We start from the raw sequence: 69371 nt of genomic DNA, 5'->3' as shown, positions 1-69371 counted from the left end.
AATATATGTGCATTTTATTCTCTTATCCCTTCATTTTATTCAAAAGTTTGAAACAATGGAAAACTATATGTAATTCCCTTTTTTCCTCACAAGAAAAGGTAAGGGCAGAAGGCTCTCTAACCTCGGACCACATCAAACAAATACTACTATCCACATCTGCTCATTACATTCTTAGTTGAGAAAGAGTTTGATACTATTAATATCAGCAGGAATTCCCCCCCCCCCCCCCCCCCCCCACACAACAACAAAAAAAGCTCTAGGCTGTTTATATTGCTCCTATTCATCCTTTTGTGCTTTCATTAATACTATTATGTACCTGTAATTGCTTCTCTCAATTGCTGTTGCATGTATAGACAGTTTGAATGCAAAAAAGTAAAAGATGAATGCAGAAAAAAAGACTGTTCCTCCACAAATAATAGATTGTTCTTCGTGCTAATTTTGCCTTTCCCTCAAAACAGGAAAACAAAATCTGCATACAGTTTTCAAATTCAAATTTACGAGCCACGGAAAAAGGCCACACAAGCAACCCAAACAGCATAGGATGATGTACACACCTCAATTCTTTCCATGGAGTTGTTAATGTCCTGCTCGGTAAACAACATATCTTCAACCGAGACCTTGCTCACTTTGACATAATCCGACAAAAGTAACTTGTAGATGGCTTTTGTCGCATGAGTCATAAAAACTCTCCCTTTGAATGTAGTCTGAAAGATAAAGAAAGTAGTGAGCTCATGCATGAAGAAACTTGTACAATCTAGTAGAGTCAATATCTAGGGAGCAAACCTTCTCCAAAAAGTATGGAAGGGAAGCAGCATGATCCAAATGAAAGCTGCAAATGAACTCATTTCAGTACAATTTAACAGGAAGTAGAGGAAAAAATATTTGTTTGGAGGGCCGAAGAGGGGATAGAGAAACAGAAAATCAGGGTTGAAAGGTCAGTATGTTGCCAAGTTTCAAAGATGAAGTTAAAATGCGCATAGTTTGGGATTAATGAGAAAAAGGGGAAACTGGGATGCACATAGGTAGGTCCTCCAAAAGCTTTAAAATTTCAAAAATTTTCTAAGAATAAAAAAGATGACAATTCTTCAGCTGGTCATAATGTTGATAACAACCATACCCAGCTAGAACCATATTACATGAAACACATTGTCGACCAGATAAATCCCCCATGTCATTACCATTTGATATCACGAAATAGTAGTAATATTAGTAGAAATAGACAAACGAGTTTGCAAAGAAGGAAAATGTGACACTTGAAAACAATCTCCAGGTTGAATTAGACTAATAAAGAAATCTAAACTCCAAGGAGCAAATGCAGAAACTCTATCATATGGGTATCCACTCCCAGTTGCTTGAGCATTCAACTCAAAGCCAAACAAACAGGAGAAGACAAGTCAACACAAAACAGGATGCCTTCTAAGTTAAACCTAAACCAATCAATTAGACACATTGCATATTTTCTCTTCCTCAACATTGACATTCGGTCTCAAATTGGTATTGCTCATCTATCCCTATAGTTAAAGCCCCATTAAGTCGTTTCACGATCTTCCCAACAAGAAATTGTGAAACAACTTTGTGCTGTCTTTGGAATTCTCGAATTGACAATTAAACCATCATGATATGATAACAACATATTACTTCCATTCACTATTGAACAAGTTAGTTCGATTTACATTCTTCCAAAACCAAACATTATAGACCTTCCGTTGCTAGTAGTAATTTTCAAGTTGGACAATGAAGCCACCATCACAAGTCATGAACTTATTGCGGCGGAGCAAAGTAAAAGAATAAGGGAGAAGACATACTGAGTAATGAGAAGAACATCAATAGTGGAAGGATCAATTTCATCAAAGTAGGGCAATGCGGCCATCCCTGAATAAGCCGGATGAATCCCACAATCAAACTGCCAAAAACAGCAAAATTTGAGAAAATTTATTCAAAAAAATTTAAAAAAAAAACATAATTCAAAACCCAGGTGCAAAAAACTGACAATTAAAAGGAAAATAGGTTGAGGACAATTCGGATGAGTTGAGCATCATACCAAGACTGTTTTTCCTTTGTAAGACATGTAAACGCAGGACCGACCCACTTCATTTCCAGCACCTAAAGGTGTGATTATCAGCTGATCCCCGTCTCTATTATTTGCTGTTGCAGCCTCACGTTTCTTTAACGAAGTCAGTGATTGCCCAGTCGAAGCCATTGTGTTTTGAGCTCCAAAAAGTTGGTGGAAAAGTTCAAATCAGAGCTGAGACTTCCTTAAAATCAGAAAAATTTTACCAAAGTTCATCACAACCAAACCCCACACCACATATTCAATAGCAATGTAACTGTAGACCGGAGAGAGAGAGAGAGGGATCTCTAAAACCCTAACTTTAAGAAGTTGCCCGCCTTAGCTGCAGTTCATACTTCATAGTAGGCTGGGGTGCACTTTTCCCTCTTTGGACCGGTCCGGTTTTAGTCTTGTTTTATGTTTTCCTTATTCCCTGCAATTTTCTCAAATAGATATAGGAGTAATACTTTTTGGTTGGACCGGTCCGGTTTTTAGTCTTGTGTATATTTTCCCTATTCCCTGCAATTTTCTCACAATAGATATAATACTTTTTTATAATCTGCACAACAGTCTAGGTGGAAACGAGTAAATAGTCGGGAAAAAGTGACAAAAACTGATAAACGACCACAGTGGGAGTCGAACCCACGACCTTCTGATCCGAAGTCAGACGCGCTAATCCACTGCGCTATGCGGTCCAGATGCTGTTGCTCTCCCTTCTCTTTATTTAAATATTCACTTCTCCAACTGCACCACACGCAATACGTTAAGAGAGCCCCAAAGAAGGTTCGTGGATAACGATTTTTTCATAAAGCAACTCTCAATAATCTTTTAGCACAAACACTTTGGGAATTTTAGGAAGAGATGCATTAAAGAGAAGAAAACATGGGTAGACCATAGAAGCATATGTCTGAACTTAGTGATTCGAAGCATTAGATGTAATCTTGCGACAAATACACTTATCTAGGAGAAAATGGACTTGCAGTTTATTATGTATGGTTTCGGATCCTGAATTTTGTAATTGTCAAAAACATTTTAATGGTTAATCTTTCCGATTGGAAGAATATACAATGCATTAGTGATGCCATCATAAACCATGTAATAAGGGTGCTGAGATCTGTTCGCTAATCTGACAATCTTTGCTTCTTTTCTCGAGTTTACACTTGAAAGACCAAGAATCATCTTGAACTCATGTTTCGACACTTTTCTTATACCATCTTTTAAACCATGTAATAAGGGAGATGGAATCTGTTTGTAGACGAAGTCCTGCAAGGCTGCAACCCACATTCTGGAGGCCAAGAAGCGTCCCGAACGCATATTAATTATGAAACCCTCCTCATTGCCTTCTAATTCTGCTAGAGAAGATCGATTTCATTCTGCATCGTATCTAATATACACCCGCGAGGCTGCGACTAATGCACAGGCACAAAGTGTAGGAAGGATAAAGCACTCAGATTCATTTGAATCCGTTCATTCTAACACGTAATAACAACCAGCCATCTAAAGGATAGTCTTCAAAATAAACTCCAGGAAAAGAGAGCTCAACCAGAATGACGACTCATATAATACAACCCTTCACAAGTTTTAACAACAGAAACAGATTCGCACACTATTTGCTAACAGCCCAAAATTGCTCTCATGACCATTTAACTCCATGTCAAGAAAGCGAAAATTGTGACATAATTACATAGATTCTAAGCTTAAAAGTTTAACTTGAACAGCAGAGCAGGGATGAATTGGTCCACATGGAATCTTCTCTGCATTTCTGATAGCCAAATCTCATTGGAAGGGTAGATTTTTTTTCAGTATCTCCACTGCAAAAATTGACATGAACATCACTAAGAATTGCCAGAAATGAAATAGAGAAACACAGCATGACGGCAAATAATGAACAAACAGTTTGAGGAACATCTAAATCATATGCACCAAACAACCATATCACCTCCCCAGAACATGCAGAAACATGCCCCGTCTTTGTGCATGGATCCATCATGCCACATTTTTAGGCTATCTCGACCACTTGGCATGCATCATGAAATTAAATTTCATACTATATTGAGAATCCAATCATTATTTTGAGTAATTCCTAATAAGTGTTAACGGCAGGAATGAGGAACCAAAGAAATTATCTCATCCAACGGTTCAACCCTAGAGGATAAATCCAACAGGAAGGAAACTACTTTGGTAGAAATTGGTCAAAAGTGATTGGAGACAAGAATAAGTGTGAAATTAATGGTTGGTCACATCTTACAGGCATGATGATACCACCTCCTTTGGTTTCGACTCTCATTCTCCGCTTACAATAACCAGAACTACCAAAGTTATTAACAAAAGATAGACACAGAGCCACAAATTCCCCAACCACACAGCTCCTGTCTCCCTAACATGCCAGCACGACCAAGATCCAACAGCTCCAGAACTATCACAAACAAATTACCACTAAATGCCATCAGCCCCTCTTCATCGTGAGGACCATGAAGTTTCTCCACATTTGTCACCTTCGCTTTGTAAAAATAGAAAGCCTATGAACAGACAGGGGAAGTTTGCAGTGATTGAGCCAGAGAAGAAGAGCAAGCACACAAAGGCATGAAACTATCATCATGGTCACATTACCATTTCTTTTTTAACTCAACATAATTATGGGGTACCTATTCGAATTCACAAGCAAAAAAACAGGGCATATGAATTTAGCAGAATTTAATTAAGGGATCTCAACCATTCCAATTCTCAAATGTGAACCACTAGGGCCCTCATTTCACAGAAAATAGAAAGAAGCTTGGCCAACATACACATAATCCTATAGACTACCATCCAGATGCCACTCGCCTTAGCATTGAGAACTCTTCATCTTTCAGCATTGCCTATACCAATTGTACAGGCATCAAATTGAACTTGAAAATTGTAATACATCTAAGTAATACCATTCATGGATAAGTGGCATGCTACGGCTGAAAATCCTGCATCAAAGCAACATTCCATCTATCTAAATATCAGTTAAACCAATATCATTTGACAACCCAAATTAAAAGATGCCAAGCTATTGTCAAAAACCCCAGAAAACCAACTTGTTCTGCTCTTTCAAATCACCAAAAAGCACAGGAATTATATCCACTACAACCCTAACTGCATATATAGAAAGCATCCGAGGGAAAAAAATTACAAAATCTCATCTCTATCAATGCACACATCCCAAAAATCTTGATCTTAATATGAATTATCTGGTCTTTAAATAGCACAAAAAGCAGAGAGCTAGGCATTTACACAAACCACAATCTAGGTCACAAAACTGACAAATCTTCTTCAATATCGTTATTGGTGGTAGCATTATCAAAAATATCTTGATACAATCTCAATATTGGCATATATATGGTTTTATGCTTTTGTCACCAAAATCCACGTAGTATTCCTCTTGGAACTCTATCATGTGCTTTCTCTAAATCCATAAATAGCATTAAAGATCTTATTTACTCTACGCATAGATTGGCATCCTTCACAATTGTATAGCTTCAAAAGATCTCCCTCGTGTAAATGTGAAAAAAAAAACAATGGAATTCTCATACGTATTCTAAACGTAATATGCTGGGGGAAGAAGACATTTTTATCCAAAAATTTCTACAACCACAAGCAAGAATATGGACTTCCTGAAATTAATGCTTTGACACTTGATGAATCCACGCAAGTTGAAACAATAGACAAGCTGATGCAACAGGAAATTAAGATGAATTATCCGCAAAAGTACAGCAAAAGAAAGTGAATGCGATGTATGAAACAGCTTTGGAAAAGATATTCCAGCAGCCATCATGAGGTAAAAACGAGAAGCATGGAAAATAATTCATAAGCTTCTGGTCATACACAAAGTACTAATCAGCAAAGAGTAAGGAGAGTGAAAACAAAAACACGTTAACATAAGATGAATATTACCCAGCATATTCAGAGAGAGGTAGCTGAAACAAGCTCAACCCAGAAAAGCATTTACTCTGTTGACATTACTAATTTCAGACTAATGTCAACCCAAAACCATATGAATCTCATCCTTAGGACTCAGTTATAATAGGAGTAGAACAACTCCACCAATGATATTCTTCTACCATACATAGGTAGGGGTGGTGGTGGGAGTGCCAACATTAGACTTAATCCCCAAAAAAAACTCTCTTGCCATTAAATTGACCTGCTACTTACAATAAAACGAGAGGATCCAGAGAATTTACAGCTTCTAATTAGCTTAATTCCAAAACTCAGAGTCAAAATGGAAAAAGAAAGAGTGGCCTTACTACAGAAGACTCAAAAAAATATATGAGCAAAACAAAAGCTTCCACTTCAAGCTTAATAGCTTACTCTGCAGATTTACACAAAAGAAGAAAAAAGGAAAAACACAATCCATTAGCCCCACATATAAACATTTACGATAAAGGTAACATACTTGCACAAAATCACAACTATCAGATTCTCATAAGCATATGCAATTTTAATAATAGAATGGAGAGACATCTTACATGGTCAGGCAAAATTCCTTTGTTCCCCACTCGGGAATCTGCTTCCCTGGTCGACCTCTGAGAATTTCTGATCTTCTCCGTGCCTAGGGTAATTCTGCCCATATGCAGGGCCCATTTCCTGTGCTGGAGCTCCTCCTATGCCCTGATGAAAGGTTCCACCTTGTGAAGGCGTGTAACTTTGACCTGCAGAGTTTCCACTATCAATAGATGTATACCTCTGATCTCCTTGAGGGAAATCACCTCTGCCACCACGAGACTGATCCCAAGCCCCAGAAGCAGTTGTGGGACCTCTACCTTCTATCCCTCCAGGTTGCCCATAATTCTGCCGAAATGGAGAATGCATCCCAGGTGAACCATTATTCTGCTGGGGAGTAAAATTCTGTGGAGGGCCATAGTTCTGCTGATTTGGATGATTGTACGACTGACCATAATTATGCTGAGGTGAGTGATATCCGTAATTCTGAGGAGCTGCAGTGTTTTCTGGCATGCCATAATATTGTCGAGGTGGAGCACTTTGCTGCTGACCATAAGTCTGTTGAGGTGGAGTATTCTGTGGCGGACTATAATTCTGCTGAGAGACAGGACCACGAGGAGGGCCAAAATTTTGTTGAGCAGTATGATTTTGGCGAGGACCAAAATTTTGTTGAGTTGGATGATTTTGTTGAGTAGTATGATTTTGTTGAGTAGTATGATTTTGTCGAGGGCCAAAATTCTGTTGAGTTGGATGAGTTTGTTGAGGACCAAAATTTTGTTGACTAGGATGACTTTGTTGGGGGCCAAAATTCCTTACATCCCCCGGGCCAGAGCCCCAGTTTTCTGGACGCTGAGGTCTAGAAGACTGACGGGGATTCCGTCTCACAGACATTATTGGGGGTGGCCTAGGAATTATTGTTCCATTAATGTACTTGTCTCCTGGTATTTGAAATTCACAAGAAGAAGCCCAAAATGAAAAATAAGATGGAGATTATCAGTGGAAAAGCCACCATGGTGAAATACTTGGACTAAAAAGATATGCTTAAGAAGCTGTATACAACATTATTGTACCTCCATACTCTTTGTTAACAGGATCAATGTAGGAATCTGGCAACACAAAAACAACTGCTGGATTCTCTGTTGAAAAAAAAACTATCAGTCAACATGACTTATAAATCTATCTTTATCATGAAAGTGATATTATGGATAGAATACCTTTGAATTTCTCAGACGTTTCCTCAGAACATTCAACCTGAAAACCTTGATAGGTCGTTGTGCTACAGGCATAGATTCTCTTCTTTGCCTCTTCTTCGCTGAACCCAAGCAAAATTAGACAAAGATGAGCCACTAACCTTTTACTCTAACATATCATCTTCAACTAACTGAAAGAAGACAGTGACAGAGCTTTTTAACTAAAAACCAAAACAACTCTTTATCATATCAACTATTCGAACAACCATTTTTCGTTAAAGCTGAGAAGAACTATACCAACATCACTGGCAACACAAACAAAAGGAGAGGTCCAAAAATTAACCAGAAGTGAAAATTAGAAAATCCACTAGCCAAACAGCCCAACACTTTGCGCTAATATTGCAAAATTTCTAAAGGCCAATGGTGGATATATCAAATTCTTAATTGGTATGAAACCAACGAATTGCATAATCAAATTGAAACCTTATGGAAAATAAGAATTTGCTGTTTATGTTTTAATCTGAGTAAGCAAATGGATGCAAAATGACCTTCCAAAGACTCCAGCGGCAATTTCGACGTATTTCTGAACCCTCTGTTCAGCAGGAATATCAACATCCCTAGGGAAATCGACGGTGATGAGCCAGTGGTTGTAATCGCAACCTTCAAATAGAATTGTGTCTGCTGTAATTTCCATCTGGTCATCGGACTCGAAACGTCGGTTTCGGGAAGAGAGAGAGATCGGCGACGATCTAAAATGCCTGAGCGACTGAAAATCGGAAAAGGAAGGGGAGGTTCTAGGGTTTTGGGGTCCAAGCAAAGCAGAAGAGCTTGAGTGCAGTGGAGAAAGGAGTTTAGGGGAGTGGAAATGCTGGTGGAGAAGGGAGGAGGATAGAGACAATGCGCGACGGAGGCGAAGTGAGTATGACGCCATCTCCGGCGGCGGTGGGGTGACGACTACCGATGGTGTAAACGTGAGTGACTAGTGTGTGAGGTGTGTGTAGAGTTGGTTTTTAGGAATGGGAGTAGGGTTTTAGGCTCTAGCCTTTTACTATTTTTTAGGGAGCCCGACAATGACTCTGAACCAAAGAGTGCTGGACTCGGGGCACCTGCAACCGTCCCTGCCAATTTTGGTCATTATCAACACCATGTAACTTTCTTTGTACATCGTGTAACTTTTTTTTCACAGGATGTATTTTCACAACAGATAGTGGTGGGTCCCACACTTGGCGCGGAAAACGAGTTACATGGTGTAATCTCAGCCGCACAAAATTTTGAGGGCCAACCGTGCAGGGACGGTCATCAGTAGTGCTTTACATTCTTGTACTTTTGTGAGAGGTACAAGTTTCTTGATCATGATACAAACATTTAAGATTTAATATATGTGAACTGGATACATTTAAAAAGGGATAATTTCAGAAACCCCCTTGGAGGTCTCCAACAGTTACACTGAGTGTTCTCAAGGTTTTCAATATTACATTTACTCTCTTGGCACTATAAAATTGCCACACTAACCTTAATATATTAATGTTTTTCATGTAATTAAACAATCCGCTCCTAATTTTGTGCATATAAATGCATCACACAATTAGACATTTAATGGAAATAGAAGTAAGATTTACCCATGAAATAACCAATTATATTCTAAATACAATTTTAACATATTACGAATTAATTTGAGCATTGTTTAGAGGGTCTAGAGATGAATGGAAGAAAATGTAAGTTGAAGGTTTAAAAAAGGACAGGACTGGTGTTGGTACTCCAACATTTGAGGGATAACGTGTCATATTAATGCAGCTGGTGAAATTTTTTGAGTTTAACAGTAATGATTTTTTTTTCTTTTTTAACTTAGATTGAGGTTTTAGAATTTTAAAAACTAATGCTGGTGGCGGTCATGGTGATAATCATACTAATTTAAGATGTTGGAATATGAAAGATTTAAAATAGTAGAGATGAGTGTTAAAAGTGGGTTTCAGACTTTGTACATGTTTCTTTTTTTTTTAGAATTCTATAAGAAGGTAAATTGAACATCACAATTTTATAAGGGTATTTCATGTTATTCATCCAAAATCCTAACAATTGAATAGTTTTTGTTACCAGAATGATAAACTCAAGAGAGATATGTATAATTTTTAAAAATCTCAAGAAAACTAGGTGAAATTGTTAAAAGCCTCAAGTGAGGTTTATGAAATTGTTGTCAAAGGGCGATATGGTCATTTAGTAAACACTTTGGTAGTAATCTGGAAATTTGTAAATTTGGTCCTTGGACTTTATCCTTTTTGTTACTCTAGTCTATGTAAGGGGTGTTGACGAATTGAGCCACTCTCGAGTTCGGTCAAACACAACTCATTCTAAGTTTCAAATCAAGTTCGAACTCCATTATATGCTACTTGAGTATTCGACAAGTTTAATCGAGTAGGTCTATTATGTTTATACTACATTTATTTTAATTACGAAATGACCGTCATGGATTTATATTTTAACAAAGTTCGAGTTTTTGTTTGAATACTCAGAGCTAGATAAGGCTCGAGAATAGGATTGAGTTTTCTCGAGTCAAGTTCGAGTTTATATCTTATTCCCATGAGTCGAGTGGAACTACAAATTCTCTTGCTCGATGGAATCAAACTCGAACTCGAATAATTTGAGAATTTATCGAGTTCGATTTCAAGCACAATACTATTCGAATTCGACTTGTCTCAACTCACCAGCACCCCTAGTCTATGTTGTTTTTGCAATAGCGCATAAAATGATGGAACCCTTAAGTTCATTCAAGTGAAAATAAAATCTTGCTCTAATAAAAGCCAATTGATTTGGAGTAACGTGTTTCCAGCACTTGCAATAATTTGTGCCGCAATTTACCACCTCGTCCACATGCAACCAGTTTGATGATTTTACACGTCATCTCGTCATGTTTTTATAAATATCCCATCTCAATGAGTGAAGAATATATTATTAATGAAATTTACTTTAATTTAAATCAGGCTATTTAATGGTTGTATCTTCTAGCATTTTGATCTACTAAAGGGGAAAAAAGTCCTTTTTAAAGTGTAAGGATTTGCCACAATTATAAACTCATACTTTTCTACTAGGAGGTACAAACCGCGCTCTGCGCGGTAGAAATAAAAGCTTATATGCCCAGTTCATGATTAATGGTTGGGAATATCAAATGAAAAAAATGCCTATTCATTTAAAGCTCAAGATTAATAGCTGGAAATAATATATGAACAACATGCTTGTATATTTAGGACCATATTTATTTTGCATGTATTTGACAACCAGTCCTTCTGCGTTTTTTTTTTTTTTTCAATTTCCTTCTATTTTGGTCTTACAATGAAGGGGTTGGAGTGATACAAATTTGAGCATGACTGTGAAGTAGCTAGGAGTTGGAGAATACCAAATTTTTGGAGTGATTGGATGAATGATTACTGATTACTTTATGCTTTTTGGACAATAACTTTTACCGGATGTCTTTTGGAAGACCTGTAACATGCAGCCTTTGCTGCTTTGCTAACTTTAAGGTCATTTCTATTTTTTCCTAGAGAAAATAATTCTTTTGATTGTTAGGGTAGCTAGTTGAACCTTTTCTTAAATTGTTTAATTGATGAAATTGACATTATTAAATTGATTAGCAAATAAAGAAAGAAAACAAAAACATAGTGGGGAAGCTCACGGGCCTCAAAGCAATCCTAGGCCATGTCTATATTTTTAGACTGCGCATTCTTAAGCATTGTCTGAATAAAAGTTTCAAATTCTATCCATATCCTTGATGTTTTTTCCTTGGAGATTAATGAATTAGTGCTTTTCAACAAACCATTGAATTCACAATTTGGTATACGCAAATTCAAACCTGGATCGCACCATTTAATGCAATATTAAGCAAGAAAATGTTGGCACCTTCTTCTACCAAAAAAAATAAAAAATTTCCCAGGACGAGGGAAAAAAATTCAAAGATATCAATTGAAAAAATGAAGGAGGTTCACCTTCCATCAGAATGCCTAAAAAAAATGTCACCTTTCAAAAGATCAATATAACATTCTAGCTTGCCATGACTTAGCAAACAATCCGTGATTTAAAGTCCAGACGGGAAAAGTACCAAGAAAAAATGATAGCACAGTGACCACTAACACAATAGCCTAACACAAATTAACTAAGGAACCGTGAGTATACATAGAAATAGATCTCACAATTATCAGGGATTCACTCTGAGTCTAATACCAATAATAACTGGATTGGACTCAATAGACCCCATAGCATCTACTTTGGTCCATCCCACTTCAGTCTCAAAAATCACGAATAATGTCAGAAGAACAGGCTTCTTACTATAGCAACAAACATAAACAACAAGGGGTCAGCAATCTAAAATAATGTAGGAGCCAACAAAAGCAACACGGGAAGATCCAAGCATCGGGAATCACCTTTGATTAACAAAAAAATCTCTAGCAACAACAGAAACACCATCTAAAAGCGCCTTTCTCACTGGTAAAATATATAAAACAACTCCTATCATATCTATTACAAATCAGCCAACCAAAAGACGAGTTAGTTTGTCACAATATCAGTTCAGAAACAAAACGACTACTCTATAAAAAAAGGGAAAAAAAAAAGAAACCAGTGACTCAATTATAGAGGCATGGCTATCAACCAAATGTTGGAAAAGAGGTAAAAAGGTAAATATCAAGATTAGGCAGAAGGATCGGTTCATCAAGCTTACCAAAACACACTAATTACAGAATAAAAGCAACCAAAGCAGAAGGATTAAAGTGCAAAATTTTAAAAAAAAAACTACTTTTAGTTCTAGAATAAAAGTGCAAAATTAAAGCTGAAGGTATTCAGAACCAGTGCTTGATGATCGAACTAAAATTTGCATACTGCTGGGCTATTCCATACTTCACTTTTATGACAATTTATCATGTAAGCAATAAAATTAAACTTATGTACAAGATTAAGGTACTCAGAACCAGTACTGTGATTGAACTAAAATATAGCACGGCATATTATGGAACTTAAAAACTTCTAAATATAATTTTCTTCTTGTTTAAGGTTGTTATAATTAAAAGGTTCAATCGGTGACCCAGTCCATCTATAGAATGTGGTTTACTCATGCACATGCCAAGCAAAACTCGCACCTTCAGAGAAGAATTCATAAAAAATTTCAGTCCAAAAATTAAACATTCAATTGGTAGCCCTTTCCATCTACAGAATGTCATTCAATCATACATAAGAAATATGCAAGGAAAACTCAAACCTTCAGAAAAGAACTTAAAATTCATAATCCAAAAAATTAAACAATAATACCTTCATTGATTTTGTATTGCTGGTTGCTATCTCTAGTTTTATTTTCATTGTCTTAGTTGCAAAAGTTTAGAATCAAGTGGCTATGAGCAAGACAGCTATCCGGCCATTTAAAAGTATCTCCCAAAGACAAGTATAAAGTCAGTTCACTATAATACACCAGGAAAGAAAGAAGTTCAGCATTTAACAACAGTTATAAAATAAATTCATGATCACAAAAGACTTACTGGTTTCACTTCTCCTTTCCAAACGACGTGGATAGCCAAAATCCAATGACAGCCGATACAATATGCAAGAGTGCAGCCTAAATAAACAACCATTAAAAAGGATCAACAAAATGAGAAGTATGGACCCTCACTGGAACAAATTTACACTTCTCAAATGTATCTATCTACTTTCAAAGGTAAGGACATGCATAAAACACCTACCTGCGCAGCTTGAAACCAGTTCATGATAATTATTGTTAGGATCAAACCAACAGAGTATCCTACAAAAGCACTCTTGAAATATTGGTTCTGCTTTCCCTAAGAAACATCAAAATGCAATGGCAATGCCACAAAAATCCCTTAGATATATAAATTACAGATGCAGATTTTACTTAGCACGCTTCCGAGTATTTCTTCATACAATTTAGAACCACACACACATCACAAGGGATCACTAACAAACCTAATAAGAAGTTTAGAGATGAAAACAAAAAGCTACACAATTATTCCAGATGGTAAAAAATGCAATGATGTAGAGAGGGTTGGATTAAAAAATGACAAATCTCATCATCGGATACATGTGTTCCCTTATAAGCAGTCGAGGACGAAAAAGAATTGAACATCAAATTCAAAAACTCAGCCATGGACTCCCAACATAGCAGCAAAAATGAGGATGACAAACTGACAACAACTATTAGAACAATTAGAATAAAAGCCATACCAAGAATTATTGTATCCCCAAGACCTAGCATTGAAAACAGATGTGCAGAGTTAGCCGTTGGGAACAAAAGCTGTAGAAAGTATATACTATTACACTTGGTTGCAAACTATGATAGACAGAATCCAAGTACAAGAATTTCTGTTAAAGATATACAGAACGCAATATGACACACTTACCTTGATAGGAGCATCAAAAGATTTAACAACACTAATCATTACTGGGGTAAAAAAGACCCAGAAAATGTCATATATAAAAAGTCCAGCCTGCAAATTAAAAACATGTATATTACATCATAGTAAACAAATGGTAGGATAGTGCAATCTAGAAGATGCATCAATTAGAGCGGGAATACTGATAAAAATGCATAAATACATATATGTCCATTTGTATCTATCAAAGCATATTGACAAAACATTGATACACAATAATAAATTTTTTGGCATACACAGTATTAGTTGTCACCTTTCAATTTATCTTATTGCATTTATACAAATAAGTTTATTTAAGTTACTAAGCTTCCTTCACTTACCAAAAGAATAGCTCCAGTCTTGAATGAGCCAAGTGAAAGTATTTCGATTCCCTTCAAAATCAAACACAAAATAAAATGAGATCATTATATCTGCTTATAGGATTTAAAACAACATAGGATCAAATTGATGAAGAAAATATGCTTTATTTACTAATAGGAAGACAGATGAAGAAAACCTTAACATCATAACAGATAAAGAAGATTCTGCAAATAATATGCTACCAAGTATTCCAAAGAATGATTAAAAAAAGAAAAAAAAAAGGCAGCTCCCTATGCAAAAAAACTTAAATGAGAAGAATGGAAAAAAAGAAAGAAATATTTGGCTGGATAATAAAAAGAAAACAAAGACAAACCTCTTCAATCTTTCTGTTCTGAAGGAGAATTGGAATCCATCAAAGCATCTAAGATAAAATAGTTCAAACAAAAGGAAAGGAAAATTATGGAATTACCAGAGCAAGTTGTTCCGTCTTAACAAATAGCAGCAGTGGTGGACCGAAGAAGGAACGAGGGAAAGGAAGAAAGTGAGACGAATGAAAAAGGGAAGAGAGAGAGGGGCGAGTGGCGAAAATTTAAGAAAAACCCTAGAGGCAAGAAGAAGGGGAAGAGATCGGAGAACAACATATGATAGAAGTCGAAAGAAAAGAAATCTAAAGAAACATGACAACTCAGAAAGCGTACAGAGGAAAAGAACAAGATTGCACCTCTCCGGAGAGCAAAACAGAAGATCTAGAGAAGGCAAGAAAGGTCCTAGCTTGGCCAAGCGAAATAAAGGACAAAACATATCAACTCTAGCCTAAAACGTACAGAGGAAAAAACCAAGATTGCACATCTCCGAACAACAAAATAGACTCAACTCAGAAGAGAAGAGGAAAACAGGAGCCGCATTTCAAAAGAGGTAAGAAAAACTTACAACGAAAGAGGAGGAGGAGAACCAAACGGACAGAAACGTTTCCTCAATTTCTAGTCCAGATATCGGAACAACAAGACAACAAGGGAAAGACAAGGTTCCCAAACACAGCGCAACCAAAACTGTAAACAAGAGAGACAAAGACACAGAAAAGTCCTTTCCAATTTTTTTTGAGGCAAAAGACAAAGAGGGTCAAATACTAGGAGTTTCTAGTCCAGATACCGGAACAACAAGACAAGAAGGGAAAGACAAGGTTCCCAAACACAGCACAACCAAAACAGAAGAAATCTAAGTGAACAGCTCACCAAAACCAAGAATACACCTCTCCGAAGAGCAAAAAATAGAAGACTGAACCTCACTGGACAAACGACAAAGCATACGAAGATTAAACCTCACTGGACAGGAAGAAAAAGAAAGCTTACAACGAATGAGGAGGAAAAGAGCCAAACGAACGGCACAAGATCCGGACAACTGCAACCCACAGCGAAGATGGCACCTCTTTGAGCGGCAAGAAGGCAGTGGCCGAGCAACCGAGCAAAAACAGAAAACTGCACCTCACCGGACAAAGGACAACAACATACAGATCTTAGACTAAAAAAAAATGAACAGAGGAAACGTGCAGAGAAGATCGGATCTCATTGGAAAGGAAGAAGAAAGCTTACAACGAAGGAGGAGGAGAACCAAACGAACGGCGCAAGATCTGGATCGCTGCAGCCAACAGTGAAAATGGCAGCTCCTTGAGCGGTAAGAAGACAATGGTCTTGGCAGAACCGAATACCTAAACAAACTTTTGCAAGAGGCTTCAGAGCATGTGGACAAGTGACAAAACAACATTGTTCAAAAAAAGAAAGAGAAAGAGCGTAGTGGGAGAAAAGAAACCAGCGGGAAGAGAGGAAATGCAGTAAAAGCACAGAAAGAAGGAAACACGGGCACATGGGATCCTGGCAGAAGAGAACAGAGAGTAAGGCCTCGCGCGATGCGCGAACAACACAATGCATTTCAACCCACATGCGCGGCACGTGAGAGGACGACGAAACTTTTGGCTGAATGGTGTTGGCACGTTATCTACTTATGCTGATCCAGATACTGGAACAACAAAACAAGAAGGGAAAGACAACGTTCCCAAACACAGCGCAACCAGAACGGAAGAAATCTAAGTGAACAGCTCACCAAAACCAAGAATGCACCTCTCCGGAGAGCAAAAAATAGAAGACTGAACCTCACTGGACAAACGACAAAGCATACGAAGATTGAACCTCACTGGACAGGAAGAAGAAGAAAGCTTACAATGAAGGAGGAGGAAGAGAGCCAAACGAACGGCACAAGATCCAGACAACTGCAACCCACAGCGAAGATGGCACCTCCTTGAGCGGCAAGAAGGCAGTGGCCGAGCAACCAAGCAAAAACAGAAAACTGCACCTCACCGGACAAAGGACAAAAACATACAGATCTTAGGCTAAAAAAAACGAACAGAGGAAACGTGCAGAGAAGATCGGACCTCATTGGAAAGGAAGAAGAAAGCTTACAACGAAGGAGGAGGAGAACCAAATGAACGGCGCAAGATCTGGACTGCTGCAGCCAACAGTGAAGATGACAGCTCCTTGGGCGGCAAGAAGACAATGGTCTTGGCAGAACCGAATACCTAAACAAACTTTTACAAGAGGCTTCGGAGCATGTGGACAAGTGACAGAGCAACATTGTCCAAAAAAAGAAAGAGAGAGCGTAGTGGGAGAAAAGAAGCCAGCGAGAAGAGAGGAAATGCAGTAGAAGCACAGAAAGAAGGAAACACGGGCACATGGGATCCTGGCAGAAGAGAACAGAGAGGAAAACCTCGCGCGATGCGCGAACAACACAATGCTTTTCAACCCACATGCGCAGCACGTGAGAGGACAACGAAACTTTTAGTTGAATGGTGTTGGCACGTTGTCTACTTATGCTGATGATTGTGTTGTCTAGCACAAAATATAGGTTCAATTTGACCGGACACTACAACATCAGTTGGGTCACTTCTGCATATGCAATGGCTTAATTGAGCCTAAGATGCTATCTTGGACCACCTCTTTTTGCTGAACCATTCATTGCAGTCAATAGCCTGTTGAGCAGTGATCCAGCTAGAGTAGCGATACCAATGTCTAATTGCCATCTGATGGGCTGTTGGGCCCTCCAAGCCTCCACTGTACACAACAAAAAGATAAATAAATTACTTGTGGTTGTGGCTAATTATCTAGCATTTGGATACTTCACCTCTAATTTTCACTTATCATTTATATTCATGCTCTTTTCAATTTCAAGCTTTCTACTTTCTTTTCCTACAAGTAAATCTTTTCTTATTTCTCCTGTAATTTTTCTTTCCTCTAGCATTTCTACATTCACCATTATCTTCCAAAACAAGTTTATCTATCCTAAGTAATTGAGAAAAAGAATCAAATTGAAACACATAACAAATAGAGGGGAAAATTAATCGGTGTACTAACACACTACAGAAGAAAATTAGCCAATATATAATTTAACCAAAGAAAATTTGATCTAATTTTATCGAAAGTTGAGAGTGTGAAAATCTAAATCGGGTGCAAAAGCAACATAAATGATTTGCTAGGGTGAGTAGAAGTAATAGTCATGACTAACACATTAAGTGCAGCAAACTAATCAATAGCCTTGTTCTCGATAGATTTAGATTTTACAAAATCTAATCATTGTATCAGAAGCAAAAGCTACTCTTCAGGTAATTATAGATTTTATTTTTTTTGGTTATTAAATATTTATAATCACATTACAAAAGCAACTAAATACATCATAAAAATTGAATATTTAAAATAAAAATTTATAATCAATTAAAATAATCAATCTAACCCAATATCTACGAACGTAGTTATTGGCAGTTGAAAGCGTGAAACTTTAAACCGCGGTTCCAAAAAGTCAAGGCAAATACTTTTCCAAGCCTGGTACAAGTACTAGTAGTAGTAAATTCCCCCTCCTCCTCCTCTTTTGCCCCCGCCCCCCGTCTCTCTCTCTCTCTCCTTTTTTTTTTCTCCTCCTTTTAACCTTAACTTTGAGTCTCTCGTGATTTATTAATTTTATATACCAACAGTTTTTGTAGTCAAAAGTTTCAAACCTACCAAAAAACGCGCACACCCTTTAAGAAAAGTAGAAGAAAGGTAGTAAAACACAGAGACGCAGTATAATCAAGAAAGAAGGTAGAGAGAGCAAAGGGGCGGGTGCCAAACTGCCAACCAGGGGTAGCATCCATGTGGGGAGGTGGGTTCTCGGTGAAGGTGAAGCCAATGAATTACAATCCCATGAATTCCAACACGTTCAAAGCTGGGCTTTCCCATATTTTAATCTGCACAACTTTTTTATAATGGAACAGAGTTGTACTCGTACATGCACATGTTCAAAAGAGAAAACTAAAGAAGACTGTATAAAGAAGATTTTCCGTGATCCATCAGTATCATAATAAATGAACTCGCTACTCCTGGTCTGCTAGTCTACAAGCACAATATAAGCCATGATGCTTAAGAAACTTATAAATGGGCAGCTTTTTTGCTCTAGCCCAGTTCCCCATTTCCTGGATCTTCTGCTGTCGCTACAAGTTTTTTCTTTCCTAACAAAATTCCAACACTATCGTCAAGAAAAAGGAAATCTAGGATTTGGGTTCTCGCTGTTAAATGGAAAAGATGCATGAACTTATAAGAGAAGGGAGATCTTTGGAGTTTACACCAACATGGTCAGTGGCTTCAGTGACTACTGTCATGGTTTTTGTCTGCTTGTTTGTGGAAAGGTCCATTTACAGATTTGGAAAGGTCAGGCATTTAAGGGAGATGCTGCATTGAGTTAGTTTGTTCTTGATAAGTTAAAGTTGTATGCATCTATTCTTAAAGATTGTAATTTTATTGTTATGCTTGTATTCGTTGGTATGTGTAGTGGTTGACGAAGACGAGAAGGAAGGCTCTATTTGCTTCTTTGGAGAAAATTAAAGAAGGTAAATGTCATAGTCGATGCTGAGTATAATGTGATTCAGCCACTTTTGTGAATCTGGAGTTTACTTGGTATATTTGTCTTTTTAGCTCCTACTGATTGGTTTGCTTTTTCTGGCTTAACTGTTAAAATTCTTAAATCTAATCCTTTCCAGTTATTAATGCATTTTGAAATGAAACTAAAAGTTCCAAAAGAATAACTATGGTGGTTTGCTTCATGCCTTTTTGATCCAACTTGATATTACTGTTGTGTGGCAGAGTTGATGCTACTTGGGCTTATTTCTCTGTTGTTGGGGCAATGGGCGAGGTGGATTTCTCAAATTTGTGTGAAGTCATCCCTTTTCAGCAGTAAATTCTATCTTTGTTCCGACGAGGATTATGGCATGGGAGAGAGTAAGAGAGTCTTATTCACAAAATCTGATACTTTTTCAAATGAAACTGAGATTCCAACAGGACTTAATTATTCAACATTACATCAATGCGGGGCGGTAATTCCTCATCTCTTCAAATATTTTTTTTAATTATGCTGATTGGAAATTGTTTCAAAACGAATTTTAAATTTCAGGATCGTGAACCTTTTGTTTCCCATGAAGGCCTTGAACAACTGCACCGCTTCTTGTTTGTTCTTGGCTTTATCCATGTAATTTATAGCTGTATCACAGTTGGCTTGGCTATGAGTAAGGTATGCTTTTCTCTCCTCCAGTGTTACATTGTTTAACAAGCAAATTACATCCATTTCTCAAGATTTGTCAGTAGCAACTGGATCACGTATACTTTCATTCCTTTGAACTCTTAACAAAGTATGATTGTTAACTACAGAGCCGCAACAGCTCTTTTTTTTTTTTTTTTGGGGTCTCTCAATAGTTGTCGGAAGTTAATCTCTCCTAATACGTCTTTATAGATATACAGCTGGAGAAAATGGGAAAATGAAGCAACTTTTGCACCTGATGGGAATTTGCAAGGTATGTTAACTGAACATATGACTTGTACACTCTTCTCTCTTGCTTGCACAAGTAAACAGTGATAGTACTGGATAAACAGGAACTCAAGGAATGCTTTGCATGGGTAAAACTACAGATGTGATACCTGACGTGTAGAAATACTAACTATTTGTCATTTTGTAGCACCAAAGAACAAGGTAATGAGGCGACAATCTACTTTTGCTCTGCATCATGCATCTCATCCATGGAGTAGGAGCCGTGTTCTCATCTGGATGGTAATCCCTACTATAACAATGTGAATGACATGTATATCAGCAAAACTACTGCTTACTAGTTGATTGGGGTTTATAATAATGTCAAGAGATCTCGTGATGAATCTAATTGTAAACCAAATCTAAATATTGATGACTGTATTGCTAGCTTTTAGATTCTTAAGTACCATTTTGAATTCATGTGGGTATTACAGCCACCTCAACTTTTGAAACTGTGGAATGACAGCATCGAGAGAGTGATGAATGGATGTCATGCTTCACTTTTTTGACTGGAAGTAGGTCCTACTGATGGATATAGTACCTTGAATGATCTGTAAACCTGTTATTTCTTTGTCCAAGTTTCTTGCGAAGTCAATGATGGGAATATTTAAGGTGCCATTTTGAATTGATGTACAATAGAATAACATGATAATGGTTGACTGGGCTTATGTTTTTGCTGGATCTTTTGGTGACATGTTAGTTGTATAATTGTATTTCGCAGCTTTGCTTTCTAAGGCAGTTCAGAAGCTCAATTCAAAAGTCAGATTACTTGGCATTACGACTGGGATTCATCACTGTGGGTATTTAGTTTCTCTTTTCTCTATGCCAGAAGATATTGTGTATCATATCATTTTCAGGATGCATGTATTCTGAATCCTTGCCAGCTCAGATCTGCATTTTGAATCTTTGACTAACACATTTGATTTTCTGGGCTGAACTCTCTGACTCTCCAACTGGCATTTTGACTTCTTTCATAGTAATCAAATTCGATATTATGCCTATAATACAAGAAGTGGACATAAAGATATCTCTGGTGTTTGTGGTGTATCCAAGCATTTGCACAAATAAGAACTAATTGAAGCAGAATGGAGTGAGGTTTGTTGATATAACAAGTTACCGTGACAACATAACCCTACCACAACACAGCCAAGAATTGTCAGTTAGTACTAACAAACCCCCTCAAACTATTGCTGTTATCACAACTGGAACTCATCGGCATATAGTAGAACCAAGCACCATCCTAACTCCCACAGTCAAAATACTCACAAACATTAACCCTTAGTTATTCGCAACCAGCACATTGCTACTGTCATTTTGCAAATGCCTTGCCCTTAATGCACATTGAAATGTTCCAACTCTTTACAAACTTCAATCTACTGCCAAGAAACCATAAACTCTATAGCCCCTAATGACAGTATTTCTCGGAACCCAATGTCCTACCATTACAAATTTACAAGTCACTTAATCCTATGCCCCGGAATGCAGCTGTTCACTGCAAACTTTTCGCTTGCACCTCCTTGGCCTAGTCATTAGAATACCGGAACCAACTTTTGACACACTTGTCATATGAAAGAATGTCAGGCTCCAGTCTAAGAAATAAATTAACAAACAAAGGGACGGATTTAAGTGCTTATTTGAGCTGAACAACAGGGGTCTAAAATGATGCTACTCGTTATTATATTTAATGACAATCAAGACAATTCTCTCCCATGAACTTTTTGTTTCAAAGGAGTAATGCTCAACTTATGAAGGCACCAGATTAGTGACTGCAGAATTCGTAATTGTAGTGTATCCGAGAAGTGTATGCTGTTATAAACCAGGCTTCTAAGATCTCCCATTGCTGGTAAAAAAAAAAAAAGTTTGTAGGAGCCCTATGCAGTCAGTTGATGCTTCTGATGGATGTAGTAATAATAGTGCACATATCCAGCACGTAAGCATCACGCAAGATAAAAAAGCTATTATATGTGCTGCTGCATCTCATTTCAGCTATAGCATGCTACATACTTGTTACTTGTGCACAGTATCTGATGGGTAATCCTTAACTTGGTTTTCGATTTTTGCAGAATCACAGTCTGCCACTTTCCTACAATTTCCACAAGTACATGGTCCGTAGCATGGAAGATGAATTTTCTGGCATTGTAGGGATTAGGTACATTTATTCACTGGTTTAGATCAATGAATCATACCCACATTTAGTCTGCAGCATTACCTTTAAAGCACAAACATCTTTTCTATTCTTGAAAAAAGGCAATAGAGCTCCAATGTGGTCTAACTTTCTATGTCATCGATGAGCAATTTGATTATAAAACCTGGGTTGGTTCAGAATTTTTCTATTATATTCAAAAATTGTTTGCTAAATTTTCACAAGAATAATATTTTTCCATACAAGTTTCTTCAGTAATTGAATCCACATGAAGATACATGAAATCTAATTTTGGTACTTTCCATGATCCCCTAAAATGACCTGCTATAGCAATATTTGGCAGGGAAAAGTTTTCGTTGTGAACTGGAAGAGATATGACAGTGATATATTAAAGGATAACATTGGTTGTACTTATTCATTTCCAAGGAAAACTAGTAAAACTTATGAAACAATACTTGTTTGGATTTATATCCAATGTCTAATCTGCAATCGTTTGGCCCATGAGTTTGATCTTTTTACATGCACCAAATTACATTTGGCCAAAACAAAACATAGCAGACCTGATGTTGATCTTGTTCCCTTTACTTTATTTGCTAGTTCAAGAGCTTAAATTTCTGCTTCCCTTTTGGGTCTAGCAATGCGTAAAAGTTTGAGTTGCAATATTCAAATCCTAGCAGATTTTACACAGGTTTGCACTGTTAGAACTTGGAATGTCATTGTCAAATTCACAATTCTGATTCCTTGAATATTGAGAGATTGAAATCTTTTGCAATCCTTTAGAGAAACAGAAAAGACCTGACAGTAAAAAGATGAAAAAGTTCAATTTCTAGTGGTATCTCATGGAGACTCTAGAAATTTAAGATGCATTTCTTTTCACTATGACATTTTTTATTCACCCTTTTCATTTCTCTTTCTGCTTCTTTGGAGTTAAGGAGTTAATAAGTTATGTAAACGCCAGAAGATTGTATTGGTTTCTACTTTCGTTTGTGAAAAGTCTTCTGTAGATTTATCTTTTTAAGCACAATGCATATTATTCACATCAGCAACCAATGATTTGATTTTGCAGATTTAACACCACATTCTTTTTTTTTTTTGTACTGGTGAAGTCATTTTACATTAAGAAAACAAAAGGCATGTGCAACCATATTTACATCTTTTGAAATATGCAGAAATGAAAATGCACAATTATCATGCATATTTAACTGTTCAGAAAACATTATAATGTAAACATTATAATCTGCTCTACATGGTTATCTTATAGCCATATTTTTTTTGGACGTGCAGCTGGCCACTCTGGGGTTATGCTATAATCTGCATCTTCATCAATATTCATGGTAACCACGTTGAACGGTAGATGAATGACAATGTCTTGTATTTTGAAATTTTCATATGATTTGGCTCTTATGACACAGGCCTTAACGTTTACTTCTGGCTCTCTTTTATACCTGCAATTGTAAGTTTCCCTTGTCTCTAAGTTTGGGCTGAACAATATGGTTCTTCTAGTGGTCAATGTTTCTGATGTTGATAATTTGGTTTGAAAAAGCTTGTCATGTTGGTCGGAACGAAACTCCAGCATGTTGTCTCCTTGTTAGCACTCGAAATTGCTGAGCCAAAAGGTTCATCCTTTGGAACCCAAGTAAAGCCGCGTGATGAATTGTTTTGGTTCGGGAAGCCAGAAATACTGTTACGCTTGATCCAATTCATATCATTTCAGGTGATACCATTTTTTTGCATGAATAGCACATAGTTTACTGTGTTTTGGATAGCTTAGTTCGTATTATCTGTGATTTTGAATCCTGATCCGATTATCTCTCTTTTCTGTGCAGAATGCTTTTGAGATGGCAACCTTCATTTGGTCCTTGGTAAGAACAAAATTCGTTCATTCCATTTGAACTTTGCAAAGTATTGGGCTATCCAGATAGAAAATTTATGATGAATGTGATGAAGTACATGCAGCGAAACACTGAAACTACCGAAAATTTATTAGGTAGTCTGCAACAAACATAAGTTTAGAAGAAAAGGCAGTAGTGACACATTTTTAACTTTTAAATTTGCAATTTTTATTCTTGTCACCATAAATAGTGGAAGCTCTTTTAATGAAGATACAAGAAATTTCATGTTCAACATCTTTGTCGCCTGCTAAATTTTCAAAGATTAAGCCTTTATCTTCTTGAGGTATAGAGAGATGTATATCAGCAGCTCTGGTGTCTCTGCACACATTGCTGATTTACGTGCTGATAATTATGTCAAACTGATTAAGTTCAGGAATGCAAAACATATAAATAAACTTGGAACACTTATTAAGAATTGATAGCTGGCATAGCAACTCCCTCAATTGAAAGTCTGCCAACTAATGGATCTCTTTCTTGATTTTTAGTGGGCATTCAAGCAAAGATGCTTTATGAAAAACCATGCACTCATTGCCATTCGGCTGATTTCTGGGTATGTTTCTTCTTTTCAAGATCTTAGCCACGTATGTTTCAAGCTTCTGAAAGAAGAATCATTGATATCAAAGCATATAGTAATACTTGTGGAGTATCATGTATCTACTTGCTAGTTATATGTATTTGCCACCTTCAAAGAGATGTCAACTGTAAGGTAGAAAAGGACTAGTAAGCTATTGTGCCATGTTTGTTATTTGCAGCAGTTAATCTCATTGCCTATTAGGAGGCGAACGAAAATCTATTTACTTGACTGATATTAGTGCAATTCTGGCTAAGACGCAGATCAGAAGGCTCTTGAACGGCGTAGCCACCTTAGATTCAAAAGCGTCTAGAATATTGTGGATGATGTGCTTGTGTTTCGTGTAGATTCTCATCCGCTGGGGAAAGAAGAACAAGGCATAAGATTTCTGTTAAATAAAATTTTTAGCCTGCTACTTGACATTTTGATTCTTTTGATATTTGCAGGATCGTAGTTCAGGCTTGGTGCAGCTACAGCACCGTGCCCTTGAATGTCATAGTTACCCAGGTTTGTGGTCTAATTTCACTTGCATCTTCTTTCTGGCGAGGCAAGCTGGTGATCTACCAAGCAATTTGGTTCTTAATGGAGTCATTTCACTTACTTCGTAATGCATTTTTCTCATCTATAAAGCTCAAGTCGAAGCACAGAATAGAATATTACCCCTCCCCCCAAGTACATACAACAAGTACTCGATTTTTATATGAAGTTTATAGCAGATCTCTTTACTGAAACAATAGTAGTGTATCTCATCTTTGCTCTTTAGATGGGGTCCCGACATAAGAAGGCTTTGATCGCTGAAAGTGTGCGGGAGTCGCTGCACAGCTGGTGTAAGAGGGTGAAAGAGAAGTCGAGAAGAGATGCTACGCTCTCGCTTACTACAAGATCCACATGTTCACTCGAATCAACAATTGACGAGGGGGATGAGATAATTACGGTTGCTTCTGGTACTCTATCTCCATGTTCATCATCATCAGCTTCACTGAATCATCCAGACATGAATGAGGAATCAACAGATTGCGTTGTTGAAGGTTCAAATCCACCTGATGACGACATTTCCTTCCGGATTTCAGAATACTTGGCCCAAACGATAGCTAGCGGTGCAGGAGAAAATGCAGATGACTTGGAGGAGCATCATCAACATCAACCCGAGACCCTTTTCGATTTATTTCAGAAGACGTGATGAAGTTCCTCTGAAGTAGCTAGGATCTGGAGAAAGTTCATCCCTTGACCAACCAACCCTTCCATGGAATGATGGAAGTGCTTTGTTTCTAACTACTTGTGAAAAAGAATTTTGTCGATGGTTCCTCCGGGGCAAGTGAATCATATCTGACTGGTGAACAGAAACTGCAGTCTTATTATTAAAGGTTCAAAAGCTTATTATAGGTACAGACGATCTTGTGCATGTAGTCTTATTTTTGTTTTGTTTGTGCTGTGCTATAGTAGCTGATTACGAATAAATATTTAAGAGGGATTATCAAGCCAACAACTTACGTTGCGACACCAACCAAAAAATAAGAAAAAAAAAAAAAAACAGTTACGCACACACTAATAACAAAGTAGGGAGTAGGAGGAATTCATCGTTTGAGAGAACAATAACAATTAACCGACAAATGAAGGCAAACAAGAGAGATACAGCAACTTGTAAAGACTAGTGCTACTACAAGTTAACCGACGAGCGCTTCCTCCTTGTGCGTCTCAATGACAAGATCAGACGTAGGTCTAGCGACGCAAGTGAGAACCCATCCTTCATCCATCTGGTCGTCGTCAAGGTAGCTTTGATCTGCCTGATCCACGGTTCCTTGTACAACTTTACCAGCACAACTAGAGCAAGAACCTGCACGGCATGAGTACGGAAGATCAATTCCTGCTTCCTCAAATGCGTCAAGAATGTATTCGTCTTCATCGACAACACGTTCAGCTTCTCCTCCAGGCATAATCAGCTTGATCTTGTATCCAGCCATGCATGTTATTTTTCCACCACGGCCGGCTCCAGCAACACCCTTTAGGCCAAAAAGAGCCCGGTTGACACCGGGGAGGGAGCTGAGGCTAGTCACTGGCTTCCTTTGGAGGAAGGAGGTGCTAACCATGGTGCCTGAGACTGAGAGGGTGGCCATTGCTGGTGTTGCCGGGTTGTGAAGGGATTTTTAGCTGAGCAGAGTAAGAACGGCGAGTGTGTTCGTGTGATCAGCTAAGGATCATCTAGCACTCTAGCGGAAAATGCAAGGGAGGCTTGTGGAAATAGTGTGGCTTCTTGAATAAGGGCCGAGCATGAGGTGGGATGGAGGGCTATCCTCCACGTGTCAACGACTTGTGGTTCTCTTTATCATTTTATCAAAATATCATGGTGTGGTACAGAAGTATGATTTGTGAACGGGATTGAAACAATCCTGGTTTAATTTTGGCCATTCATTTATTTATGTAAGGGAGAAGAAATGATAGGCATTTTCTTTTCCCTCCTTTTTTTGTTTGTTTTTTTTTTTCTGAGAATATTTTATATCAACCGCACCATAAAAAGGTCGACTAGTAGTAGTAGTAGTAATTGTCTGAAAGGGAACCACACAAACAGAACAGATGCAGCTACTGTACTGGCACAGCCCTTTCAGCCACCAAATTGGCAAAATCGGTGTCTTGAAGGAAGAAAATGAGGTCGAACTCAGTCTCAATTGATAGATATTTCTAGACAAATCATAAATGCGGTTGAGGTTTGAACCTTGGTCAGGGAAAGCAAAGGCCGAAATCGATTTTTAAGTTCAATCCAACCGGAGTGTCAAAAGGACAAAAAGAGAGGTTCAATGGTAAATAGTAGAGTGCTATAAACGCTGTCAGTGATGGAACCACAGCCGCGTGGAGGCATGGGATGACCAAGAAAAGGAGATATCCAAAATCCTATGAGGAAAAATCTTCCAAGGACAGCAAATTTTTTTTTTTTTATCCGGAATATGCCTTCTGCCCGCATAGAAGCAGCCAAAATTTGTAAGCGAGCACAAGAAGAATTTGACTAATTCAAGACCTGATTGTCGCATTTATTAGGGAGCTTTCTTCGCCAATTTCACAGCAACTCCTTCATTCTGCCCATCCATGCAAGCACAAGTGCAAACCCAATTCAAGACTGGACGATCATAGACTTCGTACCATCAATTAGCACTTCCGCCAATTTCTTCAGACCTCCCCGTGAACAATCACGGCCGGAAACCCTTGAAACGCGTATACAAGAAATCAAGAAACCAAATACCAAATGGCAACGAGAATTGAGAAACAAATGTTCAATAAGACAAAATCCAGATTTACTAATCATTTAGAGTCGCTGCCAATTCGATACCATAATATAACTCTTTCATTTTGTTAATACACTATTATTTTCCGAGAGATTGCCGTACAATTTTACTAATACGTGCAATCAACATTTTAAAACATATTCAGAACGAACAGACCAAACAGATGTTCCAATACCCACCGTCATCCAGCAACTCTCCACAAAAGTGGTGCGGCCATAGAAACCCACAAATGTTTACACTCTCCAGCGAGATTGAAAATTTTTAATGAACATGATGATGCATAGACTACAGAAGAAAGGCATACACAAGGGAAACCGAACAAGTACACCTTAGCTATTGTGGACATAATATTATGTTACTATATATAAAAGTAACCGTTTAGACAGTTCATAACACAGCAACTCGTCTCCTCAATAATCTCCCTTTAACAAATCCCATACCCAAAGAACATGATGGAAAAACAAAATCAGTAATCAAAATTAAAAAGGAAAATTAAGCAGGCAGCTAGCAGGAAGGAAGGCATCTACCGTATACAGGGATGAGGCGAGAAATAACTACATGACAGGTAGTGTTGTAAATCATGCTAACTCTCTTCAAATTTTAACATCAGTCTCTGCATTCTAATATGTAAAAAAGGCTTTCTTTTACAGCCTGGGGAACAAGGAAAATTTTCAGAGCTTCCCCACAATCCTGAGTTACAAACCATCCTCAAAACCCATGAATTCCTTGGCGAGACTGTGTCAGAGACCCAAAAAATGACATCCGTGGTCCTTTGGTTCCTTCTGAACATGTGGCCAAAGAAGCAACATATGTTTTGTTGCCCTTCAACTAAACTAATCACATTTGATGTTTCTGTAGATCCTCCTAACAAACAGACTAGAGCCCAAATAACCAACAGCTCCTGAAAAATACACGAGAAACACCCGTATTAACGTAAATTTCTCAATAGATTGCCATTAGCTTCAGATGAAAATAATTGTCAGAAAACTTTGGGAGATGGAGCAATTTAAGCAAGCAACAAAATCTACCAAGACAGACACCCAACCATATAAAACATAATCCTCTTTCTACATAGACCTATTCTTGGGGCACATTTTCTGAGGACTCTGTCCTTGTTACTTTGATGTCCTCTACCTCCTTGATCATTCATTTCTACCATGCCTCTCTCCTCTAAACAGCCAAGCCCTCCCCAACCAAAACATCCGCACCCCCAGCCCCCCTCTCCTCCAAAAAAAAATGAAAAAGAAACAAAACAAATGGAAATTTTAACTTACAAAAAATGCTTGAGCGTTACAGGATATCCATGTAATAAAACAGAATATTCAGGACCAGCCATGTCCGTGACCACAAAACTTCGTAGAAAAGAAGAAACAATCCCACCATTATGGGAAGCTATGTACATATTCAATGCCCGAAATCACCAGATATCACATAAATGCAATCCAAAATAAACAGAAAAAACCTTAAGCAGTCACCCCATTTCAGCAGCTCATAAAGACAAAACATAAATATAAAAAAGAACAAGAAGAACAAATATGCAAGTACATCATTTGCTGCAACCAAAAAACAAAAAAGGCAAATCAACAAAATAGTTGCTGCACAGGACAGACACCTTTCTTCAAGAAACCTTTTAAAACACTTTCATCAAAGATGAATGCTATGCTAAGCACTATCAGTTGAGAAGTGCGTACAATTTAACTTTCAAGTTATTTACAGAATAACATAGATTTCATGTCAACAAGCCGAGCTAATAGCTAAAATCAGTGCATAAAATATCTGAACATTGTATAAGTTGGTTGCATTTTTCCAGTATCAGAGAGTATATTTTGAATACTTGGATTATGAACAGTTGAACACATTTTCCTAAATAGAGATCAGAACTTTACACAAAAAAAGGGAAATTCAAATGGCCAAAATCAAATAAATACAGAATATTAGATATTCTTCTAACAACCAGGAAAAGAAGACAGGAATAAGAATGCAATAAATATCTTATACTAACCACAAAGAATTCCCAAGCCAAGACAAAACATCAGCGTGTAACCAAAGTAGAAGCTGGTTTGGAAGAAACCCGACATCTTAGTCTTCACATAGTAGTAATATATTGAATATAAGTACACATATACAGCTGTTGAGGCTGCTGAGAAGAAGGAGGTCCATTGCCAATGATAATTTTCAGCATTAAGCAGGAAATATGTTCCCACAATTGTCACACATACTGTTACAATAATGAGAATCAGGAAGACGAGCAGCATAAATCCGTACACATAGTAAACCTGTCAAAATAGAGAAGAAAAAGAAGAAAACAAAGATTACACATTTACCAACAGAGCAACAGCAATTCTCATTATAAACCTTATTACCAGAAACAATTATGCCAGAGGGCAGAGAGTATCTCTACATTCAGACTACTGCTCACATAATATATTCTTTTTTTTTCTTCAGTACTGACTTTGACACAAGAAGATTGTATTTTCTATAACCTTTTAAACATAGACAGGAGAAGGTCAGTCCAACCTTTTCTTTTTTTAAAATAACACCTTGAGTAGGCTATGTGCAGACAGACTTCTCTCCTTTTTTTTTTTTAAATAACACCTTGAGTAGGCTATAGCACTGTAGTTCCACTCAACAGCCAATTTAATCATCTTTTGCTTCATTTGCAAATATGCATAACTTCTTCTGCTGCAAGTCCTATGAACTACTATGAGTTACTAAAAATCCAGGCAAAGATGGAATCAAGTCCCGTAGCCTCTAGACAGTTCACATAATTACCTTGTAGTTCCAAAAAGAGGTGAAAACAAAGTACATCTCAATGAATATGCTGCCAAATGGTAGCAATCCTCCCATCAAGGAAACTACAGATGGTGTCAAGTACCACTTTTTCTCTGGAATCGGCCGAGGAATGGTCTTCACCCGACAGGGATTATTTGGTGCACCGCTCCAGTTCCTACCAACAACTGTACCAAGAAGGGCCAATGGAAAGGAGATAAAAGCCCAGATAACAAAAACCACCACCATGGTTCCAAAGGGAATGGCTGCCAGTGACCCATAAAATATAGCAATTGTGTTCAGGATGAAACCAATGCCAAAACACAAGAATGGGAAAAGTGATGCTGTGAGGATCATTGATTTGATCCAGTTTTTACCTGCAAAGAGGAAGACAATACAAATTTAAAATTGCAATAATGTGTATTCAACATGCTAAAGGAGAACCAAAGCATATATTCAGGATGACACGTACCACCATTTCGCGAGTACATTCCACCACTAACATAGCCAGAAATAAAGGATGTGAAAGCATAACATACTATAAAAGTGGTGACAATTGCTCCTCTCCTGAATGGGGAAAAAAAAAAAGGAATACACTAATATGAGAGTAATTAAAAAAGAATGCTGATCTGTAACCAAAAACATCCAGGCTATATATCAACTCAAACACTAGAAAACCGATGCATAATGTCACAAAACAGATGCAGAAATGTGAAGCCTCCAAAACCCCTCTCACCCATTACAACAAAAGAAAGGTAAACAAATTGAAGAGAACTCAAAAACAAGGAGAATATAGAGCCAGCAAGATGTGAATTTGAGCCTACAGAGAAGACAAATGACCGAATGAAAAGACAAACACAACGAGACATACAAGTTCAAAGTTTCAACGTACTAAACAAGTTAAGAATATAGCTTCCACATACCCAATATATAACATTCCCACAATTGCAAACAAGATGACAAGGAGAACAAGCAGCGCTAGTTGTGCTCCAGTCCCAACGACAGCAGAGAGCAACACTAAAGTGCGAGGAGGCCGGAACACATCTCCATGAACAAGCTTCCAACCAGACTCCTCACTAACATCTCTTTCCTGTTTTTAAAAGAAGAAAGAGTTAAGGTGGCTCTAGCAAGGGAAAACAAGCAAAATAGAGATTCCCAAAGGGCTGTACTGAAACCAAGACGTTTCGTCTCATTTCAGACTTAAATAAAAGAAGATTAATAAGGTTCAGATTGGTATGCGTTTGCCTTTTTTCTCCAGGACAACCAACATGTCTTCTCAACAATAATACAATTGTTTAGATGGCACATCATGAACAAGTTCCCTCTCTCTCCCTCCTCACCTTCCCCCGCCAGCCTCCTCTACAACCACATCCTACCACCAATTCACAAATGTAGCAGCAAGCACCCCAGTATAAAAACCTGAAACCAAGTATAAAAACAACTAACCCAATTTCAAGTCTCCACTGGTTTTGTTAACACAATGAACACCGCTTTTCATTAAAAAAAAAAATGACAATTAACTTTTCATTTTGAATAACTTTCATTTGAACAGAGTAGACTTGTCCCAGTCTACTACATAAAACAGGGCTTCTCTATGGGCGTGACTTCAATTAAGAAAGCCTCATTATAGTCCATTTGGGCATGGATTCAAGAGATACAGTTTGGACAAATTTGCATCTCTTGTTCTTTTTAATCTGACTTGCACTCTTTTCCTATCTCCCCAATGCATTTTACAACCAGTCTATATGAAATGACAAGATGGAGAATGGTGATTTGAGCTAATGGCTACAAAAGCCATATTGTGGGTATCTACAGAACTTTTGCACTGTCAGGTAGCTATGCACAGAGCATACATGAAAGGAAAAATAGCTGCAGGAAGAATAACAAAGCATATTTGAAGGGAGGCACTCCTTATCAAACATGTTTTCTTTTTTCTCCAGAATGAAGCTTCAAACTTGCATAAAATACAAATTGATCGACAAAATTATGCACTTCAAGAACAATAACAAGCTTACCAGTGTTTCCAGATCATCATCTTCACGAGCATATTTTGCATAATCATTTCTCAAAGTTCGCATCAGTATCATTGACACGAGCCCAGTAAGAAAAATAACCATCATGAAGGAATTAAAAATGGAGAACCAATGAATCTGCAAAACAAAAAGGCAATCAAAACCTTGTATCATAGAATTGGAACAATCCTAGAATGTAATTCAAGTACGCCCAAAACAATTTAGAAGTCTAGATCCAGAAAGCAACGAAACATTTATTTGAAGCTCAGAGCAGTAAGCTCCATTAACTCTTTAATGACACTTGATAAACTATCGACACTGTAAGACTAAAATTTTCCCAACAGAAAAAGATATGTTCTATTGAGAACATATTTTACAAAACAAAAGAGAGATTAGGAAGTGGAGAAACATACAAAAATGCAATATTCACCTGATGCTCAAAAAACGGGTAATCTAAGTAGACGTCAAAGCGACGAGCAAAAGTGACATTGGTTGGTGTCCATTTCACCGAATAGGTCATTTCCCATGTCTTCCCAACTTCTAATGGTTTTGCAATATCTTGAGTGAGATTAACATGTATGATCTACAAAAAATAAATAAATAAAATAATGGTAAAGGCAGCAAATCAAAAATTAAATGTGAAATCCATAATAAAATACAAAACTAGAGACCTGATCTTTATTGTATTGGACATTAATGCTCTTATGTGTGAAAAGCACATGCTTGCTGTCGCTGTTTCTCTCAGAACGCATCTCGCCAACAAAACCTGTAAGATTAATAATGTTATACCAACAATCTAAGGTGTCAGAAAGCATTTGAGATGGAGAAGAAAGAAGTGCTTAAGAGGGACATACCCCACAAAGGCAGATCATCTGAACTCGTAGACAGCATGCCATGGGTCAGACAATAAAACCAGATCAGGAAGATAAGCATGATAAAAAATCATCGTTCATAAGCATATAACAGAAGAGCCTTAATCCCAACAATAAGTGAACATCCAAAGCACAATTCATTCACATATTCAAACTCTGACACAGCTCATCACAATTGCATAACTGACATATCAATAACTAATTAAACCAACCAACCACTTGAGAAACTATATTTCCTACCACAAGTCCATTTTTGAAGAATTATAAAAAATTTGATATTAAAGTAACAAAATGCTTGTGAATGGACAGGCATTATCATTTTGCATAATATCAGGCAAACTGAAATCTGTGACGTACCCATGAAAAATTCGAACCAGTAACTGTTTTCAATTGCATCCTTGAACTGTTTAACCTTTGCATCATCAAGCTCCAGTTCACAAATTGTAGACTTCTCCACATTTTCTGTCAAAAACCAATTATTTAGCATCATGTCCATATATTAAGATAATCCATACTGATGAACTAAAGAAATTAACATACTTTTAAACTTTATGTCAATAAGACTATCAATAAGCTCATTTCCGCCCAAAACTTCACCAAGCCCACCCCATTTGTGGGAAACAGTGCCATCTGGATGGCAAAATGGAAGACTGAAGTAATTGTATGTCTCCTGTGGATTATTATATGGCCCTACTTTATTTACCCACAGGGCAACTTTGTCTTCATCTTGATACTGAAGGAGAAAGCAAAAAAGTGTCAGAGGTAAGCATCAAAGTTTTCAAAAAGCAGCATCACATCATGTATTCAAGTAGCTGAATACATGAGGCGCAAAGGAGAAAACCAAGGAAAAAATAGCAGCCTAGGGCGACCCAGTTAATAGAAGATGAAAAAGAGGTACACCAGAAGAGCCGGCATGCAAACTAAATACTAAGCAACTAAACTAATTATAATGGTCAAATGACATGTAATTCCCTCTTCTAAAAGATAATCACCATCCATCCCTTACTTGTATTCAATTTCCAACAGTGACAGGCGCTGCTTATAATCATACATGACATGTATTTCCAGTTTAATAGTTCCTTCTTCTATAGGACAAGCACCATTGATAAGATCCTTCCTTGTATCCAAATTCTAAGCACCAGAATGCATAGATTTGTGAGAATTGGACTCACTCATCATTACTATAATGAGCAGGAGTTAGAAACAGCTTTTCAACGTGCAAATGACTCACGATCATAGCTGTTTCATGAGGCAACACAGCACATTAAAGCAGATGAAACTGCAAAACTTCTTGGTACATTGTCAATGGACAATAGTATTAGCACAGAATCAAACTGCTTTTCTCTTTCTCCCATTTCAACGACAGGTACCTCGCCCTAATTTATCAACACACCCTCACATTCCCCATTTGACAGAAGATTCGGCGAAAGCATAAGATAAACACTAAGACTTTCTTTTTACCCTTGTTGCCAACTATTTGTGGACACAAGTGTACCTAGCCAATGCGTTCACACGCTATAACTCATCGTTAGCATACAGTATTTCTTATTCGTCAACCAATTAAAAAGCCAATCAAAGGCAATAATTAAATGCTTTAAAAGTTCATATCCTGGCCAAATGTGTACAAACACTAGTATTTATTGAGCATACCGCTAATGTCTAATGGTCCTGTAATCTTTCTCAAATTAAATGTAAAATACTTGTGTTATATACAGTTTTCAAACAATCGGTGTCTCAACATGCAACAGCTCTCCAAGATAACACAGAACTTCCAAATAAAGCAACGAAATATCCCAACAAACATCTATGATAGGACAGTAAAAATCACAATAAAAGGATGTGAAACAAGCAAACACACAAGAAACTTGGTATAAATGCAAAAAATCGATGAGCAAAATCAATCCAGTTCTAGGATGGTTACCAATATAGAGTTTACTATCAGTGAAAGTAACAGATAATCCTATATCAAATATATCTGTTGGGTGCAGTCCATGTATATTGGTGCACCAGGATTCTAGCCTCCAAAAGCATGTCGAGCAGCCTCTGTGTCCATGATTAACAATGATAAAACAGAGTACTGAAAAGCAGCAAAATTTTTCTTCCACCTCAATCTAATCGAGCTAGCAATTGAACTTGGGATCAACTTTTCCAACATTACATCCTGTTTTCTTTTCCTCCCCTACGTATTCACTTCCATCAAAATCCTATTAGACCCTAATAAATGCATTCTAAATCACCACAACCGTCTCCAGATCAATTCCCGAGTGCACCAAATAGATGGTCTTAGCCAGCATTGACCCTCGCGTTGTAATCACATCTAGCAACCATCACGGTGTAATCTCGTCTAGCAAATCCTCATGTGCGCGTCCACTCCTTCCCCTATTCCAATACTATTATCCACTGGACTCGCATAAATGCAAACATACTTGCACGAACAAATTCATTAAAAAGCCAATGCAAAATTCACCAGGCTATGTAAGTATCTGCCGGAAAGAACAACTAAATTTTGTCAAGATCTACACTTTTACAATTCTTATGAACACGAAAATTAGACCCCGAAGGCACAAGATTTTACATTTTCAAAAAATAAATGAAACTCAAATGACAAACTAAACAACAATCCTCCACAGCACCTAAAAGGCAAAAACAGGGAAATGGACTAATAATTTGCTGATCTCTCCACAGATCTGAGCAACAGTAAAACAATCACGAGGAAACTCAAAGATCCGTTCAAATTTATACGAAAGCAAAAGCAAACGGCAGCTTAAATTAGGGTTTCTATGTAGCAATGCAGCGAGATCGAGTGCGTCGCAGAGACACCTAGTTTATTACCCTATGATCATACTCGGAGGCGAGAGCCGGCGCGGCGACAGTGAGGAGAATGGAAAGGACAGCCAAGGATCGAACGATGAGCCGCATGTCGTAGATGGAAATCGCCGGCAATTGTATGGATCTTGTGATAGGAGTGGAAGAAATTAAGCGAGATGGGTGAGTCAGACTCGGGGTTTTTATATAATGGATCAAAAAATAAATAAGTAAACTTCTTATAGTACTGTATCCGAATTGATTTTGTTATTTTAATTGTCTGATTTCTCAGATCAGTGGGACGTAGCCTTGTGTAACTTGGAACTTACATACGCTGCCAGTTATGGACTTTCCTTAGTATGGGAATTGTGAACCGTGCGCATGGCCTTATTAGTTATGGGCCTCTGCTTCTCTGTTTGTTATTGATGTTTAGGCCTTTATGGGGATCCTTTGCTCGTTGAGTGTGTTTGGGTATTCCCAAAAAAAAAATCTTTCCATGCGAGACGAAAAAAAATAGTAATTGAACAAAATAAATAATGTGCATTTTGTTCAGATTTCTCAAATAAAAGGCTGTCTAAATAATTAGTGTGTTTATATAGGAGATTATTTAAATTATTATTTAAAATAATTATTATAACATTTTTTCTTGATGTGATATATGTAAAATAAAAAGGTGATCGAAAGATGTGTTTATGATGTAAGTAAAATTTTGCTAAAATACAATAGTTTTTCGTCTTTTATTTTTTGAATTTGTTGGAAAATACGAATTTGTTTTGATAAAAGACTTTCTGAGAATAGGTGTCTCATTAAAATTTGATTTTACGTTGAACATAAAAAAGGTTATGAGAATTAACCTTCATTTGATATGTATGCAATATGGTAAAAATAATATTATGAATTTGTTTGCCTTTTTTTCGCTGAATGGATTATTGCATATATTAATCTACCCAAGTTGTATGTTTGCTTAAAGTATGAAACCAAGGAATACTCTTACTTAGCAATTTTTTCTCTTTTTTTCCCTATTAATTAGTGTTGCTAATAAGTGTTAAAGAATCTATTAACGAGGTTAAAGTAAGAAGACAAACAAATGATAAAGATAGTGATTAAGGCACACTCAATGAATGTGTATACAACTAACAAAAAAAAATATTTTATACAACTTATTTTATGGAAACAAATGAAAGGAAAACGAATAAAAGATTATGAAAACATAGTACCAAAAATATAAATAAAGTCGATGAAATAAAATTAAAATTGGAGAAGTATAAGTGGTCTGGATAATTGGAGATGTATAAGTGGTCACACAATTTTGAAGAAAGCGAAAACATTTTTTGTGTGTGTATGTGTTATTTTGTGTTGATTGTTTAGATAACTACGTTGATTTAAGACTTAGACCCCCGTTTGGAATGTGAGTTTTTTGGGTGTTTGTATAAAACTTTACTGTAGATCACTGTAGAAGTTGTAGAAAAACTTTTATAAGATGAAATTTTTTTTTCCTTTTCATTTTCTTTCTTTTTTCTTTTCCTTCCTCCCTTCCCGCTTCTTCTCCCTTCCCCTTCCCTCTCCCGAAATTGCCAATGAAGCAGCAACTTTCTTTCTTTTTTTGCTTTTGTTCTCTTCCCCTCTCCTTCCCCCGCCACCCCTCTCATCTCCCATCCCCCTTGCCCTCCGACGCCAAAGTTATTACAGCCATGGATTTTTATTTTTTTTTTTAGCTTTTTCTCCCCCCCTCTCCTCCCCTCCCCCGTCACCCTCCCCCTCCCCTAGTTGTGATCTGGTCGAGCGACCAGATCGCAGAGGGGGAGAGGGAGGGGGGCTGCGATCTGGTCGCTCGACCAGATCGCAGCTAGCGGGAGGGGGAGGTAGAGGCAAAGAGGGGAGGGGGGAAGGAGAAAGAAAAAAAGAAGAGGAGAGCACCAACAGACTGGTCAAAGAGGGAGAAGAAAGGAGGAGAGGGGGTGAGGGAGAGGGAGAGGGAGAGGAAAAAAAAAAGAGGAAGGCCGGCACCGGAAGCTGTGGTAGAGGTGGTAGCCGGCGACGGAGGACGTGGTGGGTTGGGCGGGGAAGGAAAAAGAAGAAAAGTTGAAGATAAAGTTTTTTGTGTATTAGATATTTTGAAGTGTGTAGGTTAAAAATTTTGATAAATTTTTTGGGGTTCCTATAGCAAAAGTTGTTAAAAAACTTGTATTATACAAACTTGCTAAAAAAACCAATGTTCCAAACAGGGCATTAGTTTGAACCTTACTTAAACCATTTCACTCTTACAGCTATGGGTATAATTTAAAAGTAACAAAGCGTGACGCCATACAATTAGGGAGGCAATGGAGACAAGAGAAGATGCGGGGATGCGTCAAGAAGGAGTTTTTGGCTCCCAACCTTTAAATAGGGTGAGGGAGAGAGAGCATTCCCGTCCCATTCCTCGATTATAATTTGAAGATTACATACATAATATAATATAATTATATATATGTAATGCGAAATTGATAATATAATAATTGCTTATAATAAAATAATATAATTTTTCTTGTTAATTTTTTTGTGGTTAAATGATAATCTCAATATGTTAGTTTACTTTTTTATTTTGTTTTGGCACATAGTTTATAAAAAAAAATGATGATTACTTTAAATCTCATGTGATATCAAATATAGGGAAACGTATTCACAAAATCAAGATGATTTCTAAACTTTATCCCACGCTAAATTTTTTTGCTAAAAAATAAAAAAAGTGATTAGTAAATTCATTATTAGTATTTTATATATACATACACACACAATCAAATAAAAAATAAAAGTAATAGTTGGGCAAGGCATTCGTTGGGGTAATGGGGTGAGATGAGCACCATCCCCTGTACTACCCGCCAGGCCCTCACATAAATTGTCATCCCTACATACACATAGTAGTCCCGCTTTATATGTTGTATAGATGTATTTCATTGTGCACAGCTAACAAGCACAATATGGTATTTTATATGTATACCTTCCAAATGCATGAAAATGTTTTAGCCATTTAAAAAAGTTTTGTAAATATGCACACACACACATATATATATAATATGAAGTTACACAAATTTATGTATCTGGTCAAGTAAATAGTTATAAGCATGCATTATTACCATACATACCTAAGGCCCCATTTGGCAAGTGAATTTTTTTGGTGTTTATCTAAAATTTTACTGTAATTTACTGTAGAAGTTGTAAAAAATTTTTTTAAAAACTAGTATTTAAAGGGTTTAATCATATTTGCATGGCTATGGATATCCAAATATCTAGTTGTGTATGACTCTCTATAAACCATGGCCCGTCTTTTTGAGCTATATACGTCATATAAGTGAGTGAATTACTCAAAATCAAATGTTTTATAAAATTTTAGAATAGCTGATGAAATAACATGCAACATTCTTTAAATGCAACCAAGGGCCTGTTTGGCAAGTGGGTTTTTACCCAAGTTTGTCTACTACCAATTTTTTTATCAACTTTTGTTACAGTAACATAAAAAAGCTTCACAAAATTTTTTACCCACACATTTCAAAATATTTAAAGAAAAAATCTTCCCATTTTCTTCTTCTTCCTCTCCCACCCCAACCTATCACTACCTTCGCCGCCAATCACCATTTCCGGTGCCGATTTTTTTTCTTTCTCTCTCTCCCCTTCTTCCTCCCCCACCATCCTACCCCTTTGTCTGATTTGGTCTAGGGAGAGGAAAATTTGCAAAAAAAAAAATAAAAATTGTTGCTATTTTATCTGGCAGGAGGGACGAGTGTTGGCGGGCGAGGGAAGGGGAGACAGGAGGAGAGGGAGAGGAAGCGGGGGAGGGAGAGAGAGAGGTGGCGGATAGGAAAAAGAGAAAGGAGAAAAAGCAAAAAAAAAGTTTTCTTTTGATGCTTCATCTGGCAAGTTTTTCGAGAAGGGGAATATAGGAGGGAAGGGGGAAGTGGGAGGGGGGGAAGTGGGAGGGGGGGAAGGTGGAAGAAGAAGGGGGAAGGGAAGAAAGAAAAGAAAAAAGAAAGAAAGAAAAAAGAAAGAAAGAAAGAAAAAAGAAAAAGAAAGAAAGAAAAAGAAAAGGAAAAAAAGTTTTTCATTTTACAAAAATTTTTCTACAATTTCTACAGTGAACTACAGTAAAGTTTTAGACAAACACCTAAAAAACTCATTTGCCAAACGAGGTCCAAATAATAGAGAGATATGGAAATTAATCATGTTAAGGAATAAAGGGTATCTTTTTTAGGTATAATCCACAGATGTCCGCATCCGTTTTACGGTCTGCGACTAATCCTGTTCGAGCCAGGTTGGGCCATTTGCAGGGGAAAACTCTCCCAACGTTGTTTTTTCCATTTCCATGAGTTTCGAATCTGAGGTCTCATGGTTAAGGGATGCAAGCCCCATTCACTTGCACCAACATCCGTTAGTCCAAACTCCTATATAAGTGAGTGAATTACTCAAAAATGTGTTGTAAAATTTGATAGTTATACTACTAATGGAGAGTTGTATTAGTAACAAAATAGCTAGTTAAGTTTAAAGTTAAATTTGAAGGAAATTAGTTACACTAATAATGATTATTGTGTGAGAAAGGGGGGTAGGAGAGGTATTTTTTACATTCTATAAGGTGACACAAAATTTTGACACTAATAAGTGTTCGGGTTTTATATATAAAAATATGCATGCTGTTATTCAAATGTATATCACTATTTCAAACAGGGGTTTAAGATTCTATTTTACTCGCACAAGCTATTAACACGTTATTAATCATAGAAACAAATACTTAATCATAATTCCTAAGTAATTATTTGTCATGTTATCATAAACTCTAATAGGGGTACATTTTAACTTAAAAGATTGTTATGTTAAAGTTGTGACTCCCACAAATTTGGGGAGAACCTTTGAGATCGTGTATATCTATTTTCCTATTCTCCAAAACGCACAATTCATATGTACAAGAAAGAAATCAGGACAAATTACAAAATATCTCCATAAGGAAAGAATTCTATCACTTGACTCCATACAAAATATTTTCTTTCTGTTTTATGGACCATACGTCCATTATTTCCTTTGGTAATAAATGTACAAAAACGAAACAAAAGGAAATAATTATGGGTCGAGAACCGTAGAAAAATTTAACTAATTTGTAAAGCCTTTTTTTTTTTTTTTTTTTGGGAACAAGTAAAGGCCATTTTACCTCCAATTTGCATCCCATCCTTTGAGCACATGCTTATGCAATTAAAGTAAGTAATCACAGTCATGTACTTTAAAAAATTCCAGGATATGAAAATCTCTGTCGCCACCTTTCTTTCTCATGCACATTCTCACTAGTGCTACAAATTCCTTGCTTTTCTTCAAATCATAGTCCAATTAAAAAAAGAAAAAATTCCCTACCCCCAATCAAAAACCCATCTCAAATTCACCACCATCCCAATCAATTCCTTGATAAACCTTTCGCAATCAAAACCCCCTTTTTTGCCATCATCAAATCTGCTTTCTGCATAAACCCTGAGTTCCTTTCCCAAATTCACTCAAAAATTGAGTAAATCTCAGCTTTGCTTTTTGGGATTTGGCATATTTGGAGAATTTGTGAGATTCCCAGATGCAATCTAGCTGGAAAGTGTCATCGGAAGGTCAAAGAATTTAGCTTTTATCGAAGTCAAATTATGGGGGTTATTGTTTGAGTCTTCTTAATTTTTCAATTTCACCAAAAGATTGGATCTTTTGGACCTTATTGGATAAAGCTTTAGTCTATATTTTGCTTCTTTTTCACTGGTTTAGGGTTTGGTGTTGAAGGGAGGTGTCAGAGTGTTTGATGATTGCGCGTGGAGGCAAGAATTGAAGGTCAGTTTGGAGAATATTTCTGGGTTTAGTTTGATTTTGTTGGTTTATATAATTAAGGGTTTTTGTTCTTTTGCTTAGAGCTAAATATTGGCAACAGAGGACGGGAAAAAAGAACCGAAAAATCAACAAGAGAAAAAAGACAAAAGATGGACAAGTATGAGCTTGTTAAGGATATTGGTTCTGGGAATTTTGGTGTGGCTAGGCTTATGAGGAACAAGGAGACCAAGGAGCTCGTTGCTATGAAATACATTGAAAGAGGACTCAAGGTGAAATTTCCTTCCATTCCTCTGTTTGTGGTGATTTAACATGCTTTTATTTATTTTTTCATATAATTGGTTACAATTAATTGTGTAGCTCCTTGTCTTTTCAGCTTTGGATTTTGGGGCACACTTTTTCCCTATTGTTTGTTGTTGTAAACTTCGTACTTCTACATTTTTTGGGGGTTTGTCATCATGCGTTTTCTTCTATATACGTTAGAGGTTGATTTCAAAGAATGAAGTCCAGTGGAGTTTCAGGTATTGATGCCAGAATTGTGATTCCTTCTCTGTAGATCGATGAGAACGTTGCACGAGAGATTATAAATCACAGATCTCTTAGGCATCCAAACATTATTCGATTCAAGGAGGTGAGCCTCTCCAGTTCTTTATTTTCCTATATTTCAGTTTTTGCGTGCATAAAGTAGAATGCTTAGGGACCCTTGGGCGTTTGATTTGGATTTGCAGGTGGTTTTGACTCCAACACATCTTGCTATAGTTATGGAGTATGCAGCTGGAGGGGAACTCTTTGAAAGAATCTGTAATGCTGGAAGGTTCAGCGAGGATGAGGTATAATATCTTGTATGGAAGTACTTTTGGAAGTTAGCTACCATTTCCGTTCACATTGGAAAAAAAGAAGATTGAAGACGAAGAATAGGACCCTTTGTTTTTGCTTTCCTTTCCTTTGGGGGGAAGGGAGAGAGGAACTCTGTTTTATAGCTATATGTTTATATATCCAGAAGCTAATTTGTCTTTTTGGCTCCAAATATTCAGGCCAGGTATTTCTTCCAGCAGCTCATTTCAGGAGTCAACTACTGCCATTTCATGGTAAATTGGCAGTTAATCTCCTGTATAGTTATATTTTGTAATTTTATATACTCAAGAAACCTGTATATGATTGAATTCATCAAATTTGGAAATATATTACGTGCTCACATGTGACTTCATTACCAAATGCTTTCTACAGCAAATATGCCACAGAGACTTGAAGCTGGAGAATACTCTTTTGGATGGAAGCCCTGCTCCACGTTTGAAAATATGTGATTTTGGTTACTCTAAGGTGTACATCATGATTCGTCAGTTGAAACTTTGGATTCATTTTCAATGATATGTATATTCCTGCTCTTACTATTTTTTCTGCCTTCTCCCTCCCTTCTTCACTCGGTCTAGTCATCTCTTCTGCATTCAAGACCCAAATCAACAGTTGGCACTCCAGCTTATATAGCTCCTGAAGTTCTATCTAGGCGAGAATATGATGGAAAGGTTTGTCCTTTTTCTTTCTTCTTATTCCCCTTCGGAAACAAAGATTTGCCTGTTGTAGTCCATGTTTTAGAACTTTAGTTTGTCTTTTCAGCTAGCTGATGTTTGGTCATGTGGAGTGACACTGTATGTTATGCTCGTTGGAGCTTACCCTTTTGAAGACCAAGAAGATCCGAAAAACTTTAGGAAGACCATTCAAGTGAGTTTTTCTACTTTGTTGTTCCAAAAGCGACTAGGTGGAAAGTTATCATTATCTTTTTGTCATAGAGGAATATGATGTTATTGATACATCTCTTTGTTATGCTTCTTCAGCGAATTATGGCTGTGCAGTACAAGGTACCTGATTATGTTCACATATCTCAAGAATGTAGGCACCTTCTTTCTCGCATATTCGTTGCTAATCCGGCTCGGGTACGTTATTGATTGATGTGAATCTGTTTCTGTTGACTATCTACGTTAAACTGGTTTCATTAGATAATGGGTGACGTGCTTGGTAGGAGACCATTTTGTGTGTGTTGTGTCAAAGGTTGGATAGGTTAAAAATATCTTTGTTGCTCATATGAATAGACTAGTTATTGATCTGCAGCTGGCTTTTTAACCATCAGAACATGATTATATTAGCCTGATCAACTCCCCCCTGGCATTGATGCTAAGATACAAAAATTTATGTTCCTTCTGCACAGTCTCTGTCTGCAAAGCAAATAACATGATAACTCTTTTAGTAATTTTTGTTGCCTTTCTACACAATAGAGGGAACCTTACGCTCTGGTTTTACTCCAGGACGGTTTTGTTTGCTTTACCTGTGCAATAATAAGCAGTTTGGTCTGCTTCAGCTCTCTCTAATGTGGTTTAGCCCCTAGAGTGTTAATTTTATTGTTGCCCTGATATCTGTCGATAGCGCTTTATGATAGGTTAGGCTTTAACTTTATCTTCAATAAGGTTGTGCTTTTGAGAACTTAGATGGTCATGATTTGTATCTGGAGTATTTCACCTTTCTTTAGTTTTTCATGGTTCTTGTGGGAAAATATGGCGAACATTTTTTTGCTTTACCTGTTCAATGGAAAGTATGTCATGATTTTGTGTGGTGATTGCTTATCCTCCAGTGGCATATATATATATATATTTTTTTTTTTTTGGATCCTAGAACCTCAGGATTGCAAGTCCCTTTTTGGATTTAGATACTTCTTCTAGCGTAACAGAAATTCTTAATCTATTTTCAAGATTGGCATGCACTTTTAGGGAAGCAACTGTCACTGGAAGTAGCTTTTTGTGCTCCTCATTGATCTACCTGCTCTTATTGGTTGAGCAGTCCTTCCATTGAAATGCCAAAAAAGTGAACTTGATGGGCTGAATACAAGTCTCACCAAATTGATCTTGATTTGCAGAGAATTACAATCAAAGACATAAAAACTCATCCATGGTTTCTGAAGAATTTGCCTAGGGAATTAACAGATGCAGCTCAAGCTGCCTATTACAGAAAAGAAAATCCAACCTTTTCCCTTCAAAGTGCCGAAGAGATCACTAAAATTGTTGCAGAAGCAAAGACGCCCCCTCCCGTTTCCCGTTCAATTGGTGGCTTTGGATGGGGAGGTGAGGAAGATGAGGAGAAAGAAGAAGATGTGGAGGGGGAAGTTGAGGAGGAGGAGGAGGATGAGGAGGATGAATATGATAAACAAGTGAAAGAGGCACAAGCGAGCGGAGAATTTCAGCTCAGCTGAGGGCTCTTGTCCTGCATTCGAATAGTCTTAGTCCTGAAGTCCATGAACTGCGGGTGTTTTCATGATCGTGTAAAGATATGTTAAACTTGGTAGATTATGAGATATTGTGGTAAAGAGGTTTGTGAATCGCATTTAGTGTGATAGTTCTGTGTGCGTTGCATGGTGATGTAAAGACATATAGAGCCCTGTTTGGTCATCTTGCTCGAGGGCTATGGAGCTCAAGCATTAGTTTGGCTTTGCGTGCATAATATTCTGTCCATTTGACTGTTTGCGTCAATTAAAATACATCTTGTCTTCTACAGTTTAGTCGTATTTTGGTGAGTCGGAAGTCATTTGTCTTTGTTTTTGGCCTTTTCCATGGCTAATTTGTCTTCTACAGTTTAGTCGTATTTTGGTGACTCGGAAGTCATTTGTCTTGTTTCTTGGCCTTTTCCATGGCTAATTTTTTTTATACACACAGACACTCACTGTGTAAACGAGAGATGGATCATGGGTGTGTTGCTCAGGCAGATTGTGACAAGCATCACCTAGTGAAGCTTGGTTAAAAAATACAACAAATTTTTGTTTACGGTACGAAACGAGATCCATTACCTACTCTTGACTGCTAACCAATTTACCGGTCTTCTTAATGTGCCCTTTGTTCTTTTTTGAGCTAATAATGTACACTATTTTTTTAACTTTTATCAACCATGCTGGAAGTCAGCTCTAAACTTTACGCAAGAAAAAACTGATTAGTTCAGCAAGGACTTGGAAGATTGGTTTCACTTCTCTCTCGAATGAAACTCTTCTCAGCTCCTTTTCTGGGGAAAAAAAATTACTCATTAGTCATATCCACAGAAACATGATGAGGCGGATGAACGAGATTGGACCATAACCTTTTGTCATATGCATGAAAAATTATACGAAGCCATGATCGCTATGCTAGAAAAGCGTTCCACAGCGGCACATCTAAAGTGGAATCCGACTCCACAACTAAGCTCTGCTGGCCTCTTGCACTCCCTTCACACGCACACGTTTATACTTTTGTCATTTAACAATCAAGTGCAGTCATTTGTCAAGGCAGCGATATTGTCGATAAGTTAAAAAGAAAATTCGGTGAATCACTTTTAGAACTTTTAATTCCTTAATTCTGGATCAACCAGTAAACAAATCAAAATAACCCCAATAAGAATGACGGGAATATATTTGGACTTTTACTTGAGTTAGCGTGTCACGGCATAGCCCTAACATCTTACGACCTAGCTCTGAAACTGCCTACTAAATTTTAACATGACTTTAGTTGTAAAACAAAATAGCATGAACCGAAAATCAAAATCACGGATTAGAATTTCCAGTAGAGTTTAATTCACTCTAGTCGCTCGTCCCTCTTCTTGCAATGCAACGTTAATATACTGTTCACGCATGCTTGGATCACCACCCAGTACTCTAACTGTAGGCTCTCAAGTCCACCTAGCAGTGATGGAATGTAGGATATACAAAACTCAGCCAGCACCACATATCCCAAGTGCAAACTCAAATCAGAGATACAGAGACAGATAAAAAGAGATCGACAAACTAAGAAGGCGACGGGGAATTTGAAACCTTTTTTTTTTACATTTGAAAAAAAAAACGGCAGAGGTAGATTGATGGATGTACGCCTCCCATCAACAACACCAAAAAGGTAATGATAAAAAAAAGAAAAGAAAAGATTAGGTGTCCAAAAAAGAAAATCAATGCTCTCTTATCATGAAAGTGGAAGAAAAGGAATGGAAATCCACTTTTGTGGCGACAAATTTGATTACTAGAGGTGCACGCTACGGAGAGAACATTAGCTGCAAGGGATCACCAAGAGTAAGAACTTACGTGGGATATACTGAGTCCAGTATAAAAGATGGTTGATTTCACCTAAAATTTTGATCAAGCAACTCACCTTTATCCTGGTTGTCACTGGACATGAAGTTACGAGTCTTATGACGGAGACTACAGTTATTGCCCTTGAGACAAGTCTAACTCACTAGCTAACTTGTCTAGACTCTACAATAGAAACTCTCACTGTTCTATCTCACCTTATTTCAGTGTTCGACTCCACTAGCACTTTATGCAGCTTCTGCGTCTCAATCAAGACAGATTCCCGATCAAAGAGCGCAGATACCACTGCTACACCTTTCAGATTTGGGGCCTGTAACTTCATCACTGAGTGAGCGTTTGAAATTCCAATTCCACCAATGGCAACCACAGGTAACTTGGAAGCCAAACATACGGTTTTTAGCCCATCCAAACCAAGAGTCGGATTGTTTTCTTTTGTGTTTGTTGGGTATACACCACCACAGCCAATGTAATCAGCACCATCAACCCATGCTTCTTGAGCTTGCTCTGGTGTTTTGCACGAGACACCGATGATTTTGTCAGGCCCAAGAAGAACGCGTGCAACATGAGCAGGCATGTCAGACTGGCCAACATGCACCCCATCAGCATCACAAGCAAGGGCAATGTCAACTCTATCATTTATCAGCAAAGGCACACCATGTTGGCGACAAATTTCCAAACATGCTTTGGCTGATTCCAGAAAGTCTCGAGTGTCAGCCTCCTTTTCCCTTCAAGGATTATAGAAAAGTAAGATTAGCAATGACTGATTTTGGCGGCCGATGAAATTATTTAAGCATAATACATGCACTGCACATCCTAAAAATGAGATTTGCTTCTTCGAGATTTTGGTTTCTTATCAAGGGAACCGCAAACTGAAACACCGGAGTGATACTGTCAAAATAATCTGTGCATGTTAAAACGAATGGCAGCACTATTTGTTGATTCTTTAGGTTTAGATCAGAGCAGATTACAAAAGTTTGAAGCTTCATGTGAAAAGTGAAAACCATAGCAAACCCATATTTACTGTATAAGTAATCTGAAGCATAGCGTTTAATGGGTTAAACATTTGCTAATGGCATGAATTTTTATTCAAAGGCTGTCTGAAAGGCAAAATCATGGTGATCTGCCTCATTCATGCTGTATCCTTATTCATACCCTTGCTCCTTAATCCACCTCTGCTCGCACTTAAGCAAATGAAAAAACCACACAACCGTTAAAAGTAAAAGCACAAAAAACACAAAGGAACAATCAAGTAGATGTTTACGTGGCTAATGTAAAACTTTAAAATTTGATATGGATAGCCATGCACAAGAAAAACCCAACTAAAGTAGTAACCATACCATACTTAAAAAACCCAAAGAGGGGGGTGGGGGAACAAAAATAATAAATCAAATTAGCACAAACCTCAGCTGAACAATGGTGGCACCACCTTGAATGGCAGCTTTCACAGCATCAGTGATTGAACGATCCCATTTCTGGTTCATCCTTGAGTCTGTAACAGCATATAGGAAGAGATTGCTGGGATCAAACAGGGACTGCCTACATGATCCATGGGCATACTTTTTCAGCTTCAAGAAATGGTCAAAAGGACCTTGAGGTCCATTTCCAATGAGAATATTCTTACTATAACCCAAAGCTGATTCAATGAAGCGTTTTGCTACCTGAAAGAACCAGATAAAGAAAAACTTAGGATCAAATAAACCATATAAAACAAGTAATGAAGCCAAAAGAAACCCCATAAACAACTCTGTAATGAATTGTTCTTTCCTTTTGGGCTGAAACGGGGGGAACAGCATAGACTAGTCATAATTAATTTGTCGAGTAAAAATGCACATACTACCATGCAACATCAGAGGACAAGAACTCCCAGGATGTGTATGAAGAAAAGGATCCCAAGGAGATCAAAGAGGACTCCGCTAACCAAATTAACCACACATGCATTCACCTCTCTCCAGACACGCAGCTCGGAACAATCCCACTCCCTTTGTGTAAGTTGCTGAATTATACTTTGAGAAGAGAGAACATGGAGAAGCTTAATAGTCAGCATTACAGTACTAAGGTACATGGTGAATCTTCAAACCCCTAAAAAAATTTTGCCCTCATTGCATTGTGTCATTACTGCTCGCATTCACCTCTTAGATATTGCAATGTCCTACAGATCATAAACTACCCAAATTAAGTTGAAATTGCTTATCATCTTTCTAATTCCCTGTCGTCATAGGCTATCAACCTTCACCGCTACTTTTTAAGTGAATACCTGTGTTCTTATCATACCCTCTCTTAAGTACACTACCAATCATTAAGGATTCAGTGAATATCAATGCCAAAGTGCACCGACTGATGATTTATCTACATAGATTTCTGAAAAAGCATGCTATAGTAGGGCTTAAAAAGTGTAGCGTCTATTTTTGCACAGGTCAAACAACCATATTATGGATCAGCAACTTAAAAAACAGCTCATGCCCAGTTAGACATTGAGAGTAGCAAGATGCATTAAGAATGAGAAAACTTTCCTTTAAAATATCTTCTTCCTCCTTTTGATTTATGCATATGCACTAATGCTTAGTCAGCTTCTTGAATTTTCATATAAAAAACCAAAATGGGACTTAAAACTGCTTGTATCACTATGTTACCAGAGGTGCACTATCATAGAAAAAAGCAGATATTGAGTCAACTACCTTTACAGCAGAAATCACTGAAGAGCCTTTTGCTAGCTCAGCTGCAATAGATGAAGCCAAACTGCAACCAGTTCCATGAGTATTTGGAGTTTTTATGCGTGAAGTGCGGAACTCAAAATAATTCTCGCCTACAAGGTCAAACTGAACAAATATTAATACAAGTTCATGTCTGAGAAAACTCATGAAATTCACTACAAGAAGTCTGTGAAACATTACCATCATATAAAACATCAACAGCATCTAATGAAGCAGGGAGGTCACCTCCTTTTACTAGTACATTTCTGAAATAAATAACTTCAGTCAGCATGTGTTCATCAATAATTAGAAGAAGATACCAAGAAAGTATGAAAAACTCCACAAGGAACGGGGGAATGGAGGTTTGACCTAATGCTTAAGTGTTCACTGAACTTAATCCTGCAATTTTCAGTGAGAAGTAAATTCCCATTTAACACAGTAAAGCTACGGAAGCCAAAAAAAAAAAAACCACGATATTGCCTTTTCTAATGCAAAAGCTGTGAATTCTAAAGCCCGATCAAATATGCGAGCAAGCTATTTTGACTTCCAGTTGCTTCCCTACTTCTCAGCAAATAATAGTTTCAGAGCTGCCTGCCCCTAAACAAAAGCAGATGATGCACAAAGCCGAGTAAAATGTGGTCACAAACTACCAAATTGGATTTGGACCCGACAAATTTAATGCATTGACCATGTTATGGAGCGCCTTGATGTAGGCAATGCTAAGTTCAATTAGCTATGAGTCGACATGAAACCTCAACTAACATTATTTAATGCTCCAAAAAGCTTTTCCAGCTAACAAGTACCCTCAACTTTTCTACATCTACAAAATAATTGAAGATAATCAGAGATTTGCTCTTTTGCCCAACCTATCAAGTCCCATAATAAGGTATATGAAGACTTCAAATTTCAAATTAATTAGCCATGCAAAAGTTATGGTTTGATGCATTTGAAGCAACTCACTTTGGGCCAAAATCATGTATATATTTTGCAGCAGAATGCATGTCTGCAAGTGATTCCAACGGCATACCACCCAACAAAGCAGACGCCTCTTTTAGATTTGGGGTAACTATCTCAGCCATGGGAAGCAGTTCCTCCCTATTATTGGGAAACAAGAAACAATCAGTTAGACAGGATTACCTACAGAAGCAAGAAAAAGGACTATTACTCTAGAAGATTTTGAGATAAATCATAGCAATTGGCAAGTAAGCCAAGACCCACAACCAACCTCAGAGAAAGAAATGAAAACAGTGGATGTGTGTTCTCATAAGATCTTCAATGAAGTCTTCTGTCCTCTAAAGCAAATGCCTACACTATCTAAGCCAAACTAGAGGACATTCCTTGCTTTGCATTTTCATATAATTGCTGCTTCAGTATTGAAGTAGTAAGGAAAAAAAAGGAAATGTTGGAAGTCCAAATGGAATGAGATACGAGAGGTAATACTGCATTCTCAATGGCCATACATTTGAATGAGGTAAAACAGAAAATTGCAGAACGTTCCAGAATTAGTATTGCACTAATTAATAGGTAAGATACAACAAGCGAACTCGACAATGTTTACCAGATAACATCTGTAGATAGGATGCATGCGGGGATGCAATGACACATATCTTCTGCAAGTTCATACCGAATGAAGGTAAGGCATCATTCCAGGTCACTGTAATAAGCACAGGCTGTATAATGACACTACAACAACTGAGAGGGAATAACTTGGGGGAGTCCAAGCATGAAATGACCACTCTATACGATGACCAACCAATTCCAGCTAACTTCTACTTATTAAACATATGATCTCGAACAGGTTGACAGATGTTTTCTTAACCAAAAAGTCATAAAGGGGGTTCAGAGGTAACCCATAGTAGAGAGGTAAATAGAAGTATCTTTACTGGTTATTGAGCCTGGCATAACTACTCAGACAGAGAAAGTGAAAAAGCACGAAGAGCCTAGGTTCCTGTTTAGAAATGAGGCCGCTGAGCACAACCAGGCACCACTTATTTGGGGCATACAAAAGGAAGAAGGGGAGAAGAAAATAAACTAACTTCTGTATCGATGGAGATTTAATGCTTAACATACCTAAAGCTAGAAAGAATAGACGGACCAGCCAGTGTGTCACCACTTGTAGATACCATAACAGGATCAACCACTAAAGCTGCCTTCAGAATAACGATGACAGTCCATTAAAGTCCAATTAATAGTACTCGAATGTATATTAGAAGATAAGCATATAGTTATCTGAGCAGTACCTTTTATTGGATTGAAATTCATAGAAATAATTAAATCATCTAATTCTGCATTACCTCGAACTGGAAATTCCTGAAGATATCTACAGAGGACTTTGACTATACCAGTTGAAGGAAGCATTCCTGTTTTCACCTAAAATTAGGTCAGCACTCTTACATGTCAACTCAAATGAATCAATATGCATTCCACTTCAAATAGAAGAAATAATGCAAAGTTTTAAACAAAAGCCAAGAACTTGTTCAAAAACATGTTTACGGAAAAAAAAATAAAGAGGCTAAACCAACGGCAATTAAACTGGCGTATACATTATTAAGCATTTACTTACAACATCAGGACGCATGTCCGATAGCACGGAGTGCAGCTGCTCCAGGACAAAATCCTCCGGCAGAACATTCACACCCTAAGATCACACAAGCCAACAATTAACTATTACTCATAAATGCAACAACTAAACAGCGATTAAGCCGGTGGCAGAAACCAATTAATATACTAACTCGGCTCAGATAAAAGCAATAATACAGGTTATAAGAACTGACCTGAACTCCAACGGTATTCTGCGCAGTGACAGCCGTGATAACAGTGGAACAGTAGACTCCTCTAGCAGCACATGCCTTGAGGTCCGCTTGAATTCCAGCGCCGGCGCCGGAATCGGAACCGGCAACGGTGAGAACATGCGGAATTCTTACCTGATCCTCTGGTTGCATTGCTGCTTTAACTTCGAAACCCCTCACTTTGTTAAGTTGATGAACTTTTACAGAAATTAACTCCGGTTTTAACAGGGAAAAGCTCTGAAAGTTGAGAAAATAAAAGAGAAATTTAAGTTGAGTGGGCAATTAGTAAATAAGCCAAAATTGGTACTGGTTCTATTGAAAAATTACCGGGGCCTTAGGAGTTGAGAAGACGCGAGTGCAATGGAATCCCATGCGACTGAGCCAAAAGTTATCTTCCTATTTTAAGCGCTTGCATTGCATTTGGTGGGATGACTTTTCTTGTATTTACGGCGTGATGATCGATGACTGACATATATATTTCCTTTTTCTTTTTTTTTTACCTCGTTATCTTTTCTATGGCATTTTTGTCCTCTTTATACAATTCTCTTTAGACAGGAGTATGAATAATAAATTTTGGAGTGCTATTAACATTTCTTTTCTTGCCCTCTTTTTTTTTTTTTTTTCTAAAGACTATTTTCGATATTTTTTTTCCCCTTTATTTTCTTAAATTCAGAATTTATATTATAGCTTTTTAACCAAAGTTAGCACTACTGAATCTTCATTCATGCCTAACTCTTGATCTCAAAGAAAAACTAGTTGTACATGTGTTTTAATAATGGTAGTACATAATTCTAAATCCTACTGAAGGTATATTCAGATTGAGACTATTTGGAAAAAATGTAAATAATAAATTTAATATAAATATATATAATAAAAAAATGATTCAAAAACATGTTTATATACAATAATATACACACGCGTGTGTTTTTTTCTCTTTTAGTAAAAGAGTGGCTATTCGAATTAGGGATGTAATCGAGCCGAGTCGAGCTCGAGTATCACTATACTCGAGCTCGACTCGACTCATACACACAGAGGCTCGAGCTCGACTCGAGCTCGATCGAGCCAAGAAAATCGATACTCGAAGATCGACTCGAAGAATTTCCTCAGGCTCGAGACTCGACTCGATAAGGCTCGATCTTTAATCGAGCCTTATCAAGTCGAGTCTTATCAAGCTTTTTGACTCGATTTGACGAAAAAAACATATCAAAGGTGATGTTTTGGGAAGATTCAAAGGCAAGCAAGTAGCTATCAGCTGGAGTAAATGAGGCATAAAATCCATGATTCATCAATACAAATACAACTAAAAGTATCCACATTCTACCTCCCACAGTTAGCATCTTTAACACCCCTAAAAATCAGATTCACCACAAAGAAGAATAGAGAAGAAAAAAGGGAAATTCCCACTTGCTGGATTGCTTGACATGAAACTTTCAAATTCAGCAATTACCCACCAACGGTAGGTGCCCACAAGAGCAGAAAATATGGATGATTCTAATTCCTCGGATCATAGTTCCTAAGTGTGCTGCAAAAGTACCCAAACTAACCAAAATTCCCCACAAAATTTCAAAACTCAGCAAAACATGAGCTGAGCCACCAAATTGAGAGACAAACAATTATCTCAAACAGCCACAATATCCCAACTACCACAAGCTCAATTCAGAAACCAATGCCAAGATCTATCCAGAAATTCCTTTTCCCCACAAATATCACTAATTACTAACTAAAGAAAGCTGCTTTAAACAAGAACATGTCAGAAAAATATGTTCCTGGTTCAGAAAAGGACAGTAAGACTTTCAATCTCCCAAGTACAGGAGTCCTGCAATTTCCGGAGGAGTTGCCTTTTAACAAGATTTCAAAATGTGTACACTGCTCATATCTGAAGTCTACAAAATTATTTACATAAATGGCGTGCCTGGTTAGGGAGAAAAAAGATGATTGATTATCCTAAGACCATTTCAGTTCTCAACTGTACAGCAAGTTAATATCAGCACGCCAACAAAACAAGTAAGGTAACTGCACTCAAAACTAGCTCATATAAGAATATAGTTAATCATCTGGAAGGTTTTTTTTTTTACTGACTTGACATATCAACCAACCAAATATTGAATGGCAGAGCTGAGTTTCACAACATTTAATATGGATCTCTGAGAACTAAGGATGCTTGAGACATGTAACTGCTATAAGCCTTCACAAAATTATCTATTAAAAACCTCAAAAAAAAATTGACAGAGATTCACATAAATCTGCTACAGGATAAGAAGCACTTGCTTGAGACTAGCATCTTATTTCAAGCCATCATGCAGTACAACTGCATAATTAGTCAATCTACTCACATCCAGTTAATTACCAAGTAAGGCTCAACAATGAGGCACAATCTAGAGGGGAGAACAATTATCTCTTTTACAGAGACGTTCCCCAAAAGTACAATATCAGAACAAGATGCCATTTACATATGCCCAGAAGGTGATCAACAATAGGACAAAACTGATTTAGGTGTCTGTGATGCATATGCATTGAATCATAATTCATATACTGCTAGCAAAGATTTGAGACCTAGAGCATGTTACTGAATCCACCACAAATCTGTTGAATAAAGGTAGCAGCTAAGATATAAAGAGTGGTCTATGATCCACTAAGGATGAGTCATTTTGGACAAGATTTTCAAGGCACTACCCACTACAACAATTGTTAACTAAATTAACTTGATATACTAAGCTAGATCTATAATAAACTTCTAGTTTCCAAGTGCGTTTGAAGTGCCGGAGACGAATATACCAAATTCAAAGATAATCAGTTGTCTGGGCCACACTTAGCACCTGGAAAACGTAATGAAAAAAACATTGAATCAGATGATTCTTCACAAATGGGAATTTGAGTGCTTACTCGACTCACATAGCACCTAAAATGTGCAAGACTGCATCCAGAAAGCCAGCCATCAGAAAGCCAGCCAAGACTGATCTAAAATGGCAGCCACGGCCAAGTTTCCTAGTCGATCTTGGCCCATTTTAATGCCAGAGACACAGAGCCAAAAACAGAGGAGCACTTACCTAAGTGAGCCAGAGATGAGCAGTGATGAACCAGCGATGAACTAGTGAGATCTTGGTGCTTCGTCTTCGACACTCGCCAGCGATGAACCAGCACGGCAGGACACAGCCGACAGGAGACGTACAGCGCGGCGGACTGGCGGAGGCCGGAGAGGCAGAGAGCAGCTTCGATTTGGGACTTGGGACTTGGGACTTGTTAAGGCGATGGCGATGGCGATGGAGTCTCACAGATGCGGCGAGCAACGGCGTCGGCGACGAACGGAGTGAGGGTGTAGATTGGTAAAGTGAATTTTTTTGCTAAGTAAGTCGCACAATCGGCCCTCGGCACAGAGAAGGAAGAAAAGAAGGTAATATTGAATTTTTAGACATTTTTCTTTTTAGTGTTTTTTACAATTATGTTATTACTTTTTTGCCATTATAGGATTTTATTATAAAGAAGGTAATATTGTAAATTTCATATAATTTATACCCATAATAGTCATTTTATAATTATAATAAATATATATTATTTAAATTAAAAATATTTTATTTAATTAACTCTGGCTCGTCGAGCTACTCGACGAGCCACGAGCTCGGAAAATAGGGCTCGAAACTCGACTCGCTTTGGTGTCGAGTTACTCGATACTCGACTCGAACTCGGTCAACCCGAGTTCGAGTCGAGTTGTTGACCGAGCTACTCGCGAGCTACTCGCGAGTAGCTCGGCTCACCAACAACCCTAATTCGAATAGCCATTTATGTCAAATAATGCAATGATGCACTATAAGTGCTTTTCTTTAACAACATGAATAACAAAAATCTACACAAGGTTTAAAGTGATTTTTTGCCTTTAAAAAATTTGAGCCAACAAAAGGTCAAGAAGGTGTATTTTTAAAACATTGATTGTGTTTTACTTTAGCTTTTGTGATTTTAGTACTACAAGAAAAGTATATTAACAATATCAAGTATATTTTATTTGCGTAGCTAAGCATTTGATGAGGAAGCTTGATTAATTATGGAAAAAGATAAAAAGAGTTAGTAGGAGCATAATGCATTCAATTTTTTGCACATTTCCTCCATTCCAATATTTATTTAAAAAATGAAATTGGTTTTTTGAACTATCGTTTTCTTGTCAGAATAACAAGCAATCAAAATTAAATAAAAAAAATTAAAACTTGAAATTAAGTTAAGAATTTATCCATTAAAGTTTAAGAATTTATAAATTTAAAGCTTTAACAATTCAAAGTTTAACTCAAAATCAGAAAAAAAAGGTTTAACTCAAAATATGTATCCATTACGTTAAGAAAATGAAAATGGATTAAAGAAGGAAACACATGGAGTAGAGAAAGAGCACCTGGAAACGAGTAATGGGCCGGGTCGCGGCCCACATATTCAGCCCTAAAATTACCTTGAAATTATCCCGCCAGGCGCCAACGCTCAATAATTTAAAGCTTCCCCAACATTTCACACAGTCACACAGTCGGTCTGCATTTCTACACCTCTCCGATACCCACCGCACGAATACAACGGAGCAGACGAAGATAATAGACGCACCGGCGAGCTTCCTATTTGACAAAACTTCCAACCGTAGACCAACCTCAGTTGTCAACGGTACATTTTTATGCTTGACGTCTACTTTTTATCTCCTTCCGTTTCATGTCTAAAATTCAAAAATTACTCACGGTTTTCATTAAAAAAATCTGAAAATGTCATTGTGAAGGGTTATTTGAGGTTTAGAATCGGTTAACAAAACACGAACATTTGGATTATGCGGTCGGTTACGAGATAATTACTGTTCTTAGATTTATAATCTGACCATAGAATAAGCATTTGCCGGGTTTATGAAAAAAAATTAGAGAAATTTGTTTATCCCTAATATTCTTAACAGTTTGACTTTTTAGAAAATTTGGAATTATAATTAATTGAAATTATTATAATTGTCATTAGTTTTATATTGTTCTAATTTCAGTGTTCACTTTTAGTATTATAATGACACGGTGTTATATTATATTGTTCACTTTTAGATAAGTCAATGCACGTTTTTGCTCGAATTGTTAGCTTTTCGAGCCAAGAGTGTCTAATTTCTTGTGGCAATGATGGTAATTTAGTTGATTTGTATTTAGTCTGCATTATTCATTTAAACTTCTGTGGACCAGAAGCAATGGTTGTTTGCAATTAGCCTCTAAATGTTCCAACTTTTGGGACTTGTACCATATGGAAAGAACACGTCTGTTTTGCAATTTCAAGAAAAGAAGCATGACTAACTCTTGTTAAGTTATCAACATGCAGTAAAATCAGCCTTTTCCAACTTTTTCTGCTCGTTCTATATATTCATTGCAGCATAATTTTTTGCCCTTTGTTCTAGAAACCACATATTCCTTTTGTCTGTAGCTTATCTTCAACTATTACTTTGCTGAAATGGGTATATTACATCTTGTAGCTTATTCTACGTGGTCCTGGCATTCAAGCAACAGCATCACATATAAATGTAGGTTAATATGTTAACCAATGTCCGAAGTTAAGAAAAGGAGGCAAGTACAGCGAACTGTGCTTTCTGTTTTTTTTTTTCTCTTGAGTTTAGTGATTGTGTTAATTTAACTTTTCTGATATTTGTCTTCTCATTTGTGACATGTAGTCAAAAGTATCCAAGTGAAGGTTCTGAGGCTGATAATGGGCTACCAAGGAATAATTGGTCTCATCATGCCAATGCATTTAACAACTCTTCAAGCCAAGATAAGCTATTGACTTCAAATTTCCTTTTCTCCCTGCCAATACAAAAGCCTCGTGTTGAAGAAGCAATGGTTGCAAGGTACTGTATTGTGAAAACTTTCATGGCTCACTAACTTACTAAGTTTCTGCTTTCTTTTGCTCTAATGAAGCATCTGAGGTTTCAATCTTTAGCTGTGGAAAATTGTACCGGTCTTCAGCAGTTGTTGATGCATGGCATATTTATGAGAACTCAGCAATTAATTGTCTTGGTTCATATTTACACTTTTGCCTGTCTTCTAGAGTATATTATGTGCCGTAAATTGGTATTAAAAATTTTGGCAATAAGAATTCTTTCTTATTCCATAAAGCAAGTCTAGCTTTGATTTAGTCGAGTGTTTTGAAAAGAATAAAAGAATCACCTGTATCCTAATTGGAAATTTGGCATGCTAAATTTTATTTATTGGTTATCAAGTTTTTTTCTAACCCGTGAACTTTCTCACTTTGTGCATTTCCTTAAATTTTGGCAATAAGAATTCTTTCTTATTCCATAAAGCAAGTCTAGCTTTAATTTAGTTGAGTGTTTTGAAAAGAATAAAAGAATCACTTGTATCCTAATTGGAAATTTGGCATGCTTAGTTTTATTTATTGGTTATCAAGGTTTTTTCTAACCTGTGAAGTTTCTCACTTTGTGCATTTCCTTTTCATTTTTCTAGGTCCATGGTTTTTAACATCCAGAATGTAAGAATGTGCAGTCAGGAAGTTGAAAAGGTGAATTGCTCTTTGACATTGCTAACGAGGATTTCCTCTACTTCACAGGGTCATTTGCTGTAGCACATTGCTGTAATATTTTTGCTAAAGATTACATAGGTTTTTTTACAGCTACTTTCTCTACTACCTTGCATCCTCTGCCCTAAAGAGGACTCCTGATTTTTGCATATTATGTATTCTTTTCCACTTCTACTTCTGCACTTGTACTTGGCTGTCAGCTATCAAGAAAGATGGAAGGTGTTGCTAGCCATTTTTAGTAATTGAGAAGCAAGTTAAAATTTTGGCACATTTTGATAAAACAACTACTTGTCCTGTAAAACTAAAGGCTTGCTGACCTTTATTTTGTGCATCTGTATGACTGTGTTCAATGCTTATCAGTTGATTAGATAGCAATTTTGGTCAGGTAAGGAAATTTTATATGGATCCTTCATACATATTTTTCCTTGAATATTGACATTTTGGCAGGTTTGGCAAGCTCTTTCAACTCTCGAGCTTTCTTCCAGGAATTATGTAAAACCTGGAAAAATTGTGCCACTAAATAAAGGTTTTAGCACTTCCGTATCTCGAGCTTCTAGGCAACCTATCCACCAGTCCGTATCTGATATAAAAAGCACATTTCAAGCAAATGTGGAATCACATCAAGCAGTCAGACAAAGTAGTATCAGAGGTGGTGAATCAGGAAGTTACAAAGCAACTTCAGTTACAACATCTGGCTATGGCGTAGCTGAAGTAAGGAGGACTGGTACACACATATCACTCAGTAGCAGCTTTCATCCGCAAGCTGTAAATCCACCTAGCAATCATTCAATTCATATCAGTGACATGGCAAGATCTGGAAATACTTATCCTGAGGGCGTTGATGATGATAATATACTTGAGGTACCAGATTTTCATTGCTTACTGTGATGATATCCAAATCACTACCACACTTTCCCGTACCTTATGAATTAAATCATGAGAAATTAATCGTTTTCTATTTGCTTGTTGGGTCATGTAATTAGCAGAAATTAATGCTTTCTGTGCATTAAATCTTGGTTTTATTTCTCAACACTCTGTTTCAGAATATTGACGTGGACCAAATAGTCATGGAACACTACCAGTCAACTTGCACACCTCAACCATCAATATCCAAACTTCCTCCAATTAATCCAGTTGTAAATAAAGATAACTTAGTGGAACCCGAGGCAACAAGTTTGCCACCAGAGTTGTGCATGAAATGCAGTCATGGGTTCCAGGTATCCACTTCTAGTACCTTCCACTTATATTTTACCCATTTGGAATCACTATGGAAGTACTTATGTATGACCAGCTGATATTGGTACAGTTAGGATTTTGTCCGGAAGCTTCAGTTCATTTACAAGAGCTGAAGGATATGCTTATTGGGATATCTAATGAACTTATTGACAATATTACTGATTTGGAGTCAGATCAGATAGAGAAGCTTCGACAAGAAAGGTTTGGGCAATTGCATTCTTTCTTTCATACAATCTACAAAATTTAAGATTAAATACCTTAAAGAACATGGTGCTTACAGAAAACAAGAAAGAACAATTTACTGGATCAGTTTCCTAACACCAAGAAAATGCAATGGAGAACACTATGGTTTCTCTATGCCTCCTATACTGCGTCTCTGTTCTTCTTTTGGTAGGTTGTGGACAGCATCTAAAATTATGCTTGTTTGCCTGTCTGATGGCAGGATGCAGCTGAACATGCAAATTCAACAACTAGATAAATACCTTCGTGCTAACTTAGTTAATGATGAGCGAAGAACGTCACATTTCTCTGCATCCACAGCAACTCCTTCGGCTTTTCAATATGAAACTCCTCCAGCAGTTCCATTTAAGATGGATCCCACTAGGCTGGATCCTCAATTTTATGCACATAGTGAGCCAAATGGTTTTGATAGATGGGATTCATCGTCAGTCTCATTCACTTCCACAGACTGGTATGGAGCTTCAGCAGCTCCTTTGGAGAGAGAACCATATGTTCCTAAGTATGTTGAAGTCAATTATATTGAAGGTTCCAATGACAAAAAATGGAGTAGCCGTGATTTTCCATGGACAAAGAAGCTAGAGGTGTGCAAACCAGTATATTCTGGCTTCTAAAGTTTTAGATATGCATGTAATTGTATCTGCTTTGTCAATGTTCTTCTATCAGGCAAATAACAAGAGAGTATTTGGCAATCATTCCTTTCGCCCCAACCAAAGAGAAGTGATCAATGCAACTATGTGTGGACATGATGTTTTCGTGTTAATGCCAACTGGAGGAGGAAAAAGTCTCACATATCAGGTGAAAGAGAGTTTATTATTTTCTTAATCAATCCTCTCTTTTCTTATCTTGTAATAACATGAAGCTAGAAGCTGGGAAGGATTGTGTCTGTCTAAGATCTTAGTTCACGCCAGAATAAGTTCATCCATTCAATTTCTGCACTATTTGTGCTTTCAGTGGGATGGCATGTAAAACTTAACCATTCTCATTCTTGTGCATAATACATCCTATATTTATGTGAAACTATTCATGTTACTGCTAATTCTATATCCTGAATTTTGGCATACAAAGGTGACAAACTACCTTAAAATGTTTTCCTAGGAATGTTTAAAGCTTTTTGGAGTTGTATTGTTAGGCATGGGATTCTTAAGAAAGGAAATCTAATTGTGGTCCTCTTTTTTGACATCTGTAGCTCATCTTATGTTTCCTTCTATCAAACTTGTGATCACATTGCATGTACAGTATAATCAGATGCTATTGTCTTTGGACTAGGAGAGAGGGGTTTTGCTGTCTTCTTTGTATCCTGAGTGGAGTGTTATTGTTTTTCTCTCAGCTTCCTGCTCTTATATGCCCTGGGATAACTTTGGTTGTTTCCCCGCTTGTTTCACTCATCCAAGATCAGATAATGCATCTACTACAGGTACTGCTACAAGGTTTATTAACTTTTTTTTTATTCCATTTTCACTTTCTATGTTACAGCCCCTTCATGATCTCTTATATTATATCTCTTATTACCACAGGCAAACATTCCTGCTGCTTATCTAAGTGCCAGCATGGAGTGGAGCGAGCAACAGGAGATTTTGAGGGAGCTGAATTCAGATTATTGTAAATACAAGCTGCTATATGTCACCCCTGAGAAAGTAGCTAAGTGCGTGGTTGTATTTCTTTTTAACTTCACATGCTTCACTTCCGTTCACTCTGAAGGGGTCAAAATGCTGGAAGCTGGATTCATACTTATCTTGTATTCTGTTGGATATCTAGAGTTTCTATTTCATTTGGATAGGTTATTTAAAATCTACATATGCTGATGGACAAGTAACTTGTTGGTTTGTGAATAGAATGAATAAAAGTTTCTATTGACTGGTAGATCTACTCATTGTTGGAGAAAACAGGAAGTTGGCTTATTATGTAAAGTATCAGCCTTTGCTGAATTAAATTAACTTGCTACTAGGTAAGCAAGTTACCAATCTGAGCACTGAGCTTCTTCATAGGATATGCTGTAATGTTTGCTGAAAGAAAAGACCTAGAACACCTGTGAAATATGCAAATGATGGAGTCTTTTATGTTGTGTCTTGCAAATCCAATTCCTTGTCAAAAAGTATCTTGCCCAAGGATTATGAAAATCTTTCTTTTTATCTTCTGTTTGTTTTTAGTGTTTATGTAAAGCTTTTGTTGTCTTAGTCTTCCTGTTTGGATAGAAAATTTATCCCAAATATTATTCTGCTTACATCACAAACACAATTTCCAATCAACTTTATATCTTCCCAACCACCTTTTTATTTCACATACATTACATCACAAATGTGCTACACTGATTATTTCAAATAGTCTCCTATCACAAAATGTGTGTTTGTGGTTCTTTCCCCCCTCTTTTTTGCTGTAGGCTTCCTCTTTAAAGCTGTTTTCCCCCTTTGCAGCAGTTGTATTCTTCCTATTCCATTTACTTGTGCCCAAAAGTTGAGGAATGTTTCTGGATAAACACACCTAGAGTCTTGGTATGTACAAGTTTCTGTAGATAATATCCCTCTCCACTCTTCAAAAATATGTGATTTAAACATTTTACGTATTTGTTTTAATGCCAGCACAATGAAGACGTTTTCCTTTTTCCCATTACCCGTGAATAACTATGCTGTTTTTGAAAAGAAGATAAAGTTAGTGCATGCTATAGTGCAACCTTAAGGTTCGCTTGTGGGCCAAACATTTTAAGACCAAAGGTAGCTTGAGTGTGACCTGTTGTTTTGATTATTAGTCTTGTAATGTATTGGAAGTCCTATGATGTAATAATCTGGTTTGTGTACTGATGTCGTGCAAGTTAATATGATGCATTGAATAAATATGTCAAACTCAGTTCATTTTGCAATTGCTATTGCCACTGTTCAAACTTGTTAAAGTTGACTACAACAAAATTTGGCATTTTAATCTTACTTGGAGTGGAATTGGAATGTCCTGTGATGCAACTTCTAGCTAGGGTGTGAAATTTTGTAATGCAAGTCATCTTTAAGTGCAGAAGTGACGTGCTGCTGCGACAACTGGATGGTCTGAATGGTCGTGGATTGCTTGCTAGGATTGTAATTGATGAAGCTCATTGTGTAAGCCAGTGGGGACATGATTTTCGACCAGATTATCAGGTTGCCTACCACAATGTTTTCAATTCTGTTACATAGTTTAACTGTTTTTTAGTTGACTCTTAACTCTTCTGAAACCCATCCAGGGTCTTGGTGTCTTGAAACAGAAGTTTCCAAGTGTACCTGTTCTAGCCTTGACTGCTACTGCCACAATCAGTGTCAAAGAAGATGTTGTTCAGGCTCTGGGCCTTGTAAACTGCATTGTGTTTAAACAAAGTTTTAACCGCCCAAACTTACGGTAAATGTTCAATTAAGTACACTGTTTACTGAAATTTTATAGAGTCTTAATTATGCCTGTATTGCAGATACTCAGTTATCCCAAAGACAAAGAAATGTGTGGATGATATTGACAACTTCATAAGGCAAAATCATTTTGATGAATGTGGAATTGTTTATTGTCTTTCAAGAATGGATTGTGAAAAAGTTGCAGAAAAGTTACAGGTTAATCTCTGGCTAATTTTATTCAATTTTCTATATTTATTTATCTACATTTAAATCAACATGGTTCAATTTTTTAAAGTAATCCAGTCATTTGTGGATCCACAAACTGATAGAAAGAGGAATTCTTAAGAAGCATCCAGAAATTTGGTGTAACCTGTTCAATTCAGTAGATGAATCTGTAATGTCATCTCTATTTAACCTTGGAACTCAATGAGATTGCAGTTATATCATTTTATGCAGCTTAAGCAATTATTTCACAACCTAGAAGAAAGCCTTTGGTTGTCAATCATGAAATTCAATAAGGATCAACTTGGTTGAAGAATTACCTCATGATGTATGAAATACATATACGCTTTCAGGAAAATTGTTCTTTTCTGATGGTTTGATGGAGTGCTTGTGTGTTCAGGAATGTGGGCATAAAGCAGCTTTTTACCATGGAAGTATGGATGCTGCACAGCGTGCTTTTATACAGAAACAATGGAGCAAGGATGAGATAAATATAATATGTGCAACTGTCGCATTTGGAATGGGTATGATTGCCTACTGATGGAACCTTCTCTAAGACTTTTAATTTCATACTTAAACTCGTGCTAACAGGAGGTCATTCAGGTATTAACAAGCCAGATGTTCGCTTTGTCATTCATCACTCACTTCCAAAATCTATTGAAGGTTACCATCAGGTCATACATGCAGCCCTGCTCTTTAAACTGTTCTTTCTTACCAAAATAACTTCTGACAACTATTGAATGAGGTGTTGCAAATTTCTAATTCGTAGGACATCGACTTTTTTCATGTTTTAGGAGTGTGGTCGTGCTGGTAGAGATGGCCAGCCTTCATCTTGTGTGTTGTACTACAGTTATAGTGACTATGTAAGTTGCTGATGCTATTTTTGTATTTTTGGTCTATTATTCTTTGTTTTTCTGTCTTGTATATGTATCTCTGTGGCATGCCAATTATAATTCTGCAGTCTGGTCTCTTGTTTATTTGATCCGTTTGTTCTCTTTGTTCATTTGGTCGTTACACATGTATATTACTCCACTTTTTCTGTGTAGATTCGACTAAAGCATATGATTAGTCAAGCAACTGTAGAGCAGAGTTTTGGGGTATCTGGATACAATCGTGCTAGTGCTAAACCTTCAGGAAGAATATTGGAAATGAATACTGAAAATCTTCTCAGAATGGTACTCTCTTAGGCCTAGTCTCACTGTTGATGTCATTGGAATGACAGAGTCACTTAATTCCCAATTAAACTGTTTTCAGGTCAGTTACTGTGAAAATAATGTTGATTGCCGGCGTCTCCTACAGCTTATTCATTTTGGGGAGAAATTTGATTCTCTCAATTGTCAAAAAACATGTGACAACTGTACCAAGACTCAAAGCTGTATCGAGAAGGATGTCACAAATATAGCAAAACAATTGGTCAGAGAGTAATTTTATCTGTCCTTAATTAGACTATCTCACTGTGAGTAGTTTGACTATCTCACTGTTTTGTCTAAGATTTATGTTATTCTATGTGTGAATCAGGTGGAATTGGTAAAGATGACTGGACAACAGTTTGCATCAGCTCATATCTTGGAAGTCTACAGGGGATCCTTAAACCAATTTGTATGTCCTAAAGATCGACTTGTCCCTTAATCCTTTTCTTAGTGTTTCTGACGTTATTTTGTCGTGTAAAATTCTAGGTGAAGAAACACAGGCATGAGACTTTGAGCCTGCACGGAGCTGGAAAACATCTTCTCAAGGGTGAAGCATCCCGTGTGCTGCGTCATCTTGTTATTGAGGATATTCTTGTGGAGGATGTAAAAAAGAGCGATGTTTTTGGATCAACATCTTCTGTGTTGAAGGTATAACGAGGGTTGCCTAGGGTTTAACTGTTGTTCAACAATCATGTTTGGGTCCAATGAACTGAGTGAAAATTTTATTTTCTTATTTTCTATTTCCATTTCGCTGGCATGGACTCCGGATTTACAGTTGTTTCTGTTTTTTTTTTTCAGGTGAATGAGTCTAAGGTTCAACATCTTTTGTACAGAGGCCAGCCTATTAAACTAAGGTTTGGTTGCTCTGACTCGTATAGACTTGAACCTAGAGATCTGTTTGGCTGACTGAAAAGTGTAACAGTAGCCATTGCATATTTTAATTGCCTTGAGATGGAGGAATATTTAAGGGATATTTGAAAAATATATTGGGGTTTGCTTTTTTTTATATTTAAGTTGCTGTTCGATGCAGATTTCCCTCCACCAAGCCATCTAAATGGGGTACGTCTGCAGCAACTCCAGCCAAAGGCTCACTGACCTTTGGAAAGCAGGGTTCTCCAGAAATGATCTCTCCTGGCCAACCTCAAGCGGAAGTTGACTTGGTCTGCTGTATATGCAAATACATGGCTTTTTTCCTTCGTATACCTGAAGCACAAAAATATTATTTTTGACTTTGTATATGGGGATTGCATTTGCAGAACCTTTCAGCCAAACTTTATACTGCATTGCGGATGCTTAGAACTATTCTCGTTAAGGAAGCTGGAGACGGCGTCATGGCTTATCATATATTCAGGTATGCTTCCGTAGACTTCTTAATTTGAAAAAAACCAGTAACTTCAGTAACTTGGTTCCCTAATACCCTAAGGTTACATTCTTTGAGACCTGATCTAAGTTGGAGACAGAAGATGAGCAAATTATACATGAATAGAACGATTCATACTCATTCTTCTGGATTGTGATCTAGAGTTCAGAATCATTTTCAGCTTCCATTTCCTCACCTCCTTGCCCACCCATATTCTTTTTAGTTTCTTGAGTGAGGGTGCTGGAAGTTTTGACGATGGAAGTCTTACTGTGGTTTGTGTTCTGTGGCTAGAAATGACACATTGCAGCAGATCAGTAAGAAAATACCTAGAACAAAGGATGAGCTTCTGGAGATAAACGGAATCGGGAAGTAAGTTTCACACGCACTTTGGTTGGAATTCTTGATTATCTAGTAGTTGTTTTATGTAATATTATGTATATATACAGGGCCAAAGTAAGCAAGTATGGGGATAGGGTATTGGAAACAATTGAGGCTACCATCAAGGAACACAAGATAGACAAAACCAGTGGCAGCAGTAGTAACGATAGTGCTGATTCCATGAAAAGGAGAAGAGACACTGTCAAAGAACGTGCTGGGAAGTCAGGAGATGATGAAGACTTCAACGAGAGCACAGGTCGGTCTAAGAAAAGGACTTTGAAAAGGCAAAATTCTAGTGTTGAAGCTACTGATAGTGGAGATCTGGTTGCCGACAACGACTGCATATTTGATGATGATATGGATTTTGATGAATTGAACTGTGATGTTCAATCTAATAGCACAAACTCAAAGGCTGATGTGAATAATGGGGGGAGAGTACTGCCTTCATGGTCATCCCCAGCTACCAAGGTTTATGCTTAGGTCCTATAATACGGGTCCGTTTTCAAAGAATAACTAAATTATGATTACATTCCCGTTTCCAAATTTTGAAGGAGAAATTTATGCATTGGAAGGATGGGAAATGTTGTGGTTAAAGAACCGTGAAGAAAATGTACAAGTTCCTAGACTTCCACCCATAGCTTTGCATGCATGAAAATCTTATTCATGTCCATAAGCCAGTAACGATACTTGTGAGGATTCATCAATGTGCAAGATCAATGAGTTTGATCATCTGGGCACTTGTAACTTGCCTTATATGTTGGACTTTTGCCGAACACAGTACTGTAGCTAAGGTCGGTATCTAACGCCATGGTTTCAAAAATTGTTTCCTCGAATACTAGATTTTATACATTCCATTCTCCACTATTATTTTCATTGGGTGAAATATAAAATTTGGCGAGTGATATCTCGAAGAAAGAAGGTAACCGGATCTCCTTGCTAACAAAATTTGACCCTTGCTGGACTGTGTTATGTACCACGTAACCAAACTTCCTACGGCCAAATTCCAAAAGATGCTAAGCACTCCGTACTCTAAAAATAACCCAAGACACTATTTTTACTCACAATAAATTGTATTGTCTAATAATTAAGTATCAAAGTTATCCTCAAAACATAGTTTAGTGATTATTTTTATGTAGACCTCAACAGTCTTGAAAACAAATCTTATCTTAAAAAAAAGAGAGAGAAAGAGAAACTCTACTATTGTTTAAAGTTGTAAAAATCAACTTAAAAAATAATAAATAAGGCCAAAAGTAATAGACAACTCCAAATAATAAAGTCTAGTATTTTACTAAAATATTAGGGTAAAATACCAAAATACTCCTTGTGGTTTACTAAATGTTTAATTTAATTCCCTCTGGTTTAGAAATCTACACTATAACTCCCTGTGGTTTCTGCTAATTTGAAAATTGGACGGAAAGCATCCAATCTAACGGTTATACATGAAATGTCAATATTGCCCTTATATAAATGAACTTCCTATAGTTTGTCAAATGTTCAATTTAACTCTCTCTAGTTTGAAAAATTACACTATAACTCCCTGTGATTTTGACTAAATTGAAAATTGAATGGAAAGCATCTTACATATAATATGGGCAATATTGACATTTCACACACAACCATTAGATTGGATGTTTTCTATCCAATTTTCAATTTAATCAACATCACAGGAAGTTATAGTGTAGGTTTCCAAACTAGAGGGAGTTAAATTGAACATTTACCAAACCATTGGGAGTTTTTTGGTATTTTACCCAAAATATTACTAAATAATTCATATTCACACAACATTTTTAAAATCATTTCTATTACGAATTTTCTCTATTATTAGTTAACAACAATTTAACACTAATTAAATAGTAGAGAAAAC

At 37.2% G+C, this 69371-nt stretch overlaps 8 protein-coding genes, 1 long non-coding RNA gene and 1 other non-coding gene across 14 annotated transcripts in view; 3 read left to right on the top strand and 7 right to left on the bottom strand.

The window, feature by feature from the left end:
* LOC113761606 (cleavage and polyadenylation specificity factor subunit 3-I) overlaps nucleotides 1-2404 on the bottom strand; it is a 4528-nt gene extending 2124 nt beyond the window's left edge. The window contains exons 1-4 of the mRNA XM_027304674.1: nucleotides 2042-2404; nucleotides 1806-1903; nucleotides 784-829; nucleotides 555-704 (exon numbers count right to left, since the gene is read on the bottom strand). Of these exons, the coding sequence (XP_027160475.1) occupies nucleotides 555-704; nucleotides 784-829; nucleotides 1806-1903; nucleotides 2042-2200 (453 nt within the window). The 5' untranslated portion in view covers nucleotides 2201-2404. The remainder of the gene's footprint in view (nucleotides 1-554; nucleotides 705-783; nucleotides 830-1805; nucleotides 1904-2041) is intronic.
* A 267-nt stretch (nucleotides 2405-2671) lies between these two features.
* TRNAR-UCG lies at nucleotides 2672-2745 on the bottom strand. The gene has a single exon. It is a non-coding gene; the product is annotated as a tRNA-Arg (tRNA).
* A 686-nt stretch (nucleotides 2746-3431) lies between these two features.
* On the bottom strand, nucleotides 3432-8750 carry LOC113761753 (multiple organellar RNA editing factor 9, chloroplastic). 5 transcript variants are annotated; one of them, XR_003467154.1, is made up of 6 exons: nucleotides 8253-8748; nucleotides 7729-7826; nucleotides 7585-7650; nucleotides 6541-7452; nucleotides 6319-6383; nucleotides 3432-3861 (listed from the first exon to the last, which is right to left on the bottom strand). XR_003467154.1 is itself a non-coding variant. In XM_027304870.1 (6 exons), the coding sequence occupies exons 1-5, from the start codon at nucleotides 8633-8635 to the stop codon at nucleotides 6545-6547; spliced, it is 1344 nt and encodes a 447-aa protein (XP_027160671.1). In that variant the 5' UTR covers nucleotides 8636-8750; the 3' UTR covers nucleotides 3432-3861; nucleotides 6541-6544. The 5 variants fall into 5 exon arrangements, 3 of the variants coding, with proteins under 3 accessions (XP_027160671.1, XP_027160669.1, XP_027160670.1); XM_027304870.1 differs by lacking the exon at nucleotides 6319-6383 and having other exon boundaries at nucleotides 6541-6723; nucleotides 6835-7452; nucleotides 8253-8750; XR_003467155.1 differs by lacking the exon at nucleotides 3432-3861 and adding an exon at nucleotides 4730-5004.
* Nucleotides 8751-18941: 10191 nt separating this feature from the next.
* Nucleotides 18942-26512, top strand: LOC113753897 (MLO-like protein 4). Its single transcript, XM_027298175.1, has 15 exons — nucleotides 18942-19156; nucleotides 19278-19335; nucleotides 19589-19818; nucleotides 19896-20012; nucleotides 20232-20292; nucleotides 20455-20546; nucleotides 21025-21099; nucleotides 22367-22452; nucleotides 23731-23780; nucleotides 23859-23899; nucleotides 23990-24160; nucleotides 24273-24308; nucleotides 24824-24888; nucleotides 25356-25416; nucleotides 25673-26512. Exons 1-15 carry the CDS (start codon nucleotides 19022-19024, stop codon nucleotides 26087-26089), a joined length of 1695 nt encoding a protein of 564 aa, XP_027153976.1. The 5' UTR covers nucleotides 18942-19021; the 3' UTR covers nucleotides 26090-26512.
* Nucleotides 26474-27145, bottom strand: LOC113753907 (ferredoxin). Its single transcript, XM_027298185.1, has one exon. It carries the CDS (start codon nucleotides 27021-27023, stop codon nucleotides 26574-26576), a length of 450 nt encoding a protein of 149 aa, XP_027153986.1. The 5' UTR covers nucleotides 27024-27145; the 3' UTR covers nucleotides 26474-26573.
* Nucleotides 27146-28518: 1373 nt separating this feature from the next.
* Nucleotides 28519-36858, bottom strand: LOC113764025 (transmembrane 9 superfamily member 1). Its single transcript, XM_027308058.1, has 12 exons — nucleotides 36670-36858; nucleotides 34378-34570; nucleotides 34195-34299; nucleotides 33820-33837; nucleotides 33637-33731; nucleotides 33396-33548; nucleotides 32969-33103; nucleotides 31877-32043; nucleotides 31426-31520; nucleotides 30957-31330; nucleotides 30187-30460; nucleotides 28519-29085 (listed from the first exon to the last, which is right to left on the bottom strand). The coding sequence occupies exons 1-12, from the start codon at nucleotides 36754-36756 to the stop codon at nucleotides 29018-29020; spliced, it is 1764 nt and encodes a 587-aa protein (XP_027163859.1). The 5' UTR covers nucleotides 36757-36858; the 3' UTR covers nucleotides 28519-29017.
* A 5026-nt stretch (nucleotides 36859-41884) lies between these two features.
* On the top strand, nucleotides 41885-46006 carry LOC113760977 (serine/threonine-protein kinase SRK2A). Its single transcript, XM_027303751.1, has 11 exons — nucleotides 41885-42251; nucleotides 42400-42462; nucleotides 42541-42728; nucleotides 43013-43087; nucleotides 43185-43286; nucleotides 43491-43544; nucleotides 43684-43776; nucleotides 43887-43979; nucleotides 44071-44175; nucleotides 44289-44387; nucleotides 45362-46006. Exons 3-11 carry the CDS (start codon nucleotides 42609-42611, stop codon nucleotides 45692-45694), a joined length of 1074 nt encoding a protein of 357 aa, XP_027159552.1. The 5' UTR covers nucleotides 41885-42251; nucleotides 42400-42462; nucleotides 42541-42608; the 3' UTR covers nucleotides 45695-46006.
* A 1517-nt stretch (nucleotides 46007-47523) lies between these two features.
* Nucleotides 47524-53432, bottom strand: LOC113756585 (thiamine biosynthetic bifunctional enzyme TH1, chloroplastic). Its single transcript, XM_027300222.1, has 10 exons — nucleotides 53349-53432; nucleotides 53007-53258; nucleotides 52796-52870; nucleotides 52527-52602; nucleotides 52303-52378; nucleotides 51193-51327; nucleotides 50434-50498; nucleotides 50218-50345; nucleotides 48944-49200; nucleotides 47524-48267 (listed from the first exon to the last, which is right to left on the bottom strand). Exons 1-10 carry the CDS (start codon nucleotides 53391-53393, stop codon nucleotides 47736-47738), a joined length of 1641 nt encoding a protein of 546 aa, XP_027156023.1. The 5' UTR covers nucleotides 53394-53432; the 3' UTR covers nucleotides 47524-47735.
* A 2018-nt stretch (nucleotides 53433-55450) lies between these two features.
* On the bottom strand, nucleotides 55451-56385 carry LOC113763048. The gene is made up of 2 exons (XR_003467299.1): nucleotides 56069-56385; nucleotides 55451-55837 (listed from the first exon to the last, which is right to left on the bottom strand). It is a non-coding gene; the product is annotated as an uncharacterized LOC113763048 (long non-coding RNA).
* A 2305-nt stretch (nucleotides 56386-58690) lies between these two features.
* Nucleotides 58691-68238, top strand: LOC113759297 (ATP-dependent DNA helicase Q-like 4A; the record flags this gene model as incomplete). Its single annotated transcript, XM_027301863.1, has 24 exons — nucleotides 58691-58851; nucleotides 59465-59519; nucleotides 59985-60398; nucleotides 60581-60754; nucleotides 60844-60974; nucleotides 61216-61594; nucleotides 61677-61808; nucleotides 62341-62427; nucleotides 62528-62655; nucleotides 64015-64135; nucleotides 64219-64370; nucleotides 64438-64573; nucleotides 64980-65103; nucleotides 65183-65253; nucleotides 65374-65442; nucleotides 65626-65754; nucleotides 65834-65992; nucleotides 66098-66178; nucleotides 66256-66417; nucleotides 66568-66623; nucleotides 66800-66929; nucleotides 67026-67120; nucleotides 67421-67498; nucleotides 67576-68238. Coding segments are annotated over 24 exons (3636 nt in total), but the record flags the coding sequence as incomplete, so codon positions are not given.
* Nucleotides 68239-69371: the final 1133 nt, after the last annotated feature.

Source organism: Coffea eugenioides, chromosome 2, assembly GCF_003713205.1.
Source record: "Coffea eugenioides isolate CCC68of chromosome 2, Ceug_1.0, whole genome shotgun sequence".
Lineage (NCBI taxonomy): Eukaryota > Viridiplantae > Streptophyta > Magnoliopsida > Gentianales > Rubiaceae > Coffea > Coffea eugenioides.
This window is presented reverse-complemented; position numbering and strand designations above follow the sequence as displayed.

Excerpts from the sequence above, each read along its gene's own strand:
- LOC113760977 (XM_027303751.1), top strand. The coding sequence starts at position 42,609 with ATGGACAAGTATGAGCTTGTTAAGGATATTGGTTCTGGGAATTTTGGT. Across the intron at positions 43,777-43,886 it reads GTGATTTTGGTTACTCTAAG|TCATCTCTTCTGCATTCAAG; the intron begins GTGTACATCATG and ends CACTCGGTCTAG. Across the intron at positions 43,980-44,070 it reads GGCGAGAATATGATGGAAAG|CTAGCTGATGTTTGGTCATG; the intron begins GTTTGTCCTTTT and ends TTGTCTTTTCAG.
- LOC113753907 (XM_027298185.1), bottom strand. The coding sequence starts at position 27,023 with ATGGCCACCCTCTCAGTCTCAGGCACCATGGTTAGCACCTCCTTCCTC.
- LOC113756585 (XM_027300222.1), bottom strand. The coding sequence starts at position 53,393 with ATGGGATTCCATTGCACTCGCGTCTTCTCAACTCCTAAGGCCCCG. Across the intron at positions 52,871-53,006 it reads AGAATACCGTTGGAGTTCAG|GGTGTGAATGTTCTGCCGGA; the intron begins GTCAGTTCTTAT and ends GTGTGATCTTAG. Across the intron at positions 49,201-50,217 it reads CAGTGATTTCTGCTGTAAAG|GTAGCAAAACGCTTCATTGA; the intron begins GTAGTTGACTCA and ends TGGTTCTTTCAG.
- LOC113753897 (XM_027298175.1), top strand. The coding sequence starts at position 19,022 with ATGGAAAAGATGCATGAACTTATAAGAGAAGGGAGATCTTTGGAGTTT. Across the intron at positions 19,157-19,277 it reads CCATTTACAGATTTGGAAAG|TGGTTGACGAAGACGAGAAG; the intron begins GTCAGGCATTTA and ends TGGTATGTGTAG. Across the intron at positions 20,547-21,024 it reads GCCGTGTTCTCATCTGGATG|CTTTGCTTTCTAAGGCAGTT; the intron begins GTAATCCCTACT and ends TGTATTTCGCAG.
- LOC113761753 (XM_027304868.1), bottom strand. The coding sequence starts at position 8,635 with ATGGCGTCATACTCACTTCGCCTCCGTCGCGCATTGTCTCTATCCTCC. Across the intron at positions 7,827-8,252 it reads GCCGCTGGAGTCTTTGGAAG|CGAAGAAGAGGCAAAGAAGA; the intron begins GTCATTTTGCAT and ends GCTTGGGTTCAG. Across the intron at positions 7,651-7,728 it reads AACGTCTGAGAAATTCAAAG|AGAATCCAGCAGTTGTTTTT; the intron begins GTATTCTATCCA and ends TTTTTTCAACAG.
- LOC113764025 (XM_027308058.1), bottom strand. The coding sequence starts at position 36,756 with ATGCGGCTCATCGTTCGATCCTTGGCTGTCCTTTCCATTCTCCTCACT. Across the intron at positions 34,571-36,669 it reads CCTCCGAGTATGATCATAGG|TATCAAGATGAAGACAAAGT; the intron begins GTAATAAACTAG and ends TTTCTCCTTCAG. Across the intron at positions 33,549-33,636 it reads TCCAATACAATAAAGATCAG|ATCATACATGTTAATCTCAC; the intron begins GTCTCTAGTTTT and ends TATTTTTTGTAG.